Source organism: Juglans regia, chromosome 10 (assembly GCF_001411555.2).
Source record: "Juglans regia cultivar Chandler chromosome 10, Walnut 2.0, whole genome shotgun sequence".
Taxonomy (NCBI): Eukaryota; Viridiplantae; Streptophyta; class Magnoliopsida; order Fagales; family Juglandaceae; genus Juglans; species Juglans regia.
Genome location: NC_049910.1, coordinates 4,947,847 through 5,006,246, shown reverse-complemented (window position 1 = coordinate 5,006,246; position 58,400 = coordinate 4,947,847). Strand labels below are relative to the sequence as shown.

Below are 58,400 nucleotides of genomic sequence, written 5' to 3'. Positions count from 1 at the left end.
CTCCACAACTAGTATATATATGTATATAAAAGATTTTGAGACTAATAAATTAATCTCCACTTATTTAAAAATAAAAATAAAAAATGGAGCTGTCGATGTAGATTTTCAATGCAATTCGACTTGCAAATTATAACGCCATGACATGAAGATCTGGTAACTTAATTTGTGTTGCATTTGCTGGTTTAGACTAATCAATTAAACGAGATATCCACTTCCTCGTTCTCTTGATCATTGGTTAAGGGAAGTAACATCATAGGGAGATAGGAAGTCAAAGACAATCCAAGTCGTTGGCGAACCTAATTTAGTGGAGGAGTGAAAGAGTCAAATCTAAAAGATTGGTGGCCACTGAGTCATTTGGTATGGTACGTGATCGAAGAAGTACGGGACATCCCATCTCGAGTTTGTGAGGCAAATATATATATATATATATATATATATATATATATATATATATCGATCGATTGAGGGACGGAGAGATCGACTACTCCCTTTTTGAGACGGTTGACAGCCACCATAAATTGAATTATGGGATAGCTAGCTCCACCATCCATCTTTGGTACTGGTGGTAGGCCGGTCCTTTAGTGGAACACTACAAGAAAAACCTTCTTTCCCGGCGATTTTATAATCGCCACTAAGAAAATCGTTGCGAATGCTACTTATTTACAGTGATTTTATAATCGCCGCATGTTTTAAACACCACATGCCGAATTTGGTTCCTGACTTAAAACTTATTCTATGTATTGTAGCGATTTATTATGTATTGGCAGTGATAATTAATCACTGTAAAAGGTTTTCACGGTCGCGGCGATTAAAATATCGCTGCAACTAATCGTGGGTGCCAAATTAATCTGATTACTTTCCCCCCAGAAACACTTGTTCTGCAATCCCCCTTGAGACAAAACCCAGACCAAAACTGAACACCCATTTCTCCACTCCTGATTGCCGACGGTCACGGCTGTTTGTGACGGACGGAAGGCCACTCGAAGGCTTCATTGCCGTAACTACGTCGTTTACATTCGGAGTCCCATTTTCCCACACACTTCCCCCCTAGTTCATCTTTCTCCATGGACAACCAACCTGCAAATTTACGTTCCTCATAACCCAGCTTGCACACGGCTTTCATTGTGTGTTTTTTGCTTCATTTTCGAGCCGTTCCTTGCCCCTAGAAAGTTGCCGCACAGTGCCTCCATATTCGGCTTGGAGCTAAGTTTTTGGGGCTTCATTTTCCTATCGACCGAGTGTAATTTTCAGATAATATATTCCCTTTCAGGTATATTTTTTTGTCTACTCTTTTTATGACAGAAACCTTCATGCATAATACTTCTTTTCCGGCTTCATTCCCATGTTCTTCCGTTTTGGTATTCTGCTATGTTTGTACAATAATTTAGTTACCCTGTCAATCTTAGTCCCATGTTCTTCCTTGAGGTTTAATTTTTGTATACCTCCCTTTTTTGTATGTAATCGCTAGTGATGTTGAACCCTGAAATAGAGCCTTTTCTCTCTGCATTTATGGCCCCTTTTGGGAAAAAATTCAGTTGCATCTATTAGCGCAGTACTGTCCTCAATCTCACTACATAATCAAGATCATAACTTCAATTAAAAACCCCTTTAGTTTAAAGTTAGTTATAGGGTATTTCGAATATGATCAATTTTTGTAGTTAATATTCATATATCTATGTTCTTGCTAGTTGGGGGAACTCAAGTTCTTTCTAGTACTGGTCAATTAAACAGCTGAGCAGAGGCAAAAATTTCCCTTAGAGTTTCAAGTGCTATAATACTTGTCAATACCTTAAGCCATTGAAGTTTTCTGTACTAAATATTGAGGCAAACATTATTTCCCTTGGGGAACATTTGTTCTTTATGCATATGGAGATTAATTTATCTTACAATATAAAAAGCTGACCAATTAATTAATTTATCACAGCAAACTATATACAAAAGCGAGTAGGGGTGTATATATAAGTAGGTATGTATTTCAGTTTGTATGACAACTATTTCTAATTTCTGTTTGTGATCAACCAAACATTTATCTTTGTATATGATCTATAAACATATACTTTTAAGAATAACATAGTACTAGGCTTTTTGTGTTATTACTTTTAAGAATGAAGCTAAAGTATATGAGTCTTTTATACCAACATATTTGTGTTATTACTTCTAATATTTAGTCTATAAAGCCACCACCCGGCCAATTTTGTAATTACTAATTAAATGAAAACTAAATAATATATAGCGCAAAGAGTTAAATATATCAACTAAAATATAATACATCAATCCAGAAATAAAAATCTTGTTTAAAGTCTGAATTTACTAAAATATAATTAAATGAAAATCTTGTTTAAAGTCAAAATCTTCTATGATTTTCTGGGAAAAGATCTTTCATTAACGAAGATAAGGATGGACTATTGATCAGTATGTTGATCTTGTCTTGACTATATAAAGATCCATAGAGATTATATATATACATGGAGGTATGGAGTTAAAGGTTTTTAGAGGAAATTATTCAAAGGGGTGCATGCATGCCAGATTATAGATTACACACTCAGCATTTATAGGCTTACGTGAATATTAAATTCCTGTATTTCATGCGTGAATATTAATAGCTATTATATATATATATAGGAAACTTCATAAAAAAACATGTTACAAAAATTCAATATAAAACACATGAGAATCTACAATTCTTCCCAAAACCAAGAAATTAATTGATCAAGGATCGATTTGTGGGAAAACAAAGTGAAAATTAACTCAAGTCTAGAGTTGATGAGTACACGCGCGCGTAGATTATAAAGAAACTCCAAAACTATATATGAACAAAGTAGATTATATATAAAGCGTACTATATATTGGGATCCTTTAGTTGCTCCCCTAAGTGGAACCTCAATTTCTTCAAAGTGGCTTATCATTGGGAAGTTGACTCCTTCACAGAATTTGTTAATATATTGTTCTGTGCTAGATTAAGTGATGGAAGTATAGATAAGACCCTTTCGAGGCCTTCTAAGAAAGGAAGCTCACTGTCTGCTCATTTTATCCCAGTCCTCACAACTCATGAATGTAATTCCTTTCCTTTGAAGAGTATTTGGAGGACTAAGGTGCTAAAATCATCTTTTTTGGCCTGCCAGCTTATTTAAAGAAGATTCTCACCTTGAATAATCTAAGGAAATGGCAGATTATTGTAGCTGATTGGTGTTCTCTGTGTAAAAGTGGTGGGCAATTTGTAGATAACTTGCTACTGTATTGCGAGATTGCTAGAACTCTTTTCGGTAGAGTTGGGTTAGCATGGGTTATGCCTAGAAGCTTGTTAGACCTTCTTGCAAACTAGAGAGGATTATATGACAAAACGTAAATTTAAATAACAAAACGTAAATTACGGTGATACTAAAAGTCGCTGTCTATAATACAATAGCGGCGATGTTGTGATCGCTGCTAAAAACTTATCGAATTGAAACGTTAATTAACGGCGATTAAAATATCGCCGTAAAATAGCTAACCCAGCGATCTTATGTTCGCTGGAAAAAAAGTACAACTCAATTGCAGCGATAATAAAATCGCGGGTATTAATGAAGCCCGTCGAATATTAATCACCGCCAAATACAATTCCAATACTGTTAATTATATTACGACGATTTGAAAGCGTCGCTGGCAAATATAATTGCCAGCGATATTCTCTCTTTTAGCGACAAAAATCAATCACTGCAACTAATCTTTTCTAGCATTTAACAACTGAATCCTATATTGAATTTGCAGCAATTAAATACAAGATCAGCGATGAATAATATTCGCTGGGAATAAAAATATACAGTTGCGAGTTTTGGGTTCCGTTGGAGTAGATCTAAAGTGAGGTTTTAATACCGGCGAACTTGCAGCGATTTATAAATCGCTGGGTTAGGTCTGTGCCAGTGAATTTGTGGGTATAGCTAGCGAATAATTATCGTTGGGAAAAATGTTTACCCTTGTAGTGGAAGGAGACTTTGGAGGAACCACCTTTATGTATATTATATGGGAGGACAAGTCTTTTGTCCATTTACTTTAGCAATTATCTTAGGCTGTGTTTGGTTGCTGGGATCGACCATCGCATAGTACTATTTTATTATTATTTATAAATAATTAAACAGTAGACTATTATTCACAAACTATTCAATATTTATTACTATTCATAAATGATATGTGATACTCTTAATATCCAAAAGTATACTTATAATTCTCCACAAATTTTTCGTTATTTTTCAAAACCTTATTCAACTCCATTTACCACGTACGCTAGATCGATCGAAGTTACCACTTTCGTTCCTCTAGGACTATTCCATGGAAATAATCGAAATATTTCATATTAATGATTAAAAGCTAGCTGCATGATTCCGCTGATCTCTATACCACTGGTTTCGGTACATTTCAACATTTTGGGTCTATACATATTTATTAAACATTAATTTCAAATTATATTTTGGTGTAATTTAAGTTCTTATTTGTTAGGATGATATTAATTAGTTAAAATCTACCATATTCGGTTTTAATTAAAGTTCTTATTTTGGTTTTTAATTATTTGTTATAAAATGGAGATAAAGATGTACGTTTTGATACATTTAGTTTATTTTGATATAAAAAAAAAAAAACCAGCATGTTTGGTACGTAATGATATAGGAAATTACTGAAATAATCCAATGTTTACCCTTCAGATTATGATCACCACCAACCCAAAGATTGATCAAAACAATTAACAAAACCTTAAATGCATGCGCGCTTCCATTAATATATATTAATATTACATTTGCTGTTTTTTTTTTTTTTTGGTATTGTATATAAATATATAATCAAATTAATGCTAGTCTAGCTAGCTGATCGATCACTATTAGCTATCTCGCGAGATCGATGGGTTTCTGCAGCAATAATTGTATTTGTGTTAAAATGACATGATTTTTCTTAATTAATTTGCCTAGAAAGATCATAACATGAGTTCATGATAACAAGATCGAAGTCGAAATTAAATGGAAAGACATGATGATCGATGATGATGATGATCATGATCAGGACGTTAATTTTGCTTAAGATTTTGGAAGAGGCTGCCCTCTAATAAATGACTCGAACAGCTGAAGGGCTACTCTAGGCTTGAAAAGTGGAACTTCATGGCCTGCACCTCTCACAGTTGCGAATGTCAGCCCTTTGTATACCTCTGTCCATCCTCCCACCTTCATGAAAACCAACCATCGATCATGACCAGTACCCCCCAATATAGTATATATATATATATATATGATATATCAGTAAATTAATCACAAACACCATATGTGTTTCATGTCATGTAATTATGAGGCTGCAGGAAATTAAAGGAACATGAAGACGATCGACGTTAATTATGGTAATTACCTGCTTCTTAACATACCAAGGGTACCATGGAATTGTGGTTTCTAATTTAAGTTGGGCAAGTGCATATCGAGTTGCTGTCACCGGCACCACTGAGTCAACATCACCACTGCATCCAACAAAATTACTTAATTGGTTATAATTAATATATATATATATATATATATATGGAATTATCATGATGCATGTGGGCATATATATATATATATATCATATCAAGTATAATTAAGATAAATAGCCAATTACGTACCTAAATACCCAAATTCGCAAACCACCAGCTATCATTTCCCTATAAATTGGAAGAATCGACGCATCCGTGTCGTTCCAGTTCCGATTCAAAACCTCACTGCAGGATCATCATCAAATTGATTACTATTCAACATATTATTATATGACTAATCATGCATAAATTATAATTAACATCATTAATATATATATATATATATATATAGTTCTATTAATTGGCTTACTTGCAAGCAGTCCACTTATAAGGAATTTTGGTTGTGTTAGCATGGAGTGCTTTCTGCACATCTGGCCTATTGTAATAAATCTCCGCATATTTTTCCGTACAAGGATCATACCCGGACATTTGCCGGAAAATCTGGACAACCAACAGATTATAAATAAATAAATTAATAAATTATGAGAATAAAAAAAACATACACAAATTACCATAATTGTTATTAATGTTATAAATCATGTAATTTATTACAAGTGATCTTTCTACTTGCAAGCTGTCAGTCATGCAGGCACCGTGACAGATCAACTTAAATATTTATAAGATTCAATTTTTTACATCTCTTATCTCCATATATACTATATATCTTGCAAATTATAAAGTTATTTTATATTTATTGATCAGTAGTATTTATATATATTAATGTGGAGCGCCATACCCGATCACGATGTGGTCGGTGAGGCAATCGCATGTTATGGCGTGTAGCTGTAGTAGTAGTAGTAGTGCTACCATCGGAGTTGTTACAAGGGGGTGCATAAATGTTGTATTGATCAATATTGCCAAATTCTTGATCCATGGCATAGCTATACAATGACTCGCATTCGTTCGATTCCTTTTGTCTCTTAAAATCACATGTGTTGATCAGCTGCCGGTAGGTTTTATCGGAGATCATGGCATGGCTCCACCAGTATGTCACTGTCCCCAAGTTATCATAGTAGTTGTCTGTCACTGCATTTCCAACCTACACATTTCATTAAAGTTATTAATCAAGTACGCATCTAGAAAAATAAATTAAGGTACTATAAAACAAAAATAAAATCGATCCTTAAGCACTTTACGCGAAAATTAATTAAGATCAGTCCTAGCAGCTAGCTAGTATGTACAACATTATTAATATTAATGTTGTAATTAAGGTCTACTTCATCATGTGTTTATTTATTTCCTACGTACTCAAGATCCCTTAAATTAAGAATTTGAACCGATCTTGATCCGAATAAAATACCAAGATATAAACCAGAAATGAATTAGAGGCCATTATTTATAATTTGGGCATAAGAAAACACAAGAAATTAAAGCTAATTATAACTGTAAAAGTCAAGGCAAAAAAGAGTAGAGATCATGCATGTAGTATAATATAATACGTACCATGATTCCTTTGAGATTTATAGGGTGTTTGGAATGTTTATTGTATGTCATAATTTCTTTAGCCAGCTGAGGAACATAATGGCCTGCGTAGCTCTCTCCGGTGAGATAGACTTCTCTGTGCTTGTAGCGTGGGAAACGATCTAACCATCTTATTAGGAATTGCAGGGAGTCCCTGGCTAAATCATAACCTCATCTCATAAGATAATTAATTCCATATATGCATGCTTATAATACTTATACGTACGGTACCTACATTAATTCCATGTGTGAAGTAGTACTGTCATGTATTTATTTAAAGGACATATCATTAAAGAATTAATATCTTATAATTTCCATAAGAGTGGGCCAAAGAGATATCAAATCCATCAACATTCAATTATGCATGCTTCATATCATGTCCAATCTACACAATTAGGTCATGATCTCTAATTCAACTTCAAACCCATCAATAAATTGCCATAATTTGTCAATGGCAAGCTGGGTTTAATCAATCAACTCATGATCAGAGTTAGATATAATTAGTTCATCATACTTGAAGGATAAATAATGATAAAAAAAAAAAATGAAGGTTGTGGGTTCCAACCAGTGCGGCGATCACCGGTGTCGAATAGATCGGAGCCCCGGTTGCTGTAAGAGAAGCCCACGCCGGCCGGAGTTTCCAAGAACAAGAGGTTGGCTACAGTGTTCCATGAGAACTTGTTGAGGTACAACCCTGAGGCTGTCTTGTTTATTCTAAATGGGCCTATTTCTTCGGATGCACCGTATGCCACAGAAGAGCAACCAGGGCCTAATCACCAAGAAAATAGCATTAATTGAAGCAAATGGTCGTCAGGACCTAAATCATGCGGTTCCCATGCATAAATAGTGCTTCTTTCGTTTTCTTCTTTTTATATGCATTACCCATCTTTAATTAATTCCATTACATGTGCTCAAAAATTGCCTACAAAAAAAGAAAAGCTAAAAAAATATTGGGTTTGCTAGCTTTCTTTTGTTCGTTGGGGGGGACAAATGGAGAAAGAAGATTTCAGGTTCTGTAGTAATTGAGAGCTATGCATTGATGGTGCACCAACACAAGTGGCCAGAGGTCAACAGTACTGCAATCGCTGTGACTGAATAAATGAGGCCTGTTTTGGTTGCTTTCAAGCATTAATTCCTTCTCGTCAGTCCATGCACAGAGAGAGAGAGAGAGAGAGAGAGAGATCAGACTTGTTTTGTGTGTGTGTGGTGTATGAATTGTGATGGGTTTCATTTGTATTGAAACTTGGAAGTTAGGTCGTGTAAGTGTCATGAACAGACAACTGCACTATCCAATGGTCGTTATGTCATCATTTCTAGCCAATTGTAGGCCACTGCTGTGGTTCTCCTTATTTTTACATTTTCCTTTTTGTTTGGTTGTAATAAGGATTAATGGTACCTTTGGTAAACCCAAACTGTTCTTTCTGTCATAAAAATTAGGGTTAATTTAATTGCTTCCAGTTAAAAGGCTTTTGTTGTCCACCAAATTAAACCCAAAAAGAAAAAGCAAAAAAACCCCCAAAAAAATGTAATACGCTATCTTTTCTATCTCCAGATATTTATGAAAAAGACATGATCAGGGAAGCTCGAAAAAAGCTTGATCTGTATAAAATATTAACATGTCGGCAATGTGAGAGAAGTAAATGGTCTCTGAAACATAATATCTAAAACACATCTTATAAACGCTACACATGAACCTTACCACAAATTAAGAAAGAACAATGGAGAATCATATCATGACTTACCGCTTACCGCAATACAACAGTGACTTTAGACATACTTCTTATGATTTCTTCTCTAAACCGTCTAGATTGGTTGGCAAAACCATACTTGCATGCATATTACACAGAGAGAGGGAGAGGGAGAGAGAGAGAGTCTAACCTCCATTAAGCCACACAACAAGTGGTTTTGAGAGGGGATCGTAGGCAGCCTCGGTGAGCCAGTAGAAGAGGGCTCTGCCAACAGCCTGATTAACAGTGACATAGCCTGAGAACTGCTGGAAAGAGACCTTGGGCTGCCCAGGAAGTCGCAATATCCTGTCAGCTTCTTCTTCTTCATTTGCACCAACCAGCACAGTGGGTAGTAATATTACAAAGACCATTGAAACAAAGATCTGCCTTTTCGCCATGACCATGACCTCAGACGAAAAGAAAGATCGAAGACGAAAAGGCCAAGAGAAACTAGACAGGAAGAAGATGTCTTTCTTCTTTGTTGTGAGTATGCTGTGAAGTGAGGAGTGTGGTATTGAGGATGGATTAAATAGGAGAGAGAGGGAGAGAGAGAATGTGCGCTATGAATGTCATCAACCAATGTTAGTGATAGGAGCACTCATTACAAATTTGTTAAATGGGGCAACTCATGTAAAGAAAAAAACTTTTAGCCGCAAATATAAAGCCGGATTAATTATTATTTTTTAATCTTTTTGGATTGATCAGTATGTCAATAAATATACTGAATAAATAAATATAATTAATGCATGACTTTTTCTTTAAGTGATTAACATAAAAATTATTTTAATTAATACAGTATTATATATATATGATTGAAATAATATATATAGTATTTTGATTGAAATAAAAACACGAAGAAAATGTAATATTACTAGGAGGGAGTGCTCATGATAGATTAGATATCATGCAACATAAAAATCTAACATTTAATTCTTTTTTAATTTCCGGGACCTTAAATTAAATTTTGTAATAATAGGGCCAATGGAATCACATGGATTTCGCATGCCCATGAAACAGTCCCCTTTCATCCTCCATTAATTCCTCTTGTATTCATCTACGAGACTTTGACCACCTTTTTTTGTCCGGTTGGCTTTATCCACTGATCCTACGTCACCCTTTTTGGTTTATTTAGATCTATTCGTTCGTCTTCCATGTGTTTTGTTTGGATATGTTTTAATTAATAAGATTGGATTTGTACGTACCACATAATTTTAATGCTAAACAATTAGACCTTTTTTTTTTAATTAATATATATTTTCGTGATTTCATGTACGTACTATATATGTAGTTATAATATATATATATATATGCAGTTAATTGCAAAAAACATTTAATGTGAGATTCTTGTTTTAGTGAGTAATTTTGCAGCCTCCAATGAAGTTATTTTTTCATGCACGCGAGGAGGAGGGGACGTATCAATGATTTCCGAAAATGAAGAGCATGGCCTGTGAGTTGCCCAATATAATAAAAAGGAAAGAAAAAAGAAGGGAAAAGAAGATCAGCGTGGTGAATTGGGACATGGTCATGATGGCTCTTTTGGAATTTGGACTGTCATTGTCCTAAAGAGTTTCGTGAATCTCGTGATGATCAGCTGATCCAAACCCGGCTGGTACTATACGTTTTTATTCTAATTTGTCAAACAGCTTATATATATATATAGCCCGCTAGCTGTTGGTAACGCTTCTTAGGGCTGGTTTAGAGATATAGATTGTTTTTAGTTAGATAGAAAATGAAAGTTAAAATAAATATTGTTAGAATATTATTTTTTAATATTATTATTATTTTAGAATTTGAAAAAGTTAAATTATTTATTATATTTGTATGAGAATTTGAAAAAGTTGTAATGATGAGATGAGATGAAATGAGATAGGATGAAAGATTTTCTGAATCCAAACGGGATCTTAATTTACTGGGCTAGCTAGCTGTTTAATTATGGTGATCATAATCATCATAATCTTAATCTTGGAGTTTTTAAATTTTGAAATATTACTTTATTTGAATATTGCATGCATTTAAATAAATCAACCATTTGGAAAAACTTGACAAATATTAATAAATCAAGAAAATATATAATTCTCTCTGAATCTCTGATCATCTCGTCTATTTTTTTTTTTCTTTTTCCTCGGCTGCTTTAGATCAAGATCTACTCTTGAGGTTTCTAGCTAGGAGCTGCATGGCCATATTACAAGATTCTCATCTGCATGCAAATCGTAATCATGCCGGCCAAGGGAGGGGCCGGGGCGGGGGGGTTTTAAAACAGGTCATGATCGACAATATTGCCCAAAAATGGAAACTCATGACCAACGTACATCGTTTCATTTTTGTAGACTTTTCTGATCATTCTTTTAGATGTTTATGTATTTAGGAAGAAACAGTACTACTACTTGTTTATATCGACCTGGAGGTATTTTTCGAAGTACCTCTGGTACTAGATCGATTTTCATTGAAAAGGAAATATCCGGTACGTAAATGACAGGAAAAGGGAAAAAAAATGAAAAAAAGAAGTCGATATTCGAGGGAAAAAATACAGAAAATGGAGATATTAATGTTTTTAATGCACCAAACCGCAATTACAACCAGATCAAACAAACTGCATGTATGTGGTAAAAAAACAAGAAAAAATGTTATTATATTTGTTTTATATGAGTTAAATAAAATATTGTTAAAATATTATTTTATAATATTATTATTATTTTGAGATTTAAAAAAGTTGAATTGTTTATTATATCTTGTGTAAAAATTTAATAAAATTATAATGATGAGATGAAATGATATGAGATGATTTCTCTATCGAAACATGTCTTAAATGCCGTTTGCTTTAACAACACATATAAACATAACTATTTATGCTATAACCATAAAGAAATTTTATAAAAATAAATTTACAAACTGATATAATTTCATGTGATACGTTTGAACTATTTTAAAATTTGATGTATCGCATCAAGTCATATTAGTTTATAATTTTATTTTATAAAATCTGTTTGTAACTAAGAGCACTTCCAATTGTTTCTTCATCATATCTTTTAAAATACATTACTAAAACTTACTTTTTCTATTTTACATATTGATTTTTACAACATACCATACATCAGCTTATCTATTTTTTTTTCATATCATTTAAATATTATACTTTTTAATCTTTTTATCTAACTACCAATGATATTCTCATATCTATTGATATTTACAATATCTTTTTATATACAATGTCATATAATTATGTATTATTTTAAATTAATCTAAATTTATAAGCTAAACCAAAATATAAATTAATTTAAAAAATAAAAAGATGAGATTATATAATGAAAATATCTTCAAAATATATTATGAGAATATCCATTCTCGATAATTGTAATTTTATTAAATAAGTGATATGTGAGACTCAATTTTATTAAATATCACTTATAAATTTTTTTTTATTAAATATCACTACAAATAATTGATATCCACATTATTACAAATATCAGTATTTCAATAGTACTTGCCTAGAGCAATATGATGATATGTGAAATTATCAACAGGTGAGCATTTTCTAACACTTGAGATTTCCTCCAGGTTCCTCTAGATATGTGAGAAATTAATAAAAAAAGTTTACGAGCATGAACAGCTTCCTCTAAATGTAGAGGCTTTTCCTGTAGCAAAATGTAAGATTTTTTTAAAATAAAAGATCCAATAGAAGGCAACTTTAGGAGCATTTTTTTTATATTTTAAAGAAGAATATATTATAGAACATCCATTAAGAGTGCTTTAAGTACCATTTCTCGATAAAAATATATCAATGTATCGGTTAAAGGCGTGAGAGCCGATTCACATGAACACAAATCAAAATGTGTATTAAAATTTATTTAATACAATAATATTAAAGGGTATATTTTCGTGGATGAAACAACTATTTTATTATTTAATAAATTTAATATTGAGGTGGTAGTGGTGGACCGTGGAATAGCATGCTGCATGCAGCAGAAGAAGTCGTCTGGAGGTAATTATGGTATTTACGACTCTATCACTATGGCATGTAGTAAAGCGGTGAGTGCCAAAGCAGAGAGTGGTTGAAAACGAGAATGAAAAAGAAAGGAAAAACGATGGGTGGTTCCCGGGTTAATTGGGACCACCTCACGGGCCTTTAACACTGTAGCAAGCACCCGCTATTAAGGAAGAAAAAGTTTTATTGTAAGCTACTTCAATCGTGCATTAATATTGATATATAAGATATTTATTAATAAAATGATGTAAATTAAAATATAAATAATTTTTGTGATGTAAAATATTTTTTTTTTCACAAAATTTTTATTCTTTTATTTTTTTTAATAAAATATTATATCCGATAATAATTTGATACGTCAAAACGCTTCTATCTAATAAATCTTTTTAAGAAATTAGAAAAACTGGAAAATTAGTATTATATAATTAATCTTTTTGGGTTGTGTATGTCAATAATTAATGTTTTTCGTCACTTTGTTTGCCCCTCAGAAACTCTGTGAAGTGTGAGCTTTCTGGAAGTATCAGATTCAGATCTAGGGGTCAAACTGCTAAGCACACGTGCCATTGGTAGACCTTCACGTCACTATCCCATCAATGCCCAAAGAACGTTGACCACAGTTTAATTTGGCCCATGTCATTTACACACAATATTATAGCAACACAATGACAATTTATGAATTTATGATCTTCAATTTCTTACTAATCTTCTATGTATTATTTCCTGTTTGTTTTGCGGGAAATTATGAATTGGGTTGTTGAATTATACATCATTATGGCAAACAAATAAAGCTCCAAGCCTTTTGTTATTTTAATTTCTCTATTAATAATGAAAGATAAGTACTGTTACAAATATAAAAAAAATTTATAAAAATAAAGCCATTAAATGACGTGATTAATTTTATATGATATATTAGATTAATTTTACAATAAAAATAATTTTATAATCTAACTAATTACAGTAAATCACATCACTTAATCTAACTAATCCCTATTTTTCATAATAAAATTTTCACTCAATTTTTTTGCTCAGGAACGTGTCTTAATCTGGAACCACACTCTTTTACTTAACACTAATGCTAATATTTTTGTTTACACATTATTTAGGTGTACACCTATATATTATCAAGTAATATCTTATTGCTCAATCTAATATTTCATAAATCGGTGATCAGTTTTTTTTTTTTTTAATGGAATCGGTGATCAGTTATTAATTAGTGACAAATATCTGGTGTGACAATTAATAAATTATAAGATAATCTTTTATATATGCCAACATGTACATTATCATTGTTTGTTCAAGGAAAATGAACTTCTTAAGTGAAAAAATTAAATATATAGTTCTATGAAGCGCGGGAGTTTATAATATTTATTAAGTATTTTAATGCTTCTTGAAAGATACACATGCATAACAAACGACAATAAATATTATAATACTGCTAATTAATACATAGATTCAAATAAAAGCTTGATAAATATTATATTATATATATATATAGATATATATATATATATATATATATATATATATATATATGGTAAAGCAAATTAAGATCAGCACATGATCATCTCCCTTCCTGGTTCAGGGCTTAATAATTTGACAACTAGGATTAATTCTCAGAGTGCAGGTTGCATTACCCTTATATATATACTCTTCTAGCTATATGTATATATGTATGTATGCATGTTATTTATAATTTGATTCTGCATTAAAAGTGGTACTTATACGTAAATTCAAGTATTCATACTGGCTGACTAGCTTGCATGCTGTTCTTTATTAAAAGAACATATAATATATATATATACATATAAAAGAAATTAAAATAGGTTGTCATGGGTGACGTTTTAATGACATGATGATATTCTGCACATAATTCATGAGTGGGCTGTGGCGGACATGCATTAGGAGGGACTGACGGCCCTACGTTTGGTTGAAACTTCAAATTATCTTGCTTGCTTCGCATTTACAAAACATGGGACATGTTGAATGGCTCATATCTTTTATCCTCCCCTCCCACCCCCCCCATTTTAGGATATGAGCGTGGAATATTGGTACTCAAATTAAGGCTGTGGTTGGAAATATAAGTCCGTACTGTTTTTAGACTATTTCACTACTATTGTTACAAACTATTTATTATTATTCATAAATTATTTTATTATTATTTACAGATAATCGAGATATTTTTAACATCTAAACGAAACCAAAAAATACTTAGACGACTGGAGGAAATGATCGTACATGACTTCAAAGATTATTTGAGACATGCAGTAGCTATTAGTTTATAAGATCAATATTGATGGCCAAATATTTCTATATATGAGCTTAATTCATTCTAAATGCAGTCATATTAATATATTCTGAGTTGATCCATCGATCAATATCATCACCTTGTCATGTACGTATCTTATAAACTAAAATTAAGATTCAAGAGGCTTAAATATTCCCACTCTTTTTCCTTTTTAAAGATCATTCACATATATATGATATCTTTTTCCTTTCAAAGTCTAATTTTAATCACTCCACTTGCCCCTCACTACTTAATAATAAGGTCGGTTTTATTTTATATTTTAAAATCGGTTGGTATGAAAGGTCATATTCTGCAATAAATCCCTATGAAAATGAGCAAATAAATATGAGGTCCCCTAGCTACCCTCTTAATTAGACTGTAACGGATTACAGTACATATATAATTGCAACAGCTAGCTAGCCAGGATAAGGAATTTGCTTTATATAATATATATATATATATATATATATATAAATGAGACCAATACATTGCATAGCATGCATAATAATATCTAGTGATCTATGGATTTACGTATGATCTATCGACTTAATTAGTCACAAATTCGAGACCAGATTAGTTTATTATACCCAAAAAGACAATTGAGGCATATATTTGTTGACTGGCTTCCATTTTCCTAGTACTTCACAAGCTGAGAAAGTGGAAGACGCGGAGTTTAATAAATAATGTTTTGAGTTTTTTTTTTTATTTTTATTTTTTTATATTTTTTATAAGAGGAGTGCTAGCTAGCTACAGCTACAAAAAATTACATGAAAGTAATGATCTCACTTATTGACATGGTTTTATGTGATCTGTTAGATCTATTTTATAATAAAAATAACTTTATGATCTGACGAATCACATCAAGACTCGTTAGTTTGTGAAATTATTTTTGTATAATCTTTTTGTGGCTAAAATATATTTTCATTTTTTATTATTTTAATGGATTTCGCAACAAATAGTGTGTTGCAAGTAGCATAACTCACAATAAATTTTAGTTTTTGGATCATTGGAATAGATCAATCCATGAAAATATATGGGATCAGCTAATTGACCTCATATGCTCAAAGTACTTGGGAGGGGTAAGCTATTTCACATGGGTACTACAAAACATTTGTGTCATATGGAAACAGCATTAATACATGTGGCCCAAATTAAAACAGCTCGATCTTTTTTTTGTTTTTTTAGAGGCCCATCAGACCTATGAATCACATTCATATGAAATTTTAATGTCTTAGAGAAATTGGGAGTTCTAATAATTTTCCCCATTTTTTTTCTATTTTTATTTTATGTTATTACTTCAGATTCAAGATTTGCGTGTTCTGGAAGCTGGGGGTCTCTTTGGATATTGAAGCTGTTTGGATGAAGCCCTAGAACGACAGATGGAGCATTTCTTGATCAGATCCTAATGATTTGTTGGACAAGATTGGACTTGTTTCAATGAATTCAAGAATATCTTATGGGAGTTTATAATGATCTGCATGCAGAACCTTGTACTAAAGAAATTGCCTTGAGAAGTTTTACAAATTTACATCAATTTCAGGGCTTCATCATCATCATCTTTCATTTGCATTGCTTTCAACAAGTTCAAGCCCACTGCATAATGCATTCAAGTATCAAGTTACAGAATGAAAATATATAATAGCTAGCCTCTTATATTTGATGGCAGGTATATAAGGCTGATTTTTTTTTTTGGGGGGGGTTCCCGGCCGCCTCACTCCAAACGAACTTCGTACCATTGGATCGAACCAACATCTCCATCAATTTCAAGTTCACAAACAGATCTTACTAGGAAGGAAACAGCATCATCCATGTTTTCAAATCTGGCAAGGTCTGGAGGAAGGACCTTCCCCGGCCATTTTTCCAGCCAATCTTTCAACTTTGCTTTTAGCTCTTCCTCGGAAACAAATCTCTCTTCCTGTCCTGGTTCGAATAGTACATATGTTTCGGTTCTCCGATGTGCCCTTCTCCTCCTCATTGCATAGGCCTGACAAGTATCATAAATATGCATGTCAGATCATGATATCAAACGTCTTTGCATTATTTTTAAGATGAAACTAAATTATAACATATATATGCAGGAAAAGATCAAGGTCTGAGAGATCAGCATTATTTACAACTCTTCTGAATTGTCTGGACATCCTCCAAAAAGGGAACATTGAAGACGTCATAGCTTAGCTTTATAATATTTAGGCTTTCTAGTTCTAGCTTGATGTTGGCTGAAAATTCTTTATATGCTTTTCAGATTTTCCCGTCCTATACAAATTAACAACACCAACTTTGGTCTCACTTGATTATACGTGAAAAAGGTTTGAGGATAAGCAAATGCAGTCATGTCTAAGATACGAAAGATGAAAGACTATTTAGATGAACGCTGAAAAACAAACAAAACAGAACAATACTAAAAACAGAAAAACAGCCCAAAAAAAGAGCAGTTTATGGAGGATTGTGACCTGCGACTGATCAAGCTGCATGCTTACTAGAGTAATAAGTTACCTTCAATGCATTTCTACTGTTGCTTGACTTTTGAGGTGGCAGTTTTGTATGTACTGAATTCCATGACACATGAGTTATATCTGCTGATCTTGAGTGAATCAACGGGGTTTGAGTATGGTCATGACCTGCTTCTTTACCTGCATATATGGTTTTTGCTGTCATTTGAATAGGACAATATTCCTTCCTTGGGTGTTCAAAAATAGTACTGTCTGGTATATATGTCATGTAAGGTGACCGGCGGTTTTGTTTCTGTTATTAATAATTGAAGTATAATATTATCCGACAGTTAATATATATTTTTGTGGATTATTTTTACGAGACAGAAGTACGATAGACCGGAATTAACGTATCCAAGAAAAACAGAAGAAGTTTCCATCAAGATATACTTTGTCTAGAGGCCGGGATCTTAGCTTCCTTTTTAAACGGTGCTATATGATTGCCCAATCTAGTGGTCATTAGCAGCATGCATGCTGCAGGCCATGTTCTATTGATCAATTGCCTCAAATTATGCTTGGATCATGAGTAACATGCAGTCTCAGTATTCAAATTTCCTAACCCATTTCAACTCCCTTTAAGGTTGTTCTCCTGACTTCAAAGCTCATTTTCCTTAACAATATAGCAGCATAATCAACCTCAAATGCAACAGGCAATAGGCAGATCAGCAGTTTCATTGAATCACTTTCACAAATTCTGACCTAATTAAAATATTGGCATATTCTTTCTTTTTATGTAATCAGAAAGCTAGAAACATCAATGCTGTTTATACAATACCAATCAGAAACAACCTGCATCGACTCAGGATAACGCCTAGCTAGCTAGTGTTCATTATACATGTCATACATACTAAATGATGCAGATCGAGACTCAACTCGGCCTTGAGTTTATATATATTCCATAATTTTGTGCTCTCAGGTCCTAAAACATAGATGAAGTACTGTCAAAATACAGATATTTGAAAGCCAATTGGCTGCAAATTAAAGCCGTTTAAAGAAGGAGATGATCAATAGAGCTTACAGTTGAGGTTATGAACTCCACCACCTCTGAACAGATGTTTTTCCAAAGCTCCCTCCAGGCCCGGAATCAGATTGCCTGAGACTTTCAGCATTTTTGTTTAGTTTCCAAAAGCTCTAAAATCAAAATGGATGCGAAAATGGTGGAGATAACATTACAAACTGCGCCTCCTACCATGTCTTACATGCCTTATCCTCTTTCTCCATTATTTTTACAGAACTACCCTCTTGGGTTATTTTCTCACTTACTGATCTTTCAAAAGAAAATGCCAAAAGCCCACATCTCAAATGGTTGGACATACTGGCCACATGATTGTCTTAGACATATACAGAAATTAAATGTCGTCGATTGTCCTGGATAAGATCATCTCGTGTCTTTGAATTTAACACTGAAATATTTCTTACCTTAATTTTCTTCCCTAATAATTAGCTGTATATATAATTAGCTGGCGTTGGCTGGTCATGTATAGGTTTAAAATATTATGAAATAAATTAACGCAATGAATTCAAATCTTATTTTTCTTAAATCACAAAATTCATACATACATATGGGTGGCACTGCAACCACCGATTTTGGATCTCGATTTGGGTCCTGATTAGTTAATTCATCTTTTTTTTTTTATGTATTTTTTTCCTGCATGTTTTTAAAAACTTTAAATATTTTTTTTAAAAAAGTACAACATTATTAAAAATACTTTCTTAATCTAAGCTAAAAAAAAATGTTGGTGGACTTTCTCGTACACAAAGTTTTATATATATATATATATATATATATATATATATATATATCTCATTTATCTTAAAAGAGGCTATATTGATATGAATAGTGAGATCAATAGTAATGAATAGTGTTATTTTTTAACGCTTTTTATTCCTTCTTCGTTTATTTGTTTATTTTTGGTTTGAAGAGTGAGTTGCCGTGAGAAATGAGTTACCGTAGGGGAGAGAGCTGCAGCGCGTGAAGGAGATCGGTGGTGGTTGGGTTGATCGCCGGTGTGAGGGGGACTCGCCGGTGGTGGCGGTGAGCTGGGTGGTCGCGTACAGCGGCGCAACTAGAGAGAAATGAAAAAAATCAATTTCGGTTGGATTACCGCAGGGGAGAGAGAGGGCTGCGCGTGGGGGAGATCGGTGGTGGCTAGGTTGGTCACCGGCATGAGGGGGACTCACCGGTGGTGGCGGTGAGGCTTGCTGGGGCGCAGTGGCGCTGAGCTGGGCTGAAGAAGGATGGGGCGTGGGGGAAGAATCAGGCCATAAGAGAGAGAAAGAAAGTGAGAAAAAAAAATCACTATAATATTTATCACTATTATATATCAATAAAAAATAAAATTATTATAATATTTATCACTATTATATGTAAAAATAAAATAAAATCATTAAAATATTTATAACTATTATGTAAAAAGTAGATTCTTTAAAGTGAATCTCAAATATGCTAAATTTTTTTAAAGATATTATGCATATTTTACACACTTTAAAATTATATAAATAATTTCTCTAGTTAAAATTTAGAGATACAATTATAAGACTGTAATATTTATCATTATAATAAATAATTTATCTTGTTAAAATTTATATATAAATAATTTATTTTATTAAAACATTGATTTAAAATAATTTAAAATTAAAATAATTAAAATATAAATAACATATCATACATAAACTATCAAATTTAATTTATAAAATACTAATCTTCCATCATTAAATAAATGATGAGATTTTACTAAATATTTTTAAAAAATTAAAAATATATAAATAATTAGAATTTTAACATAATTTAAATTTGATAATATCGTACTAGTGGTGCCCTATGAGGTATAATATGAAACATGCATGCATGGTCTTCAGATTTGCGTGGCAGGGGCGGCTCAAAGGCAAGGTGACTAAGGCGCTTGCCTAAGGCCCCCACTCCTTAATTAAGTCCCTGATGGCTAGGGGTGTAACCGGTCCAGTTCGGTCCGGTCCGGTTTTGGATAAAATCTAGGATCGAACCGGTATGTACCAGTTTTGTATTTTTCAAAACCGATTACGCACCGGTTACCCTCCTAAACCGGTACTTCCGGTTTTACCAGTTTCCGGTCCGGTCCAATCCGATTTTCCAGTTTTTTTAAAATGTAAATTTCACAATTTGTCATTAAAAATTTATTTATAAAAAAAAAATTGATTTAAAAAAACTGTTTTATACTTTCATTAATATATTAGACTATATAATAGTATTAATATTAGACTATTGGTATAGTTATAAGTTATATATTAGTATTAGTTATAAAATTTTAGTGATTTAGTATTAACATTTTATGTAATAATTTATAAATTATAATAAGAAATTATTTCATATATGAATATATATGTTATATATAAAATTTCACATAAAAATTTATATTATACATTATATATAAAACTTATATATATTAATATTTAATATATATAAAATATTTTGTATAAAACTTATATATAAAAATATTATTTTTTATTTTTTTTAATCAACCGGTCCGGTCCAAAAAATCTTGAAACCGGAACCGGCCGGTTTTTACATTTTAAAAACCGGTTCCGGACCGGACCGTTTCAAAACTAGTCCGGTTCGATCTGGTCCAATCCGATTTTCCGGTTTGAGTTTACACCCCTACTGATGGCTAATGTGGTTTGTTCAAAAAATTTGACACAAGTCATTTATATTCTTTTAAAAAATAAAATTGATAGAAAATAGATATTAAAAAAGATTAGTATTGTAACCAACATATCTCGGATATTCTTTTAACATTTTACTATGAGTTGTAAATAAATTAATAATTAATATGTTCAATAAACACCTTATAACATAAAAACGTAGTTATTTCAGATATACAGTAATTAAAAATAGAATATAAAATTTAGATTATAATCTCAATTTTAAATAATATTAATCATGATCTGAAAAAAAAAAGTTTTATGGTTTTTTTTTTTTGGATTTGGGGAGGTAGTTTTGAATTTCAGACCTCTATTTTGGAGGTTGAATGTTATGACAATCAAGTCACATGCCTTTAATTAAAAAAAATTCTAATCTTAAAACTTACGCAAAAAAAGAATATATATATATTGTACAATCAGAATGTTTATTGATTTGTATTATATTTAATTGACGAGTTGATTGAATTATTATATTAAAAATTTATAAAAATAATCTCGTATTCTGGCCTTAGGCCACCATGTGCATCGAGCCGCCTCTGTTGCGTGAGTGCGACTCACGTACGTACGTAGGTGGTCTGAAATATTTAAACTAACTGTCCAACTGAACTACAACCTTTCCCGCGTAGGTGAAAGCATGCATGATATAATGTGAGTCAGAGATAGCATATATCATCGGCTACAACGCTAGGGTTGGTTACTCCGTTGCAGAAGATGGTGAAATCAATTCAGTCTACCCTCCGATATCCCCTCTTGGCCTTCCTTTGTTAAACCTTAAAAACTGACTCGAAAAGAAAACAACCAAATAAATCCTAGTTTAAGTTCCCCTATCTATCTTGTTCCGACGTTTCCTAGTACTGACTAAATTACTCTGATCTTTGGCATGCATGCAGCCATGCCTCCAACATTACACGCAAAGAAATATTTCTGAAGCTTTGTTAATGGGGGATTAACCTTAGTTTCTGTGCGGAAGAGGGCTCCTGGATTCTTTTCTCAAGTTTAATTCCTTTTGATTATTGAAACTATCGGGTTTCGAAGGCTTAGGGCGCGCGGCCGGTGATCAATTAATTACCAGATCATCATGGGCTCTCCAAAACTCGAGTAAGTTTATTTACCAATATTATAATTTTTTTTCGGTGAATTTTATATTTATTTATTTTTTAAATTACAGTATTTGTACACTTGATCACTGTAAATATAATTTCTTTTTAATGTAATATATGAGATATTTTGATCGTTTCATAAGATCTTATTTTATAAAAATTATTAAAACGTCATTTCGAGAAAAATATAGAGAATTATTGTATTCCACGCACCCAGAGATGAATACAAATAACTATAATAATTGACCCACTTAACATGACTAACATCCTACGTCTAAGGACCAACTGGAATATGGTGCTAACTGGCCCTCGAATTATAATAATAATGTAAAAGGGCTTCACAACTTATGCCATTTTCATAAATCTCCAACATGAATTTTACACAGTAGAATATGACCATAAGCCCACATCCCAGGGCCTCCTGACCCATGCAAATGATAATAACCGACCCACAACACTTACAAGAAACTCTCATAATTAGCAATAAACGATTAGAAAAGAAATTTATGCCATATCATCCTGCAGTACTTGGGGATTATCATCTCAAACAAATTAATTAACACATGCGACACGATATGGTTAATTATCTCGTCAATCGATCAAGTACTTCGTGCCTGAAATTTGCTTTTGTGTGAAATGTTGTAGGGAGATCAGACCATGTGGCCTGTTCACGAGGCATTTAGGTGCTTGGTCCACTTTTTAAAATAATTTTTGTTTGATTTTCAGACCACTCATTTCAATTAGCACTTATATTGGGTTGCAAACATTTAACATTGGAAGTTGCTTCGGTTCTCTTTTTTTTTTTTTTTTTCATGAATTTTCATAGGAGCTTCGAGGATTTGGTTTAACTGATCAATAATGGACGACATGGAGCATGAACAACAGAGAGGTAGTAGTAGGAATCCAAGGGTGCATTTTGATATCCCTTCTAAAGAAGCTGATCCCACAACTCATCGCCAAACTTCAGTTTCTTCTTCATCGTCGGGTTCTTTGGATCTAGATGCCATTGAGAATATCCTTAATGGCGGCTCTCCTGAATACGAAAACACCGGCCTTGAGATATTGCAAGGACCAACATCAGCAGCAGCAGCAGATCATGCTGGTGATACTACTCTTCTTCTGAGCAACCAAAATGTATTATCTACACAATTTGCTCAGACTCAATTTATGGGGACATCTGCAGGCTATGATCCAAATAGAATTCCATCATCTATATTTTCTAATATACCCACAACAACTATGGATTGGAGTACTGCCTCAAATGAATCATTGTTCAGCATTCAAATTGAAAACAGCAGCTTCTCCAGAGATAATTTTATCACGTTAAACAAATCTGGAGAGTTGCCAAGGTTGGATGAATCCGGGGAAGATAAAAGTGAGAGTGCTGATCATGCAGGGAGGAACTCTGAAGTAACAGAAGCATCAAGCCAAGCCAGTAAAGTAGATTGGTGGAAAAGTCCTGAATATGATGATGAGATGAGAAAACTATCTCTTGCTGTGCAGATCCGAAACTCTAATGCAATGTCATGCCATTCTGATGAGAGCAATCACAGCGCCCACTCCTTCAATTTCCCACTGTAAGCACTGTTTAATTTCAATCTATATAGTAGTTAATTAGAAATAGTGATACCAAAACCTCCATCATTAATGCAGGAGTTATAATATCTGCTTTGATTTGTTTCTCCTTTCACACAATCGAAACATTCCTCTTTCCATATTAATACGTCAAAATACATATGTAAGTTTAGTACATTTCCACTTAACTAATTATCTTATGGATTGAATATGATAGGGCTGATAAATATATACAGTCTGCAGAGGTATTTAGAGCATTTGTATTTGACATATTGGTTGTTTCCAGTTTGACAGGCAGTAGTGGATTGAGTAGCCCCGTGACAATGGACTTGAGAAGGCAGCAACTGCAGCAGCAATCACAAACCCAAAACAAACGTATGGATTCAAAGCGTGCTTGGGTCAAAATGTTTGCTTGCCTCAGTTTTCGCTCACGATGTTTTTGAATGTTATATGTAGTCCATATAATTGTTCTATATGGATGACTAAAAGACTTTCCCACTTCATTCAGGATTCCTTCCTGACTGATCTGGATCTCAAAATCAGCTTCCTATCCACACAGGCATCATTTCAATCATTATAATTAACATACACGAGGCCAAATGCAAAAATCTTATCTTGTACTCTTTAAGGATTCTCTCTCCACTTATGTTTGTGGGAGCAATATATCAGTTTTCACTTTTCCCTATGATTGCCAAAGCAAAGATCTAGTATATATATCTCTATCAGATCGATGTTAAAAGATGGTTATAACAATATTAGCTTGATGTCTATCATTTTGTTCTTGTATGATTAAGTTTCTGGAAAAATTTCTTCTTTGGATCTCTTCAAATTCTATTAAATGCATGGGTGTCAATATAGAGCAGCCTCACCCTTCAAATGATTTGAAGTTTTCTTTCCTCAATGTTCATTGCTATATTGGGCTCTTGTAATTGTCTTGTGGTTCCTTTCTAATTCAGGTTGTTAATTATTCTTCTTGCCAATGTGGAATGACAACTAATATATTTAGTCAAATCCGTAAGTTGTATCATAATTCACCAAGCCAATGTGGAATTTAAACAACATGGAGCATTATAATTAAGGTATAAGTAAATCTCCTCAAGTGAACATTTTCAATTGATATGGATGTTGTATCCAGAAAGGCCATAATCTCATGCAGATCTGTTGATCGGCCAGGATGAGAGTTTCACCACCACATCTCTTTGTAGAGGCATGATTGAAATGATTTGAATTTCACCAACACGGAATGAATAAAGGATAAATAAGAGCATTTTAACATGAAAAATTCAAACAAAATACTCTCGTAACAATTGAAAATATTACCTGGTTTTGGTAAGAAACTGATTTCCTAGCTAGCTTTATTATAGGGCTGATATATATATGGAAAGTGGATAACACTCTTATTAATCCTCTTCAAGAGGGAGAGGGGTGCTAGCTACCTGCCCCGTGAGGTGGGGGCGGGGGCGAATGAGCCACCCCCTGCCCAGTCCAAAGGTATCCATGACCCATTGGGTTTAAAAATTATTTCTGGGTTTAAAAAAATTTTTTTGGACCCAAATAATTATATAATTTAAATTATAAATTGTAAATTTAAATTTCTAAATATAGATATAATTTAAAAATTACTAACAATTTAAAAATTTGTATTCACAAGATTGAGTCTCACGTTGCTCAAGTAAGACTCTTGTATTGCCTTGACATTCTATATAAAAATTAGTTTAGAAGGCCAATACAATACAATTTTATGAGTACAAGTTTAACAAATTAGATATATAAATATATGCACTAGCGAGGTGAGGAGTGGACTAACCCTAGCGCTGAGATTTATTCTTATGAGGTAGGCAATCTTGCCTCACCAGGCGGGGGCGAGATGGACTGGGCGGGGTGTGGCCCTGCTGCCCACCCCTAAGTACAGGTAAATGCCAATTTTAGCTCAAGTTCGTGGGGGCTCTCAAAACACCTTCTGGAAGAGCATCCGACATGGAGTCCTTGATCTGTAGCCACATGTTGGACTTTAAGGAATCTTTTTTTAAACTCATTTAAGACCTAACCAACCACAAAGCAGAGCCCCAAAATTGACGAGGCTGAGGCACTCATTGATCGGTGGTGGAGCCCACGTCTGGGGGAAGGGTTAGGGTATGTCCACTAGACCCACATCCCCACCAAAAAAAAAAAAGAAAAAAAGAAAATGAAAAAGATGAAGAACAAGAATGAAGCCAAAATAAATAAAAAAGAAAAAGAAAAATGCGTTTTCTCGAAAAACAGAGTTGAATCTCCTCTCTTTCACTCCCTCTCTCAGTCTCTCTCTCTCCAAAGAACCCAAATTAGGGTTAGGGTTCTCCGCGAAAGACCCTCATCTTTATCTGCAACCGGAAAGGGAAGGGTTTAGGGTTTAATTCTTTGGATTTTTGAACACCCGTTTAGGTGTTCAGAAATGGGTTCCTAATCTTCTTTCTCCTCAGTGATCAAATGGTACTCTTTCCACAAACCCATGTCCTCCCTACTCATATTGAAGCTCTTCCTATTGTTATGGGCCCTCTTTCCTCCCCAAAGCGTCGTCGTTTTCGCCAATTTGTGCAAATTGGTGCTCCTCCACTTCAATACCTCGGTCTTAGACCCCTCGGGCTTGCTCTTAAGCTAGGCTTCCGAAAGTTCTAAGCACTGCTCGTGGTTTGGCATTTCCTGCGACTTGAACTCCCGGGTCGTTTCACTGAACGTTATGGGAAATGGCCGCCAAGGTAATTCGTGCTCTGATTTCGCTTAATTTTCGCTCTATGGGTTTGGGGTTAGAAAGAATTGTTTGAATGGTAGAAGCAAATTGGTTGGGAAATTGTTGCCTGTGATTGCAAAACTTAGTGAGTTTAGGATTTTATCACTACCCTTTAATGGTTTTGATGGTGAAATCCCTGGTGAAATTTGGGGAATGGAGAAGCTTGAGGTTCTTGATCTAAAGGGCAATTCAGTAACTGGGTCCATGCTGGTTTAGTTTGGGGGTTTGAGGAATTTGCGAGTTCTTAATCTCGGGTTTAATAGGATTGTGGGAGGGATACCGAGCTCACTTTTGAATTGTGAAATCTTGGAGATCTTGAATTTAGTAGGAAATGACGTGAACGGGACGGTTCCGGCTTTCGTTGGTGGGTATAGGGTGGTGTATTTGTCGTTTAATCGGTTTACTAGGGCAGTTCCAAGCAAGATTGGGGACCATTGTGGGAAGCTTGAGTATCTGGACTAGTCGGAAAATTTCTTGGTCCATGGGATTCTTAGGAGTTTGGGGAATTGTAGTCAATTGCAGTCCTTTTTGCTGTATTCAAATATTTTGGAAGAAGTCATTCCGGTTGAGCTAGGTCAACTTCAAAAGCTTTAAGTGTTGGACGTTTCAATGAATGTTTTAAGTTGTTCATTACCTTCTGAGCTTGGCAATTGGTCTGAAATTTTTGTCCTGGTTCTATTGAATCTATTTGAACCCCTTCCAAAAGTTAACAATAGAAAACATGATTCTTTGTCGAATCAACTTGGTTTTATGCATGTTGATTTTAATTATTTTCAAGGTGGGATTCCCCAGAAATCACAATGCTTCCTAAGCTGAGAGTCTTGTGGGCACTAAGGGCAACTCTTGAGGGCAAGTCCCAAGTAGTTGGGGTGCTTGTGAGAACTTCGAGATGATCAATTTGGCTTAGAATTATTTCATTGGGAAAGTTCCTGATGCACTTAGCCATTGCAAGAGGCTTCATTTTCTTGACATAAGCTCAAACAGGCTAACTGGGAAGCTTGTCGAGGGGCTTCCAGTTCCTTGCATGACAGTATTTGATGTCAATGGGAATGCCTTGTCGGGTATAATTCCTCGATTTCATGACAGTACCTGTCCTCCTATCCCTTACTTGAATGGAAGTCCCTTTGAACCTAACAGTAGCTTATCCTCTCTGTATCTATCATTCTTCACTTCGAAAGCCCAAGTTTCATCTTCTTAATCACTTGGAGTAGAAAGTGGTATTGCCGTATTTTACAATTTCAGGCACAATAACTTTACTAGAACTATCTAATCTATGCTAATTGCACCTGAAAGATTGGGAAAGTAGACTGCTTACATATTTTTTGTTGGAGAAAACCTTCTCACCGGAGTACCATTTCCTGGTAACCTATTTGAGAAGTGTGGAGGACTGAATGCACTGATTGTCAATGTTAGCAATAACAAGATATCTGGTCAGATTCCAGCTCAATTCGGTACAATGTGCAAATCTCTCAAACTGTTTGATGCATCTGTGAATCAGATTACTGGACATATTCCTCCGAGTTTTGGGGAGTTATCTCTTGTTGCCCTTAACTTAAGTTGGAACCTATTGCATGGTCAAATTCCAACCAATCTCATTCAAATAAGGGACTTGAAGTATCTCAGTTTGGCTAGTAATAACTTGACAGGCTTCATTCCTTCCAGCGGGTAGTTGTGCTATTTGAAAAAGTTTGACCTTTCTTCAAATTCTCTCACTGGGGAAATACCAGAAGATTTAGTGAACTTGAAACACCTGACACTTCTTTTGCTCAACAACAACAATCTCTTTGGGAGGATTCCTGCTAGTTTGGCCAATGTAACCACGCTATCAGCATTTAATGTTTCATACAATAATTTGTCTGGGTTAGTGCCAGTGAATAATAGCCTGATGAAATGCAATAGTGTTCTTGGTAATCGATATCTACGGCCTTGCTAGATGTTTTCTCTGGCAATACCATCTCCCGATCTAAGAGGAAGGGATAGCAATCCAGAGTCTTATACTGCTGCTTTAGCACCAGGAGTTCCATCCCAAGGAACTCAGAATAGTAGTCTGATTTTGATTGAGATTGCGTCCCTAACATCCGCATCAACCATTGTTTCATTACTCCTTGCTCTCATTGTTCTATTCTTTTATACCAGAAAGTGGAACCCAAAGTCCAAAGTTATTGGATCTGTTAGAAAGGAAGTAATTATATTTACAGACATTGGGGTTCAGTTGTCCTTTGAAAATGTTGTGCGGGCCACTGGAAATTTCAACGCAAGCAACTGCTTTGGGAATGGAGGTTTTGGAGCAACCTACAAGACAGAGATCTCGCATGGAATCCTTGTGGCAATAAAACGACTTGTAGTGGGACAGTTCCAAGGGATTCAACAGTTCCCTGCAGAAATTAAAACTCTTGGAAGGCTCCACCATCCAAATCTAGTTACTTTGATTAGATATCATGCCAGCGAAACAGTTCTGTGCACTTGTCTACTTACATGATCAATGTGTTCCACGTGTTCTTCATCGGGATGTTAAGCCAAGCAATATCTTATTGGATGATGATTTCAATGCTTATTTGTTGGACTTTGGATTGGCCCGACTTTTGGACACTTCATAAATGCACGCCACCACCAGTGTGGCTGGAACTTTTGGATATGTTGCTCCAGAGTATGCAATGACTTGCCATGTTTCCGACAGTTATGGCGTTGTGCTCCTCAAGTTACTCTCAGACAAGAAAGCTCTGGATCCTTCATTCTCTTCTTTCAACATTGTTGCTCGGGCGTGCATGCAAATGAGATAGGGCCATGCAAAGGAGTTCTTTATTGCAGGGTTATGGGATTCAGATCCCCATGATGATTTAGTAAAAGTTCTACACTTGGCGATGGTGTGCATAGTTGACTCTCTCTCTACCAGACCCACAATGAAGCAAGTTGTATGACGACTAAAGCAATTTCAACCCCCATCATGCTAGGTGCCTGGCGAGACTTCCATTAATTAACATAGCAATTGTAGGAAGGCAAGTGCCATTGTAGTTTGTGCTTGTGCACTCAGTCCTCTGAGTCTTTGTGGCTGCCAATTGTAGTTATTCTGCTTGTAAATTGTAATTTAGTTTTACCCTCATTTTTTCAAGATTCTTTTATATTCTTGATTAGGTAGGAGGCTTGTTGATGAATCTGCAAAAGAATGCAGATATTTTATTTTCTACGTACGTAGTATACTTGTACGTCAGTTTTTTATTTGTTTATTTGTTTTGGTTCTCTAATAAAACCATTAGGATATAGAGATGTCTCGGAGATTTCGTGTAATCTGTAATATTCCTGTGATATGTATGTTGTAAATGGATTGGATAGTAGTAATTCTGGGTTGATAATTGATGGAAAACAATATGCAGGTGAGCTGTTTGTGGAAATGATTCTAAGGAAAACTGGAAAAGAGATGGATATAGGGTTCTTCGAGGGACCTTTAACCTCCTATAGACTTGATTCAATATTCTCAAAGTAAAATGTCAGATGCCCAAGTTTGTGCCCCCGGATTGATCCTAATACCCACGCAGGAATAACTAACCAAAGCAGTAACCTATGGACACGTGTCCTGACTCATAACAGAATAAAGCAGAAATTCAAATACCACGTTCTAGACCCTTTAAAGAAATACAAGTCTGAAATGTAAATAACTGAAATTAAGCAAACAGTGCGTTTAATAAATCCAACGAAACGGTGCGGTTTGGGTGAAACGGTGAGCTTCAATCATAGCTGCTGCTGTGCGTTTTGGTACCAGGCTTTACTTCACTTGACTTCCCGAACTCCTTCACTTCAGTTCTACCTTGTCTTCGCAACTGTCTTCGGTGCCATGTAACCCTAACTCTCTGCCATACGTCTCCTTCCCCATAGCCTCATAACATAATCGCTTAATAATTTGATTTTTTCTTATTTTTTGTCTGATGTATACAAATTATCCATACCTTTGGCTGATTTGTATACCCAGTTGAAGAAAATGACGTCCAAATTCAATGGTTGTTGGCACCACCTTGAATTTCTGCCCTGACGCACACCTTTTTCCTTGGCTCTGCATAATGCATGGAGGATTTTACCGAGCATTATAGGATTGTTATTCTAATATCGCATCAATATTTTAGTTTCTGTCTAAAATTGCCGCTGCAGGTTCGTAAGCAACATAACAATCACATTAGAGAAATGATAGTTACAATCGTGTGTGCGCAATCACTATGCAATCACTAATATATTTCCATCTTCGTAGATCTCCCAACGTACGGAAAACCGAACAGGGTTCAAGAATGCGAATGGATCACGGCAATAATGTTCTTTTCTGGCCTCCTCTTCAACTCAAACGTCCACTCTTATCACAATTGGTTAAAGATCAATTGGGTCCCTTCGCGCTCAGTTCTACTTCTACTACGTAAATTGGCATCATATCAACGAAAAAGGCAAAGCCGATCAAATGTAACAGAATTCTCGTAATAAAAGAGACAATGGGATAACAGTATTCTTCATGACCCTTTTTACCATTCGAAGCAGCTGCTTGGTGAACTGAATAAAGTAGACCATTGACCATCTTGAAAGACAAGAAGATTAAAGTCTGAAACATGAAAGAGAGAGTTCATTTTGGTTTTCTTCCGTCATGGACTATTACATCACAAAAAGGAAGTAGGGTTTACTACTATATGTTTTAGAGGGTGTGCCACATCACCACCACCGGCATGCTTGACAAACTCGGCAGGAGATAAAAAGCTGCCATGACAAACACAAACTATTCTCACTTCCTCACCCTTCTTATATCCATAAAGAAAACCTTCTATCCTTTTCCCATTGGGGCCGTCACCTTTGGTTGACACACTTGGCATACCTTCCAACACATTCCTCACAATCTCCTTAGCTCCTTTGTCTACATCTGTAGGTTTATTAGATTGATTTTTCATTGGAACTGCAGAGATTTTGCTTGATTTTCCCGTGATTGTCCTTCCCGTGTAGACTGGCGGTTTCTGCTCACTGTCCAGTGAAGACTGCACACTGGTTGGACTTTCAGCTTCGCTGCTTTTGTTCATTCCAACTACATAACCTGAAACTTGGAAAGCATGACTGTGGTTGATGAAAGAACCAAAGAATAGCTCATGACTAGCCCATGAGTTAGGTTAATGTTCTTTTAACATTGTGTGCTATTAATGGCAAGAAAATTATCAAATAAACGTCTGTCTCATATTTAAATCACTAACAACGCATCCTAATGCCAAATATCAATATGAAACTAGTTATAAGGCCCAACAAATACAACACAATTCTGAACCGTTTAAAACCAAAAGCCTCATCTACTGCTTTAGCTTAGGATGCCATCAGGGTGCTCGGATAGCTCTCTGATTGCATGCCATCATTGATGGTGGCAAGTTTCAACACAATTTAGTATGGATCCTACTCTTCTTTTTTCCGATAAAAAAACTTCTAAAATATTTATAAAATCCAGAAGAGATCAAGATTATGAAGCAGAGTTAACAAGGTTTCCAGGGGTTCACTGACTGACTAAATAAATACAGAAGACATCAAGATTTGTACTAAACTTTCTTTTCCCATCTGAGGGACTTTTACGAGGCTTATATTTCCTCAAAGTATGGTATTATTGTATCAGTAGACTTCATCTATTGTCAATGAGTAAATACACAAGGTCCAAGCCCTTCCAGATTTTAGTAGCCACCAATTTGTCACCCAATGGCAGAAATTATCATCATATAATCTCCTACTTCCAAGCTACCGGCAGATTTGAAAGTGCTAAATGTAGATCTAGTTCTGTTCTTCAACTTATAGCAGTTTTTATTTTTTATATTTCCCCCCCTCTGGAGGATTGGGGCGTGCCATGTGAGAGACGGTTAAGTGCCAGATTATGAATATTGTTTGACCCAGAGTGAAGAACCCCAATGTACTCGGAATGGATCATTAGAAATTTAGAAGCCCATAATTTAGCTTTTCAAAATTTCTCTTCCAATGTTCTTGAAAATATCCAAACTAAAAAGTAACAGGATATCTTTTGTATTTTACTGTGGAAATTAATATCCAGACAGCACCCCCACTTAAGAATATGGAGGAACCATGTGTCCTCTCTATAGTCTTGATCAATGATTGGTAGCCATAGACCGATTTAACAGTCCCTTTGATCGGCTAAAGATCATGCCGGTTTTTGCTGATACAGAATTATAGGTGAAGGGTATCCCATTAACAGTATTGTGTGCCAAAGATTGTCTAGAATACCTTACTTGGGCTATGCCTATCTTTATATCAATAAAAAATCTTCTTATCATAAAAAAAGATTGTCTAGAATACCTAGGAAAGTTTACTACCACTCAAAATCCGTATGAGCTTGGTAAAGAAGAGAGAACATCTCTACCAAAGAATCAAGTATCCAATTGACAAGTCAAGAAAAAATACGCCCCCATGAAACGTTCTATAAATAAACAGAAGCAAATAAGAAAAGGTCGCGTGCAACGAATAATGAGTAAATACTAAAACATTTGGCAAAGCTAAATTTGACAGGGTACTCAAAGTCGCACTATAAGAAGGGGAAAAAATAACTATTCATAATAATTAGACTCTTGATCATATCACTGTGAAGTTAAATAGAAGTACTCGGCCTTTTTGGAACTCAATCCTGTCAGTCTTCTATAACTCTTTAGAACACATTTGAATATCAGCCACCTCTGTACTAAAATGGGTCAACAGCCAGTCATTTACACTCGATAAAACACATCCAAACTCAATACAGAAAACCCATCTTGATCATTTAAATAAAACGAAGGAAGAACTATTGGGAAAAATAAAAAGTGGCAGAACGTATATAGAATCAACAGATGCAAGCACTCAAATGTCACCCACCCCAAGTTTCCTACTTGCCAAAATTTCATTAGGGGAAATGATGTAAAAGTCAGACACCAAAATTAACAGCATCATCCATTTGGTACGCAGTTAAACATAAGATGTTTCAAAATCCGAGGAAAAGATAACGCTGTTGAACAGAGAAAGATTATGCAATTACCTTGAGTCGGTTGGCTTTCAGATTCCGAAATACCAGAAGATCCACTCCCTTGGGAACCAACTGACTCCTGTGTTAATGTCGGTGGTTGGGGCTCCTCCTCCTCTAAACCACCAGAATTCAACCCATTCCCGTTTCCACCCTTCGATTCAACATCACAACCTCCTCTAACAGCAGAAACCCCAAAAGCCAACGCCACCGAGCACGAAGATTCCTCGACAACCTTCCCACATTGCTCTTTCTGATAATTCCCACCATCATTATCGACCCTCATATTCTCCTCCCCGCTCTCCTCAACACAAAAATCCCGGCTCCGCTCCCTCGCGGCCTTCGAAGTCCTCTGCTTCTCTGACCGCTTCCGCTTCGCCTCCATTCTTCTCAGTGTCTGCAACTGTTTCCTCTTCGTCCATTCTTCCTCTGTCTCCGTAGGCAAAGAACAGGTCCTTATGAGCGGAGCGCAAGCCGTAGGTACCACACACGCTGCGTCTTTATATCTTACCGGGTTCAAAAAGTCCGGTATCGACGAAGACCTCTTGAGCTGCTTGGCTCTTAAAGGGTCTACCCCAAACCGACCGTTTAATGAGAGGCCGAGGGTCAGCTCAATGTCCTCCGTATCTTCGCTTGGGTCTTCCAATTTCCGAGGAAAATGATTCCCAGATATAAAACCCTGCAACAGATCTCTCGGAATAGTGCTCCTTTGCCTGGTAGTTTGTTGGGGTTCTCTGCTTCCAATATCCTCAGCTTGTGCCATTGAGATTTAGGAAGACCCAAATTTGCAAACTTGATGACAGAGTAGAGTCGTAGAAAGACAACCCGGAAAAACGAGAATAGAGAAAGAAAGATGATTGTAAATAGAAAATTAAAAAAACAAGGAGAACAAAGAAAATAACCTATCACTTATCAGTTACATGTTTTCCTTTGAAAACTGGTTCCAACATTGTTTCCGTCAAACCAAGAAATCTTTCCCGGCATAAACTCTCCCGGAGAACAAACCCAGCCATGAGACAAAACAATCGTCACGGAAAAAAGAAGGGTAATGGATTGAAAACGGTAATATATATTGTGTGTATATTAGCTGGCGAAATTACTTGAAAAACCTTGCTAATTCAGAAATTGAAATCGCAGATATGCGACTCGTGGCGGTCATGACGAGCCCCAGAGGACCACGTCGGCTTGAGAAACGAATCTGGAGGAGACACCAAACAAAGTGTCCCCACCTCGTTTTCTTATACAGAAGCCAAAAAGACATCGGGTTCGGTTTCCAGTAGTACACGTGTCGTTCAACAAATCAGGATGTCAGTAACTGCCACGTTTCAAAGATAAAATTGGCCTCGTAAAGCCACAGACGGCATGTACGCTAGAAACTCGGGAATCGAGTCAGATTTTCGTCGCCGTCTGTTGATCGACGTGTCTCGCTGCTGTAAGACAAAGAGATGAGGATTTTACACCAATTCTGTTAATTAATACTAGATTTATTATTTTTAAAATTTTAATATTTAAATATATGTATTGAATTAAAATAATAAAAATGATAAATTATACTTATACTATAACTTTTATGATTATAGTAAACCTCGCAACGAGTATGTTAAGGTAGGGCTGGTCGAGGGGCTCTGCCTCTCGCCGTCCATTGCTCCGATCCCAAGCAACCTATTTACCCATGCAGGAAGTAGGGGTAGGGGTAGACTAGGCCAAGCCCGCCTCCCTCCGCACCCCGCCTCTTAGGATAGGCTTAAGCCCAACCCACAAAATACACAACACACACACACACACATATATATATATATATATATATATATATAGAGTTCTGTTACAAGTACTCGGTATTGCGTACCTGTTGGAGAACCGGCTGACGTGATACTAACCACGTCAGTTGATATTATTAGAAAAAAAAAATGAGTTCACATTTACCATTCCAGACAGCTCCATCGCAGTCACTCTCAGAACTCAGAGGCAAATCCTCCATCGCAAAAAAATGGGATCTCAGAGGAAAATCCTCCATCACTTCTCTTACACATTTGTTAGTTTTATTTATTTATTTTTCGTTATCTTCTATGGCCTAGTATTTGAAACCACAGAAAGCTATGGACAATAAACAATCCCCACAGGCTCGCGCTGCTTCTCCATTCGGATAAGAACAAGTTCCTGTAATAGTGTTTGGTTGCCGAGAAAATAGAGGGGAATCACGCAATAGTCCATAATAGTCAGTTTGGTTGTCGAGAAAACAGAGGGAAATCATGCAATAGTCCGTAGCAGTGTGTTTGGTGGCCGAGAAAACAGAGGAAAATCATGCAATAGTCTGCAATAGTCCATAACAATCTGTTTGGTTGTCGAGAAAACAAAGGGAAACCACAATAAAATATCCTACAAATATGAGATTCGATACAATCGTGCATCTTTGTTCGTTGGCTTCATGTGGGTGTTTCCGTGTGCATGTGTGCATGTGGTTGGAAAAAAAAAGGATGAAATAAAACAGATCTAGAACTTGAACGTATGCTGCATTGCAAATTGATGCAGGTATGCTCCCTTTGAATTTATTGCTTGAAAGAGAAAAAAAAAATAAGCATAAGAAAGGAAGTCACCAATGTTATCTGGCATGACAGAGCTGAAATCATTCATTGAGAAATCAGAGAATGAATATTGAAATCATTCATTGAGAAATCAGAGAAGGAACATTGAGTGAAATCTTTTGGACTCTACAAAACGATGAAACGATGGTGCGAACGCACTGTTTCACTAATCCCACGAGTACACGAGGGGTACCCCTCCCGGGTGCAAATAGCATTTTTGATATATATATATATATATCTTTTATATATAAAAGCGTTTATTCGTATTTTTTGGTCAAACATTTTGCTTTTCAATTTTATCCCTATGTATTTCTCATTTTACGGTTTCGTCTCTGAGCTTTCTTTCACTGCCATAGTGATTTTCTAAAAGTTGAAAAACATTTTCATTGCCATAGTATTTGTCTACAAGTTCTCTATGTGCTCTCTCTTTCTATATCTATCTTACAGAAAAGGCTAAATTGTCGCTTTGTAAATCTCTCTCTCTCTCTCTCTCTCTCTCTCTCTCCTCTACTGAAAATGCTAAATCACAAAAGTGAAACCCATCGTCTCTTCCTCTGCTGATGCACTTTCGATAAGTGTTTCTCTTTTCCGTTTGGATGTTTCACACGGGCTCGAGTTTTTGGTGATTCTATGAATTTGGAAACCCTTCTCATCAAATTATTTTAGGTCTTTGAAGACGATGAATTTGACTGTGTGCTATTATTGTTTGTTTTTTTAAGTGGAGAATAAAATGACTTTCTATATTGATGATTTTGTATGGCCTTTCGATAAGTTCCAATTTGAAGTCTCATGGTTTCATATGGCTGTTTTTTTATTAAAGTTTTTGTGTCTTTATTATGTTTTCTCCTTCTCGTGTCTAGAAGTAATTACATTTGGACAGAAGAGTTCCCATTCCATAAAGTAACAATATATATATAATTGTTATCTATATACATATATACATATATACATAAACATGTTATCTATATACATAGATGCATATTACATAGATATATGTAATTATTTAGAATTTAATGGATATATCTCATATCTCATCTCATCTCCTCTAATCTCTCATCTAATCTCATCTCATGTCTTATTTCATCTAATATTTTATCTCATCTCATCTTGTATATCAACTCATTTCATCTCTTATCTCCTCTTAAATATCATCTCATATATCATATCTCATCTCAAATATCATATCATCTCATATATTATCCCATATCTTACCTCATCTCTCAACTCGTCTCATGTTTTATCACGTGTCTTATATCATCTCGTGTCTTATTGCTTATCTCATATCATCTCACATATCATATCATATCATCTCATCTCATATCTCATGTCAAATATTATCTCGTATCTCATATCATCTCATATCTCATCTCATTTCTTATCTGATCTGATCTCATATATCATATCATCTCACCCTCATCTCATATAATCTAATATAATCTCATGTCAACTCAACTCATTATCCAAACTAGACCTTAATGAAGAATGAGACAATACAACAAACAAGCCTCGACTCTTTGGAAAAGAATAAAAGTACAAAAAACTAAAAACTACGGAAACATGGGAAAGAAAAAAGCCAAGGCTGGTAATTAAAACAGCAGGTGGCCAAAATTAACAACTACAAAGTTCAACAAAAGAATTCTTGCTATTTACAAACTTAAATAGCATAATTGTAAATAAATTTATGTTTGGTTTATCAATAAATAGATTTATAAATAGATTTATTCAGTACGAAAATATCTACAATATTAAGTCCCTGTGCTAATCCAAATCACAATACAAATGTGGATATCCAATTACATGAAACCCACACAAATGATCAATTAAATATTAGAATATCATAATTCTTTCTGAAAGAGAGGAACTATAGTTTATCTATCCTCACACTAGTGTGTGTATGTATATATATATATATATATATATATATATATATATACACTAGCAGTGGGTAACGTCCAAGAGACGTTTGCCCATTTTATTTTTTTTTTACCTAGTGATTAAAGAAGTATTTTTTAATGATGTTGTAAATTTTTTATTTTTTTAAAAAATGTTTATGATGATTAAAAATATACATGAAAAAAAAAAAGAAAAATAAAAAAAGTGAAATATACATTCAGGACATATTTTCGGATTATAAACTAAATTTGATAGTTTATGTATCATATGCTATTTAATATCTAAAAAATATTTAATAATAACTTAAAATATTTATCTAAGGACTTAAAAGGAGGGGTTGAGATTAATTTCTTAAAAATATTTAATAAAATTTGATTATTTATTTAATGATGAAATATTAGTATTTTATAAATTAAATTTGATAGTTTATATATGATTTGTTATTTATATTTTAATTATTTTAATTTTAAATTAGTTTAAATCAGTGTTTTAATAAGAGAAATTATTTATATATAAATTTTAACAAGAGAAATTATTTATTATAGTAATAAATATTACAATTTTATAATTATATCTCTAAATTTTAATAGAAATTATTTATATAATTTTAAAGTGTATAAAATCTACACAATTTAAACAAATTTTAGATCCCAAACGTTATATTTTACGGTAAAACCCCTGCCCCTCTCTCTTCCTCCCTCACTTTTCTCCCCCCCGATCTCTCTCTTCTCTCCTCCCTCTCCTTCAGCGTACGCCGTACGCTCTCCCCATGCCCAATTCCTCCACTGCCCAGCCCGGAGCCGCCGTGCGCCGGTGAGTCTCACCGCCCCTTCCACCGGCACCACCTCACTCCGGCGAGTCCCTCCACACCGGTCTCCCTCTCTCACGCTCTCTCTTCCTCTCTCTCGGTAGTGCACAGCCCGAATGGGTTTAATGTTGCTGCGCCGCCGTGCGCCGTCCTCCGATGCCACCACCTCCACGGTAGCCTCCCCTGCCACCGGCCATCCTCCTCCAGCGAGCTCGGCCTCCGTCTCCCTGCCGTTTGCCCCCAGGAAGTCCACCTCTCTCTTGCACGGGTTCTCCACACCCACGGCGGAGCTCCACCTCCTCTGGCCACCGCACCACCACCGGGACCTCCTTTGGCCACCGACCACCTCTCGTAGCCATCCCCACGTCCAGCCGAGCCACCATGCATCCTCACCTCTCTCACGCTCTCTCCCTCTCACACACGGCCAGTTTCCCCTCCACCACCGTGATTTGTCTGGTGATTTTTTTATTTTGTGGTAATTTTGTGGTGAATTTGCTGTATTTTGTGGTATTTTTGTGATGAATTTGCTGTGATTTTGTGGGGATTTTGTCGTGGTTTTGTTTTGAGGATGCAGAGAGAGGGACGCGGTCTTGCCTTGATTTTGCTGTGGTTTTGGTTTTGCCGTGGTTTTGTGATCACTTTGTGGTATTTTTGTGATGAATTTGCTGTGATTTTGTAGGAATTTTGCCGTGGTTTTGCTTTGAGGACGCAGAGAGAGGGGCGCGGTCTTGCTTGATTTTGCCGTGGTCTCGAAATTGTTCTGTAAATGTGAATCTGGAAATGATGAAATCCATCTGTTGTATGTAAAGGTGAGATATTTTATGTGTTGAACGAGGAAACGCTAACTGAACGGAGAAGAGTAAAAATCGAACTGAGAATGAAGGAATTTCACAGAAGGCAACGAGAAGAAGCAAGGAGAAGAAAAGAAAGTGTTGGACGGCACTATTCACTATTGTTCATCTTATACACGCTTTTAAGTATTAGGAAGATATATATATAACGAATGCTGAAACGGAAAAATGAGGGTTTATCAATAAAGCCTGGAGGTTCCGTCCCCCTTCCACCAAAAATAAAAATGTCGAATCGGTGTTGTTTTGGGGATTAAGTTAACCCTAAATCCCCTTTCCCCTAGTGCGAACTCTCATCTTTTCCGCTTCTCTCTCTTTCCTTTATGGCTTTCTATGTCATTGCCCTCTCTCCCTCTTTCAATCGCCGTCCTCTACTACTCATCCTCTTCCTTGGCTCATCCTCGTCCTCCTCGTCCTCCTCTTCGAGTGTGTGAGTTTGTTTGTTATTAGTTTAGGTTTTTTTTTTTTTTCTAATTTGAACCATTCGATGTGTATTGTGTTATGAATTTGATTTGTATTTTGTTTATTGTTGTGAACTTTTTGTGTGACTTTGTATTTTGTTTTATTTTCTCTTTTATTTGAATTTTTTTCCATTTTGGCCGTGGAGCCGTGGGTGGTAGGGCTATACAAAAATCGAGGAAACCGCTCGTCACCTGTCAATTTGGTCTGAATACCCTTTCCAGAGGGTTTGCTTTCAATATATATAAAAGAGGTTACACAATTGTTGCCAGATTTCCAGCTCTTAATCTGCCATACAAGGTAAGTATTTGCATCCTAATTGAAAATTATGTATAATCTAGCTATGAAGGAAAGTATCTATCTATAAAGGAAAGTATTACTAAAAATACAATAATTAAGCCTAAATCATATCTCTATAACATCACCAACGTGAACCGGCCCCTGGAATATGGAACTAGCCAAAGCCGACAGATAATTGGTCGGTCGGCGGTAGAATTATATGAAAATTGACATCGGTTGGTTCGGTCTCGGTTTGAACTTGGTTCAAATTTCAGAATTGGCTTATATATATTATATGTATAACTATCTTTTTTTAATATTATACGTATATAAAACGAAGCCGGTTTATTTAAGTGAGTGAAACAATGTCATTTTAAACCTTACATTTATAAAAGAAATTATATGAAACTAACCAAACGGTGTCATTTCGGCCTAGGGTTTTAATAACCCCCTGCCCTGCCCTTCCCTCCCTCTTCTTCTTCTTTTTCTTCCTGATTAATTCTTTTAGTTCTTGAAGCCTTTGAACCCCACTCCCACTCCCAGCCCCGTAGCCCCCCACATCGTCGTTGCTCTCGATTTTCACAGAGTTCACGTCGTTCGTTAAACCCCCACACCGCTGCATAGTTCCCCCTCCCTCTTCTTCATTTCGACGTTGTCTCTCTCTCTCTCTCTCATCGCGAGTCGTGCCCTCTATTATCGACACTTTGAATGTCTCATCACGCCACCACAACCGATTAGAAACCGACACATCGACTAGAACCGGGCCAAAATCGATCCCACCGATTTTCTCCCCTTTTATCGACCGATTCTAAGCAAACAAATGAATTGGCGTCTACTTTCATCCCTAGTTGGCGATGGACAGGAGGCCCTGCCCCTGGGGGAAAAACACCCCATTGCCCATGCAGAAAGGGGGTAATCCCGCCCCATAGCGTACAGGTAACACTCAAATGTTAAGGTCTAATATTTGTTTTATTGTTTTGATATTATTTTTTATCTTAATTTTTATTATTTTTAGTCATTATTTTTTAATGATACTACAGTTTCAAGTAAGTGATAAAGATGGGCTGCAAATAAAGCAAATGAGTTAGGACTGATAGTTGGTCAGATCTAATATAAATAGTATATTAATAGGGCTGTATTCGAGCCGAGCCAGTCTTTGGCTTGCTGAGTTTAGCTTGACTCAAAATACTCGAGCTCGAGCTCGAGTCCGAACTCGAGATTTTTTTTTATTCTTTGTTCGAGCTCGATTTGATAAGCTAAACTCTCAACTCGAGCTCGAGCTTGTCCCACAAACGAGCGTCCCGCTCAAGTCGAGCCATGTTTGAATTGTTTATTTTTTTTTGAATAAGATTTAAAAATTAATAAATAAAAATAAAATAAAAGATTTAATATTGAATTTATACAACTAACAAGTAGAACCTCTATTCAGTTATATAATTTTAAAAAATTTATAAATAATTAATATCTAACTAGTTGATATTTATCCAAAATAACAATATATTATATGCCTACATATATTATTAATACATTCACTTAATATGATAGCATATATCTATTCATATATGGTTCTCACATACTAGTATATGAAATTATTAAATTTTATGGACTAATTATTATATAAATTATAAAATATCCCTATGAAGTATATTCACTATATAGACATAAGTAATTAGATTACATATATATATTTAATTATAAAAGTGGTATGCTTATATGATTAGCTAATACATAGATATATATATATGTATATATACATAGGTGTACGTATATATTTATCAATATATGAATGAATTTTAATTGAGTCGAACTAACGAGTCGATTCGAGCATAAACGAACGGGCCTTAACGAGCCTTAGCAGAGTTGAGTCGAGTATGTATCATTTACAAATCGATCGGGTATCTACTTTCACAAACAAGCTTTTTGTTTTTTACGATTCGAGTTCGATTCAAGTTTAAATAAACGAGTATCGAGCGAGCTATCGAACAGATTGATTCATTTACAGCCCTAAGTATATACATGAACGATAGTTGGAGTCCACAACTCTCCTAGGGATTCCAAACTTGTGAAAGAATATTTATATTATGACTTTTACGACTATAATAAATCCCGATGAGTATGAAAAATGTTGTATTGTTTTAACATGACTAGCATTTTTCTTTATGTTAATTTTTATCATTTTATTACACTTTTTAAGTAGGCATTACATAAATGATTGATATAATAAGCCACCTAAAATATAAGACATCAATCATACGTGATTTATAGGGGACAATATATGAAATGAAGAGTGGCATTTCCCTAATTCTAAGAAAATAAATAGTAGTAATAACATACATGCAGACATGCATATTTTAGTGTGTAATGAGATAGAAGAACAAATCATATGGGAATATAATAATCAAAAGCTAAGGGTGTGAATGAGCAGAAGAGACACAAATTGTGAATCGGTGATGGAACAGATGGCGAGAGACAATGGTGGCCGACGGCGAGGGGCAATGGCACTAGGAGATGCGAATGCATAAAGGGATGGTCTCACTATGGGAGAAGAGATAGACAAAAGTGACAGGTCTGAGAGTGGGTGAGGTCTCGGGTGGTCCCTCCAGGAACTGATAGTGAGGGGCAGTGGAGGGACGGCCGGACTACAGAAGAAGAGAGAGAGAGAGAGAGAGAGAGAGAGAGAGGCGATAAGCTGGGTGAAATGTGAGGCGCTAAGAGTGAGCAGAGTGAGGTCAGGAGAGGGGTGTTAGAAATCCTAACTATTCAAAACGGCGTCGTTTTCTCTAAACGATTATGATGTATGGTAGTAATATTACAATATTTACATATGCTAAACTATTAGTCTATTTATATTATAGTATAAGTATGTTATTTTATACTAATTAGCTTGTACTAGTATATTATTGAATTTAACTATATAAGTAATAGTTATATAATTATATAACTATATAATATCGGAGTCAATTGGAGTCGAAGGATAAAGTCAAAGTTGGAGCGGAGCAGAGTTGAAGTCAGTTAGATAACACGTTTGACTTCGACTCCAACTAGAAAATCTAAAAAAGAAATCTGACTCCGATAGTGCAGAGTCAGATTCAAAGTATGATTTTCAAATTTTTTACTCAACCCTAGTACATAGAGACAAACAAGGGCGGTAAAAAATGTAACGGATGTAGCATGAAACAACTGGTTAGATCCAATATGGATCGTACATGAATGATAGTTGGAGTCAACGACTCTCCTAGGGATTCCAAATTTATGAAATAATATTTATATTATGAATTTTTACTACCATAATAAACCCCAATATGAGTATATTAAGGTCTAATATTTGTTGTATTGTTTTAATATGATTAGTAGTTTTCTTTGTCTTAGTTTTTATCATTTTTAATCAATCTTACTTGATTGAATTACACCTTTTAAGTAGGCATTACTTAAATGATTGATAGAATAAGCCACCTAAAATATAATACATCAATCATACGTGATTTATAGCAACAATCTATGAAATGAAGAGTGGCGTTACCCTTCTAAGAAAATAGACAATAGGAATAACATACATGCAGACGTTTTTTAAACTGTTTTTACAATCTTTAATGGACAGTTTTTCTTTTTTTTTTTAAAAAAAAAAAAAAAAAAGGGTTGGAGGAAGTTTTATGTTGGCCTATTTGATGTTAATTCAAAGTGCTCGATCTATATTGTTGGTGATAAAAGAATGTGTATAAATTAGTTTGAATACGTACGTTAATTACTTGATCAACAAGCTGCAACAATATATATAAATATATATAATATTTTTAGAATTTTAAATAATATTAATTAAATCTTGGCTGTCAAAGGTTGCTTGAAATCTTGGCTGAGGCACCAATGTTTATTTTACATTATTTAGAATCTCAGTGTCTAATTTTTCTTTCTTGAGGAAAACTAATGAATAAGAAACTCCCAGCTTCAACTTGTGTGGTGGGACTTTTGCATGAGAGACGCTGCAGGCCGGATGAGGTACAAAAACCACTTTTACACCTTCCAATATTGATAAATGCACGACGAACTCATCAGCTTTCCATCATCTTTAGAGAGACGCTCCCAGTCCGACCGGTCGGGTGGCAAACTCCCTTCTACATGCGCAAATAAGACATTGTCACGTATAGATTGCACTAAATCACATGCAGATAATCACATTATTTTGTTTTCTCTTTTCCTCTCTCTCCTCCGCACACCGCACCTTTCATCCCTCTCTTTCTCTCTCCCTCTCCCCACACCCATCGTTCTGCTCAGATTTTTATTGAGGAGCTCAAATAAAGAAGTATATAATACATTCAAAATAAATTTACAGAATGTGATATTCAAAATAAAATTCCTCTTTTTCACCATATCCAGGTTGTAATATTAGTTCCTATAGATAACTGTAACAATAAGATTTTATTCAAAAATACATTTTTTGAGTTGTTTCAAGGATTTTGGAACCAGAACAGAGCCATGCACCACGAGTCTCCAAAATCCATGAACATAGGTATGCACTACTATTTTTTAGTTTCCAAAATCCATGAAGAGAGGTATGCACTATGATTTTTTAGTCCAAAGATGACAACGACTCTTAAAACTATGGAAGAATCGTCCCATCGTACATAAAAAAATTACAAACCAGATCAACAGCCCTAAATACTTAATATACAGAACAAACAAAAAACTTCAAGTGATGGCTAAAATCCAATGGGTTCGAGATGAGTTTCCAGCAAGAAGGAGAAGAGAAAGAGGAGAGGAGAGAGAAGAGCGAAAGGGAAAAGGGAAGGTGAGAAAGAGCAGAGTACGATAGGGAAAGAAGAGAAAAGAAAAGAGGAAAAATTAGAAAGAAGAGAGCTGATTCAATTAAGAGAGCACACTATAAGACACATAAATCTCATATATGTTAAAATTCTATTGGCTGGCGTAAATTGGAAAAGGTAACCCGACCGGTTTAAAGCTTCTCTTATCTTTATAGTATACTCACATGTAACTTATAAGGCTTCGTTTGGTTAGTTAAATACTCTCAACTCATCTCAACTCATCATTATAATTTTTTCAAATTCCAACACAAAATATAATAAATAATTCAACTTTTTCAAATTCTAAAATAATAATAATATTAAAAAATAATATTCTAACAATATTTTATCATCTCAACTCAACTCAACTCAACTCATTTCAACATCCAAACACAACCTAAAACTCACTTCTTAAGTCTCCTCTCAAGTCCGTGGTTCTCTTCCCTCTCAATCTCTCTCTTTCTCCTCAAGCCACTCTCTCTCCTAAGCCCATTGCTCTCTCTCCTCAAAATCGAAATGGATAATATGAGAAGGAAAAAGAAAACACATTTTTGCTAGATTCAGTTCCTGCTCTTCGTTCCTAGGCCAAAACCCAAAACCTGGAAGCACTGTTAATGACTTCATCACAAAGGAATGGATGTGATGGTACCTGAATACAATCATATACAAAATTAGAGAGAGTACCAAGCTCCGAATACCCCCAGCAATGGCCGCTACTGATGTGATTTCTTGGCAGAAACCCGACAGAGACAACATGTGCGAGGGCCAAAAGCCAAAACTTTCTTCTAGTTTCATAGCCAAAAAGTCGTACCTCAATACAAGAGCTACCAACACCAAAGCTTTTCAGCCATTTTCTGAATATTTAGATGTGTTTTTTTGGCAATGGTGCAGAGAAGAGGGGTGGTAAACAGGAAGATGAGATTAGAGCATTGGCGGTCATTGTCAAGTCTAAAATTTAGCTAGATTATTATTTTTTGGCCATGATATAGACTCCTAACTAATTAATTCACATTGGACTAACCATCCCAAAATTTAAATAATAATAAAATATTATATATTTTAATATTATTATTTTTTTAATATTTTGCAAACACACATTTAATCTCTACAAAATGTCTATCATGGATCAAATTCGGTAACATTTCCACTAACATTTAATCCAAAAGTTAAGAAATCCACCAACTTTAGCAACTACCACACCAACAAAACAAAACCTGTTCCTACCCAGCTATAAAAACAGCTCATAAATCAGTTGCTACCCAACATTAAATTTCACCAATAAAACAAAACATATATACAGATTTTCACCAACAGTAGCACTAACTAATCACAAAGCTCATCAAGTTCAATTGAGGTTTGATGCATACTGAGAATCATATGAGCAACTTCTCAAAATTAAAAGCAATATAACATGTTTGTAGACATGTGAAATAGGATTTCTTTGTAAAAAACCAGATTGAGTTTCCAAGCTTAACCCAAAACAAGAGCAATTAGGATTTATTTGTAAAAAACCAAATAAATTACAATGAACCAATATCCAGAACTGTTAAAACATTGAGCCTAAACATCAGAGAAATCTCAGAAAAGCCAGTTTACAATCCTAGTAAATCTCTTCCATCTATATTCTTAAAAAAAGTTCATTCAGACCATCCACAAAGCTAAAATGCATTACCCATCACACCAGATCGGTGTTATACAAACTAAACTTACTTTCAGAAGAAAAAGTTATGGAAGCCATTAAATTCCAAGAAACAAAAGAAAATCTCCAATCAAACATTTATCAGAAAGCCACAGCAATGCGATGTCAAAAAACCAATCCAAAGTCTAAAACCAAAAAAATGAGCCTCAAATCCACAGCAACAAAAGCAAGGATCATATGTAGATCTAATAAAACTAACCTGGGAAAAAGATATTTGAAGACTTGTGAAACCACAAAAAAAATTGGAAGAAAAAGGAAGAAATAGATACGAGAAAACTCAGAAGAAAAAATAGAGAGATCCGGTCTATGCAAAAATAGTTAAAATCAGAGGGAGAGAGAGTACCAATTCACATTCCTTTGATTGTGAAAGGAAAAGAGGCAATGAAAGATGGTTTGAATGGCCAGAGCGTGTGTTTAACTTTTAAAGGAAAAGAGAAGAGGGAGATGAGAAAATGAGAAAATACATAGAGAAGAGGGAGATAAGAGCAAGGAAGAGAGACTTACCAACACATGCCTGGAAGACGATGGTGAAGAAGACGATCGACGGAGAGAAGGGGACGAAGGAGGAAGCTTGTGGGTGAAGAAGGGCGAGGCAACATAACGTTGGGTAGCTTTCAGGATGAAGAGAGAGAGAGAAAATAACGAGGGAAAGATAGATTGGAGGTTGATGAAAATAATAAAATAATATGATGGAGGGTGAACAATAACTCACCAACAATAGAGAGCCTCTAAGAATTATTGTAGCTCATATGTTGAGCTTTGAACCATTGGCTAGTCGAATGTAGAAGCTTTTTGACAAATATAGTTAAATTATAGACTTGCAGTGATATTTGGTTAGACCATTGCTAATGCTCTTAGGAGATTAGACTTGTAATTGAGCTTTAATCTAATGTGATAGGCTCCATCTTCAAAAGCAATGAAAGCATGAGTGTCATTTTATAGAGTCCGTTTATTCTCTTATACTCTTTGCAATGAGTTTAACTTCAAACCAGATGGGTGAACAAGCAGGATTTACATCTTTCAATAAAGTTTTGATACGTTTGCATTATAAGTAGGAAATCATGAATCGTACACCAGATAAGCAAGTATCACGCAATCACCCACATCTCTCTCTATCCTCAAGCTCTCTCTCTCCCCTCTCAATCTCTCAAGCTCTCTCTCCTGTCAAGAATCTTGTAGCTTTCGATCTTTACATAGTCATGAATTAAGGTGGGTGGGTATCATACAAAATCTTGCTTCTTAGATTGTTTATTATCCAGGAAAGGTAATAGATTTGACCTTCATGAGAGTTGTATGATGATGAAAGGGAGAGGGAAGAAAGAGCCAAGCGACTGATGTGCGGTTTAGGGCAGGTTTGGGACCAAAAATAAAACACAAAATTCTCATCTCATATCATTTCATCATTACACTTTTTTCAAATCCACATACAAAATATAATAAACAATTCAACTTTTTCAAATCCCAATACACCTTTTTCAAATTCCAAAACAATAATAATATTAAAACTTAATATTTTAAACTTCAAAATAAAACACAAAATTCTCATCTCACCCCCCAAACCTACCCTTAGTTTTCTTCTTAGAATGTAAACGTGTCAAAATTTCAATGGTGGGAATAAATCCCTCTTTTTCACTTGTCCGGTCCCTAGCCTCACTCCTTTTGCAATCTATAGACTGTGGTACAAATATATAGATATACTAGCGGTTGGGTAATGTGCGAGGCACATTTGCCCAGTTAAAAAATAATTTATTTTGTAAAATATAAATATGTTTTGGATTAAAAAAAAAAACGTAATCATAAGTAAAATAAGTAGTATATAGAGAATTTTTTTATGAACTCAATTTCTGTACCTAACAAGTGAAAAGAGATGTGGAGAATTTTTGTGATAGTGATAGTACTTCACTGCATAAATCGAAGCAATCCAACCGAAGAAAAAAAAATGAGAAGTGGTAAAATGAAGGGTTGGATTTAAATCTTAAAAATTTTAATGTACCAGCAGCAGCCTCGTCTTTCAAAAAACAACACACGTAGACATCATATCCTTAGATATGATTTGGATCGATGTATTAATAGTAGTGACATGGTTTGTGAATAGTAATATATAAAATTATTTGGATTAAAATGTTTTATTTGATTGTAGAAAATGAGAGAAAAAAAGTTAAAATAAAAATATTATAAAAGTTAAAATATTATTGAAATATAATTTTTTAATGTAGTTTTTGTTTTAAATTTAAAAAATTTATATTTAAGAAAATTGTAATGATTAGATTAACAAATAAAAAAATATTTTATATTTAAATAATATTTTAAAAAATATATAAAAGTTTATGAAAACCTAAGAATCTATTAATCTCTTCCTCGAACTCAATAATTTTGTTTGAGAAGAGATAGATTGTCAATTCCCTCCTGATCCAATGATGTTGTAAATTTTTTATTTTTTTAAAAATGTTTATGATGATTAAAAAAATACATGAAAAAAAGAAAAGAAAAATAAAAAAAATGAAATACATATTCATGACATATTTTCAGGTTACTTTTTTATTAATTGTAGCAGTTCTCTTTAGTTAATTAAGAATATTATCATATTTAAATTATGTTAAAACTCTAATTATTTATATAGTTATACTTTTTAAAAAATATTTAACAAAATTTCATTATTTATTTAATGATGAAATATTAGTATTTTATAAATGGCTTGGTTATTTTGAAATTAGTGGTACTTGTGTAAAATCCTGTATGGCGTAAGATTTTCTAATTGATAAAAGAAAAGCACGTTTGCCACATCTGTCAAATTGAAGAAAAAAATAAAGTGTAATTTCAAATATTAAAATAGTCTAATGTATAAGAATAAAATTATTATTTATTTATGTTCATCATTTATTATGAAATTTAAATTATATTAAAAATTCAAATTAATTAGATAGTTTTTTTCTCTTAAAAATGTACAGTAAAATTTCATCATTTATTTAATGATAAAAAATTAGTATTGTATAAATTAAAGTTGATTTTTAGTGTATGATATAATAAACAGTAATAGGATATGCGAAAAAAACATGCGAAGAAAAAAAAAAAACAACTTCTTTATTGATCATTTAAAACTTAAAAATCAATATTTTTTCCACTTTTTCTTTCTTCCTCTCTCTCATTCCCTATGCACGATTGCGGTATTACGTCGCACATTGGCATTCACACGAATAAAAAAAAATCTTTACTGTTCATCGTTCATCATACAGTTGATGAATGTAATAAGATAAGATTTAAAAAAAAACCGGCTGATTTAGAGTTACTGTTCACGATGAACAGTAATGAATAGTAACATTATACGCACTATACTTATTTTAAGTATAGGCAGAGATATATATATATATATATATATATTTTTTTTTCTTGATTTGTAATAGATATATAGATATAGGAAATCACAACAGAATATATTGTTGTCTGTAAAAGCTAACCCCACACACCGACCAACATCTTATCTAAGCCGTGGGATGAGTCACTTCCACAGGTATGGTTACAAGCGACGGCTAGGAACGTCCCAAACTTATCCATCAAAGGACGAATGGCGTACCTTAGAGGAGCCGAAAGAATCTCCGGGGAACACGCAAAGGAAATCAAAGGGCAGAGATCGGGCAGTCGTGTCATGGGCCCAACCGGATCAAGTTGCACAATTATTTATCTAGAGTTATTCTACTTTTTTTTTTTTTTTAATTTGGGTGTGCAGTCTAATAAATTAGTTAGTGCAATTTCAGTACGTGTAAATTTTGTATATTTAAAAAAAAATTAATAAATATGATATTTGTATAAAAATAATAATTTTTAAAAATATTATTTTTTTAAAAAAATATGTGAGATTTACATATTTTAAAATTATATATAATATTACTCGTATAAAAATATACATGTTGTTGCAAGACTTTAGTTAGTTATAAAAAATATTAAAATTCCATTTATTAGTTAGAGAGGGTATGCAGTATTTTAAGTGTGTCAAAATAGAAAATTTTATTTATGGTCTTTTTAATTGTCATCATGTCAACCTCCCTTAACCGAAATATCAAATGAGTGACTCACAAATGGAGTTTTTAATTATTTAAAAAAACATGCTAGAATGGTGAGAAAATGAAAGAAAACGAGTAGCATTATTGAGTAAAATATGGACTTCTATAGAAATTTTCTATTATCTAATTATTTTTGTTTTTTTTCTTCTCACGAGTCATCTGGGTTATCGCCACGTGTCGATGAGGCCTTTGTGTACACAGCTTACGGGTACTTTTTGAGGGATGTCTGTCCCACGACGTGTGGGGGAGAAAAGTTGATTGTCTTGTCTTGATCCTTACAAAAAATAGAGAAATAGTAACTGTTGTAGGTAAATAGTTATTTTAAAAAAATTAAATAAATATAAAATTTACAAGAAAAAAAATTAATTTTTTAATAATAATTTTTATTTATTTTTAAAATAACTGCATAATATTTATATATTCTATAATTATATATAACATTATTGTAAAAAATAATAATAATTTACTCACAAAAAATGTGGTCTCATATATTATTTACACTCTCATTATCGAGTATCATAAAGTAAATATTTTGATTATTATAAAAACAAAATCTCTTAGATCTTATCTCAAACCGAACATGTTGCTCTATAAAAATAAATTATTTTTATAAAAATAAATTTATAAATTGACGTGAATTTAATATAATATATTAGATTATAAAATTATTTTTATTATAAAATAAATTTAACGTATTATATAAAGTCATATAAATTTATAAATTTATTTTTATAAAATTATTTTGTAATTATAACACTTCTCTTCTATAAATAATCTTAATGAGGTAATATTTTATCATGGGATAAAAACATGACACCGTTCGTATTACTTCCTAATAATTTATATTTATTCCATTTCTCTTTTTGATAAGCAATAGAGGAGTATTGAGCTTTCTGCATATACTAATTACATAAACCATAAGAGACCAAATTATTATTTAAATATAAGAAATTATATTTATAATCATAAAATATTCAGTCATCGCATACTCTATTTGAAAAAAATAGGTAAAACTAAAATCTACATGAAAACATTTATTTATTTAATAGTGACCTCATTTTTTTCCAAAAGGAAATCGCATGGACTGCAAGATTATATATAGCATCACCCCAATCTCATGAATCTGCACAGACCCCCTCCTTCACATCCCAATTCATAGACAACGAAAGATGCAATAATTTGTTTAGGTTGGGTGTCTAAATTCATCAATTCAAGATGTTTTTTCGACAAAATTCTGGCCAATCATTCCACTGTATGCTGCGTTCGAAAGAAATTGAGAAACATTCCAACTACTCGATGGTTAAGATCTTCCATTACATAAAACTACCAAAAACTACCACTATGCAACTTCCATTGGAGTAACATCAAGGTTTTTTCTTTTCTTTGTTGTTTATGGAGCTGGAGGATGACTTGAAGATTCTGCAAGACTACATTTGTACTAAATGGGAGAAAAAGTGACAGAACTGTTCCCCTATTCACTTGCTAATGGACTAGAATAAAAATAAAAATAACACCCTGAACTGCAAAGAGCCTTTACATCTCAACATTCACTCAAACTCAGGTCCCAAAAGTTAAATTATCTCATCAGATTAGATCACTTACACTTCTTTGATACTGACCATAGAAACAATGTTTTCAAAAATAGATGCCCAAAATTCACCCCCTAGAGTTTCATTAGGAAACATTCTGATTTGGTCCAATGGGACGGCCTCCTCTCCCTCTGCCTTGCTGATAACCTTCACCGCGCCCGGTAGGGCCCCTCCCTCGACTGGATAAATCACCCCGTAACCTCCCTCGACCAGAGAAATCACTCCGGCTTCCATACTCATTTCTACCAAAAACCCGGCCACCACCATAATTCCCACGGTTCTTGAAGCTGTCATTACGGTAACCTCCCCTTCCAGGAGAGAAGATACCTCTTCCACTACTATCAACTGCAAGAACAAAGAACATGCACTACAATGTCAACCAAGCGTGGAGATTGACCATCCCAAATTCTATGCAGTCTCTTTAACAGTCAAACAGTAATTATCATCATTTAGTTCCTAATGATTCAGTCAATGGAAGAGAACTCATATGACAGTTGCTTCCCAATTACCTCGAGTGGTAGTTCTCTTTATTTCAATGACAGCCTTACGGCCCCCAATGGTGATTGATGAAGCCTGAAATATAACATTACACCGTTAAATGGACTTAAAACCCACTGTTATATGTCTCGAGTTTAGACTATACATGGTTGAAGCATTCACAACTAATTATACATCAAAACAAGGAACAAAACTAATTGAGAATAGCGGCATACTCAAATTTGTAACAATAAAAAGCGAGAGAACACACACAAAGGTTGATAAAAGGCATGATGGTGTGTATGCTGTATATATATATATATATATATATATATATATATTGTAAGTGTGTATGCTGTTATCTATATCATACTTGATTAGAAAGAATGTCCAAAATGGGGGGAAAATAAGTCGTGTTAGAGTTTGATGGCAGCTGAGATGAAAAATGCAGAAGAATCACCTTGAAACATCTCAACATTAATATATAAAAATTAAATTTATTAAAAAAGGAATGTTGGTTACCAAGGGATATACCTGAATTGCACTATTCATGGAGCTCAAAGACTGGAATTCAACAAAGCCAAAACAGTATCCCTGCTGCTGCACAGCCCCAAAGCCAGGAGGGTGGTGGGAAGGGATAAAATCAGGTCAGGAAATGCTCAACTGAAAGGGTATTCTAGGCAATTTATTTATCTGAAACAAACCTTATTATTTCTAACTTGGATGCCGCCTTGCTTGATCGGTCCAAATTTTTTGAATTCCAATTCAAGCTGCTCAACCGTCACACCGAAGGGCAAATTACGAATGTAGATGGAGTGTCCCTCAACTGTGAGGATTGGAATGTGGTTATTAAAATTGGCAACATGTTAACTAGAAACCAGACACTACGACTTCAATCCTAGGAGCAAGCATATAGACCCTAGTAGTCCCACCATTGCATTCTCTTATATGCAATCTTCAAGTTAATGCATATCATGCACAAAGCTTTTCATCCTAGAAAATGTATTTTCAAATCTGAAACATGGGCTTTCATGGGGAAGATCACCATGTATTGTATAAGAAAAGCACAGAAACAGAACAAAGAGATATATATATAAACACACCTTCATCTTGAGTATTGCTACTTTCAGGAGTACCAACACTGCTTGGTGCTGATGGTTCAGGAACTGAAGAAGGTACCACTGACCCAAGTGACTGGTTCTCGGTTTTCTTAGGAGCCACCTTTAAAGTATTGGTAGGTACATAAATTTTAGTTGGCCCTGAACTCCCTTTAGTTACTTTAACCTACAATACCATAAAATCAAGTTCAAGAGATAATTCTATGCCAATGCTTGCTAGACAAAGTCTTTGGCCACGAACTCACAATTGATGCATAAGACTTCCTTGGAGCATCATCCTGGCCTGAAGAAGAAGATGATTCTACAGCTGTGGAAAGATCATTACCATTTGAATTAGAATGAGATGGCATGACAGTCTCTTTTCCAATAGCTAAGTGTCTCTCTTGCTCAGACGGGTCATAAGATTTCTCGGCAACATTTTGATCAACTTCCACTGTTGAAGTTTCCAGAACAATGGCAGGAGGATCAGAAATATGAGTTGGCTCTGCACACAATAAAAATTAAAAATTAAAAATGAAAACATTAAGACAATGATAAAGTAGTTATGATGCAATGTCAGAATGGAAGAACAAAGATGAACAATTTCAGTAGCATGTTCTTACCATGGTCAGGAGTTAAGGGGCCAGTTGTCACATTATCTCCACTAACTGCATGGTCATCCAATGGTTCATCCTCATCTATGTACCTAAAAACATCATTAAGAACAAAGTATCCATTGTCTTGTGGAGCAAGATAAAAGGATTGCGTGAATCTCCTTCTCAAGTTATCTTTGCCCGTTAAACATCCAGTTACCAGCACAGTTACTCCATCCTTGTAAGACTTCTGAGCATCTGCAGTCTTTATCTCTGCCTTATAGTCTTTGTAATCCAAAGAAAGAATCTTCTCATTGATACCCTGCTCCAAGAAAGGCCATTTTAATATTTTTAAAGTATGGAGGGAGGTTGGGAGGGGGGAATGGTATAAAGAGAGATGAGGAAAATGCAGATAGAAAGAGTAGCTATGATCAAGGTTGACAAAAATGTAGAAGTGTAAGGAGATTCAATACCATGTTACATCTCTACAATTGTCAAATTAACACTGTCAACAATTTTAGTTACCAGCACCAATGGTCAGTATCATCATCCTAAATGGATGTGTGCCATGGAGGAATTTGCAAGAGTCTTAACTTTGGTGTAAGGGTTAAACATTATCATTCGAAAAACAATTGCCAGCACATTTGTTGCATTCTCATGGATGGGTTAAAAAAGAGAGATTAAATTACAACCATAATTTACAAGGAAAATGATATTTCCTGAATGTAATATCAGTATACCACCAAACTATTCTATACTAGGACATTATTTGGAATCTCATGTAAGTCAGTCACCTAGAAATTAATGCAGGCATGAGCATTTTGAAGTCAACTATATGCCATGAATTTCCTTAGCTAACAAAATCTGCAGATTGATGCGAAAAGTAGTACAATGATATTGCAAAATGAATTACGAAATATCTAAAGCGCTTAAACACTTTTCCATACCATTGGATGAATTTAATATCTAACATAAAATGGCGATCGTGACATAAAGAGCAATGAATAAATGCTCCTCTATTTATCATACAAGAATTGATTCCAACAAGTACTTGTGGTTAGTTCACTAATAAAATTATAAGCCATCAGTTGACAGTGAAACAGGAAACGTACTTGCATGGTTGTTACCGAAGTCATCACGGCATTAGAATCAGGCCGGCTTAGCACACTTGAATCTTGATAGAATCTATATACCAATTCTGGTGACTGGTGAAGAATATGGTAGTACTGCTCAACAAAAGCATTTCCAACCACTTGGGCACTGGGAGTAGTAGGAGGATTTTCTGTTTGTAAGGCCATTCTACCAAAATACCACCACATAAATATTGTTTCTCAAAATTCTCTCTGCATCCTTTGGAACTAACAAATTTGAATAGAATAGAAAATGGAATAACTAGGCCTAATAGATAAATGAGACAAATAAGCCTTAAGCACATAATTTAATCACTAATGTTAAAATAAAACCTAAATAATCAATGGGCTTGAAAATATCACAAAGAAATCTTTGCACATTAAACATTCCAAAACAATGATGTTGAAAAGTTGTGGCCAAGTAAGGATCAAACTATAAGTATGAATACGATGACTGCTGTTTTTTTTTTTTTTTATAAGTAATCAAGAAGTTTTATTCATAATAATAGGCAAAGCCCAAATACACAGGAAGTATACATGAGAAGTTTTATCTCTCTTGCGACAGTTTGTTCATGGATGGTTGTGAGTGGACATGTTACAATCTCACATCGACTAAGTATGAGATTGGTTGATGGTTTATAAGCCCCTAGGCATCATTCCCTTGTAAGCTAGTTTTCAAGAGTGAGTTCTACCTAGTGGGTTCATAAAAAATGGTACCAGAGCCACCCTACATCTAAGGCCATGTTGCGACGGTTGCAATCGTGCGGTACGCGAAGTGATGCCGGCATGGCAGTGTTCGCCCAGAGTTAGGAAAAGACCTAGCACACAGCCAGCCCATGTGAGCGCCGGGACCGCCGGGACTGCCGTGGATGTCGGCTGCGAAGCGTGGTGGTTGTTACGATCCCACATCAACTAAGTATAAGATTGGTTGATGGTTTATAAGCCCCCAGGCACCTTTTCCTTGTAAACTAATTTTCAAGAGTGAATTCTACCTAGTGGGTGCATAACAGGACACTTACGGATTTAAAAAGATTACAGTCTCCAAACAAACACACTACTTCAAGAACTAGGGGCCTTTAGAACCATTTATCCATATGTTGGTTTTACTATATGCATGGCTCTGGAGACTGGAGAGAACTGAGTCTCGTTAGCGGATCAATGCAGCTGACCCCTTAAGTTTAATCGAGTTGTTTGTTCGAATGCTCATAATCGAAGATGCTGACCCCCAACCAAAAAAAAAAAAACAAAAAACAAAAGGTAAGGAAAAAAATCCAAAAGAAGAAAGAATAAGGGAGAAATTGAAACTTGCAGAAAGAAACAAGGGAAGAAACTATAATAGCACGGAGAAAAATGCTATTCATTCATCCGACATAAATGGCCTATTAATATTGACACCGCAGCGAAAAGAGCAAGTTATATAACCCGAACGCATTCTTTGAGGGGACAAAGATCCAGGCTTTGCTAATTATAGAGACACATTCTCGTAGAAACCCGAAGGTAAAGATCAGTCAAAAACTAAAATTTGAAAAATGAATAATAAAAAAACTGAGAACCAGACAATTTGTGGCTTCATGATCTGAAAGGTTTCGAATACATCGCAAAATTCGGCGCAAACATTTGGGAAAAAACTTAGATCCTCGAAATAAAACCAGTACATTCCCTACATCCAAACAAAGCAATACCCAAAAACTAAACCCTAAGCGATCTCAAAAACAATAATTAAACAAAAACCATTTGAGGAAACAAGATATATCGATAAACGAAGAAGCCCTCATCCCCACATTCAGACCAACTGAGACATAAATTTTTTTTTAAAAATAAAATAAAATAAAATAACCACTAGAATAAATAAAGACCAAGCTATCGTACCACGAAAAGCAAATAATAAAAAGCAATTTTTTTTAGAAAAAGCAAAAAGATATTAAAGTCACAACAATATTGAGCAAATAAAATGCTGTAGAAATTATATATACAAATCCGCTAGATGCTATACTTTATACAATTATCTAAAAACATAGAAAAAGCTTTCAAGAGTACCTCCTAACGGGAATGTTGTAAGGAGCAGGGATTGACCGAAGATGAGATGGTGCAGAGCCTTCACCACCGGAGCACAGCGAAAGAGAGAGAGAGAGAGAGAGCACAAAAAGAGACGAGCCCGAAAGCTAACTGTGATGTAACTTCTTTCGACCAGAGTACGCAGCAGATGTCAGGTTTCTGTTTGCCTTATTTGCCCCGTTCTAAATCCTACTATTAGGAGGAGGATTTAGTTTAGGTCATGTTACTTTTTGTGCAGTTTTTCCGGTTTGCATAATAAATTCAATAATAATAAACAAAATTAATTTTATAATAGAGATTTGGAAACAACTACTGGGCCACGTCATTTAATTTTGTTTTCTATAAATTAAAAATCAAATTAAAAAAATCCAAGCTATCTGATACCCAAAGCGTGTTTAAACTTTATAGCTTTCTCTCGAGTAATATGTGGATCGGGCCCATCAGAGTGTAGGC

General features: G+C 34.6%; 4 protein-coding genes and 1 pseudogene across 6 annotated transcripts; 1 reads left to right on the top strand and 4 right to left on the bottom strand.

Annotated features, from left to right (window-relative positions):
- Positions 1 to 4,894: 4,894 nt before the first annotated feature.
- LOC108986451 (serine carboxypeptidase-like 25) lies at positions 4,895 to 9,237 on the bottom strand. Of its 2 annotated transcripts, none has more exons than XM_018959072.2 (8): positions 8,861 to 9,237; positions 7,548 to 7,751; positions 6,965 to 7,140; positions 6,258 to 6,560; positions 5,832 to 5,962; positions 5,612 to 5,707; positions 5,365 to 5,470; positions 4,895 to 5,186 (listed from the first exon to the last, which is right to left on the bottom strand). In XM_018959072.2, the coding sequence occupies exons 1-8, from the start codon at positions 9,111 to 9,113 to the stop codon at positions 5,043 to 5,045; spliced, it is 1,413 nt and encodes a 470-aa protein (XP_018814617.2). In that variant the 5' UTR covers positions 9,114 to 9,237; the 3' UTR covers positions 4,895 to 5,042. The 2 variants fall into 2 exon arrangements, with proteins under 2 accessions (XP_018814617.2, XP_035550874.1); XM_035694981.1 differs by having other exon boundaries at positions 5,049 to 5,186; positions 5,381 to 5,470; positions 8,861 to 9,207.
- Positions 9,238 to 16,434: 7,197 nt separating this feature from the next.
- LOC108986453 (protein CHLORORESPIRATORY REDUCTION 7, chloroplastic) lies at positions 16,435 to 18,682 on the bottom strand. The gene is made up of 3 exons (XM_018959073.2): positions 18,483 to 18,682; positions 17,469 to 17,605; positions 16,435 to 16,959 (listed from the first exon to the last, which is right to left on the bottom strand). The coding sequence occupies exons 1-3, from the start codon at positions 18,571 to 18,573 to the stop codon at positions 16,687 to 16,689; spliced, it is 501 nt and encodes a 166-aa protein (XP_018814618.1). The 5' UTR covers positions 18,574 to 18,682; the 3' UTR covers positions 16,435 to 16,686.
- A 7,743-nt stretch (positions 18,683 to 26,425) lies between these two features.
- On the top strand, positions 26,426 to 29,535 carry LOC108986439 (annotated as a pseudogene).
- Positions 29,536 to 31,011: 1,476 nt separating this feature from the next.
- LOC108986456 (ninja-family protein AFP3-like) lies at positions 31,012 to 35,014 on the bottom strand. 2 transcript variants are annotated; one of them, XM_018959078.2, is made up of 2 exons: positions 33,600 to 35,014; positions 31,012 to 31,646 (listed from the first exon to the last, which is right to left on the bottom strand). In XM_018959078.2, the coding sequence occupies exons 1-2, from the start codon at positions 34,345 to 34,347 to the stop codon at positions 31,216 to 31,218; spliced, it is 1,179 nt and encodes a 392-aa protein (XP_018814623.1). In that variant the 5' UTR covers positions 34,348 to 35,014; the 3' UTR covers positions 31,012 to 31,215. The 2 variants fall into 2 exon arrangements, with proteins under 2 accessions (XP_018814623.1, XP_018814624.1); XM_018959079.2 differs by having other exon boundaries at positions 31,012 to 31,640; positions 33,600 to 35,013.
- A 17,398-nt stretch (positions 35,015 to 52,412) lies between these two features.
- LOC108986460 (nuclear transport factor 2-like) lies at positions 52,413 to 58,141 on the bottom strand. Its single transcript, XM_018959083.2, has 9 exons — positions 57,930 to 58,141; positions 55,875 to 56,061; positions 54,793 to 55,084; positions 54,436 to 54,674; positions 54,176 to 54,356; positions 53,777 to 53,898; positions 53,607 to 53,672; positions 53,105 to 53,168; positions 52,413 to 52,940 (listed from the first exon to the last, which is right to left on the bottom strand). The coding sequence occupies exons 2-9, from the start codon at positions 56,058 to 56,060 to the stop codon at positions 52,681 to 52,683; spliced, it is 1,410 nt and encodes a 469-aa protein (XP_018814628.1). The 5' UTR covers position 56,061; positions 57,930 to 58,141; the 3' UTR covers positions 52,413 to 52,680.
- Between the last annotated feature and the right edge of the window lie 259 nt (positions 58,142 to 58,400).

What these genes read in the sequence shown, in the direction of transcription:
- LOC108986451 (XM_018959072.2), bottom strand. Translation starts at nt 9,113, where the DNA reads ATGGTCATGGCGAAAAGGCAGATCTTTGTTTCAATGGTCTTTGTAATA. An exon ending in TGTTGTGTGGCTTAATGGAG is followed by an intron (nt 7,752 to 8,860) that starts GTTAGACTCTCT and finishes CTTGGTGATTAG; the next exon opens with GCCCTGGTTGCTCTTCTGTG. An exon ending in TTGCGAATTTGGGTATTTAG is followed by an intron (nt 5,471 to 5,611) that starts GTACGTAATTGG and finishes TGTTGGATGCAG; the next exon opens with TGGTGATGTTGACTCAGTGG.
- LOC108986453 (XM_018959073.2), bottom strand. Translation starts at nt 18,573, where the DNA reads ATGCTGAAAGTCTCAGGCAATCTGATTCCGGGCCTGGAGGGAGCTTTG. An exon ending in TGGAGTTCATAACCTCAACT is followed by an intron (nt 17,606 to 18,482) that starts GTAAGCTCTATT and finishes CCATATATGCAG; the next exon opens with GTAAAGAAGCAGGTCATGAC. An exon ending in ACAGTAGAAATGCATTGAAG is followed by an intron (nt 16,960 to 17,468) that starts GTAACTTATTAC and finishes GATACTTGTCAG; the next exon opens with GCCTATGCAATGAGGAGGAG.
- LOC108986456 (XM_018959078.2), bottom strand. Translation starts at nt 34,347, where the DNA reads ATGGCACAAGCTGAGGATATTGGAAGCAGAGAACCCCAACAAACTACC. An exon ending in TGAAAGCCAACCGACTCAAG is followed by an intron (nt 31,647 to 33,599) that starts GTAATTGCATAA and finishes ATGCTTTCCAAG; the next exon opens with TTTCAGGTTATGTAGTTGGA.
- LOC108986460 (XM_018959083.2), bottom strand. Translation starts at nt 56,060, where the DNA reads ATGGCCTTACAAACAGAAAATCCTCCTACTACTCCCAGTGCCCAAGTG. An exon ending in CCCCTTAACTCCTGACCATG is followed by an intron (nt 54,675 to 54,792) that starts GTAAGAACATGC and finishes TATTGTGTGCAG; the next exon opens with AGCCAACTCATATTTCTGAT. An exon ending in GGAAGTCTTATGCATCAATT is followed by an intron (nt 54,357 to 54,435) that starts GTGAGTTCGTGG and finishes ATGGTATTGTAG; the next exon opens with GTTAAAGTAACTAAAGGGAG.